Source organism: Dendrobium catenatum, unplaced genomic scaffold, assembly GCF_001605985.2.
Source record: "Dendrobium catenatum unplaced genomic scaffold, ASM160598v2 fragScaff_scaffold_71, whole genome shotgun sequence".
NCBI classification, from domain to species: domain Eukaryota; kingdom Viridiplantae; phylum Streptophyta; class Magnoliopsida; order Asparagales; family Orchidaceae; genus Dendrobium; species Dendrobium catenatum.
Genome location: NW_021318533.1, coordinates 2,237,926 through 2,309,442, shown reverse-complemented (window position 1 = coordinate 2,309,442; position 71,517 = coordinate 2,237,926). Strand labels below are relative to the sequence as shown.

Genomic DNA, 71,517 nt, shown 5'->3' with positions numbered 1-71,517 from the left:
TAACTAGGTACACGTGTCCTATCCTAAATGGACTAGACTTAATCAGCTAAATAATTACATTGATTAGCGAATGGAATATTGAATTAACTGCTCTAATACTTCTAGACCTATTACTATTAAAATTACACTATATATTCGGTTCTAGCTCTACTCAAATTGAAACCTTTAGACTCTAAAGTTAACCTCCATAAGTCAAACTTTTCTTCCACTCCCTGTCTAGTCTAATCAACAAGAAGAATATCACCATCAAAAAGCATGCACCAAGGTACACTCTTACAAATGTCTAGTTGCATATGAATATGTTAAAATAAATTAAAACTAATATTATAGTTAATCATACACAATGATCATAAACGTCACTGTACTATATTCTAATATGTGACCTGTTCATTTATATATTGCAATTTCATCATAAAATGAGGATAAGATAATTTGATTACATCGTTAACATATAGTTGAAGATATTCTTCAAATCTTCTCATTAATGTCCCACTCTTTACAGCCATGCAATAGATGAAAACAGCTTTATTGAAGATCTATGAAACTAGCTAAATCAAGTCATACATAATCAACAAGCAATTTTTTTCCTTTTCATTACAGCATAAGAACTCTATATCCTGTAAAGAAGAAAAGAGCATCCATGGTGTTGGGTCACCCAGATTTCATTATTGAAGTTAGGTAGAAAATAATCTTATTCAACTGGCCTGAAATTCATGGAAACAAGACAATTCTTCAAGCTGGTACCTCTTTGGTGAACAGTTTTTTTACCTGTAAACCAAAAATCATAAAATAATCGGTGAAAACAGCTATCAACAGCTTATGATTTCTTGTTCACACATGCATATATTTTTGTATAAAACTTTTCAATCTTCAATGCAAGTTTTCATTGTATTTTTAATATCTATAAGATCAAATTATGCAATTGTAAGTGATTAAAGCAAGTAATAGACAACTGTAGTGCTCATGGTAAGGTAGAATACAATCAAGTTACCTGCTCCAAAGTCAAAAACATGATAACATTCCATGACCCCAGCCGGCCGAAATTCGGAATGAAGCCTTTGTAGAATGCAAGTGGTCCCTGCAAATAGAAATAATCTTAATTTTATCTATGAAGATGCAAGAGACAAAATTGAAGATTTGGAGAAGGATTCTAAGAAGTTTTTGCAATGTTTCTCTACACTATACACATATTAGAGTCTCAGGGCACAAAGGTAGAAGAAAATGGATCCTTCATTGAATTATTCATTGATGAACCAAACTAAGTAGATTGTTTATGATTTTGAATGATGATAAAATCATGAGATAGAACATGCCAGGAAAAGTAGAAAACAAGACTGCGCTAAAGCAATCTAACTAACCTTTTACTGCCATAAACATGCTTAGTTCAACCATGACTATCTATGAAGATGCAAGAGACAAAATTGAAGATTTGGAGAAGGATTCTAAGAAGTTTTTGCAATGTTTCTCTACACTATACACATATTAGAGTCTCAGGGCACAAAGGTAGAAGAAAATGGATCCTTCATTGAATTATTCATTGATGAACCAAACTAAGTAGATTGTTTATGATTTTGAATGATGATAAAATCATGAGATAGATCATGCCAGGAAAAGTAGAAAACAAGACTGCGCTAAAGCAATCTAACTAACCTTTTACTGCCATAAACATGTTTTTTTTTTGCCGAAAGGAACTTATTTCCCTTAAACTCTTACTGCCATAAACATGCTTAGTTCAACCATGACCGAAGATCAGGGATTCAAAAAAAGCAACTGACAATTCAAAATTGTCTCAAAGACATCAAAGAAAATCAAAAGTAGTTTTTTTGGCCAACTGATGTCTTAAAAGTCAAATTTTATGGGAAAAAATGAGAAAGGGGGAGGGGGCTTTGTGTAGGGGAGGGACAATATAAAAATTTACATCTTTATTTGAATCCCAATGCTACTAAAAAATTACTTATATAAAGAGAAGAAAATAAAATAACGAGAAAAGGATAATAAAAGAGAATATCCTCCATAATAAAGATATACAATAATTAATTATACAAATAAATAATTAATATTAAGAATATATAATAATATAATATAGTAACAAAATAATTCTAAACAAAAACCAACAAGTCAACATCAATAAAAGAAAATATTAATGATATCCAGTAACTTGTAATGTAATTGTTTTGATAATGGAGAAAAAAATATTCATAAAGGTAACCAGTGATATGATTAATTGTTAGGAGGGTGGAACACTTTTTCCTCCAAAATACAACAAAAACAACAACAAAAACATCAAGCCTTTGTCCCACTACATGGGGTCGGCTACATGAATCTTTTTTCTCCATTGTGTCCTCCAAAATGGAAATTGCTAAAATTAATAGGAGCTAACACATGATCCTAATAAAACCATCATCTTTAATACCACTTGTCAAAAGAGGAGGTCAATAATGGCCCATGATGAGCCTAATATACTAGTTCATGGACACACATCACAATCCAAAACTTAAGCTAATAGATAAAAGTAACTACTAACATATTAGGAAATCAACCCTTGTTTTCACTTTCAATGTGGTACTATTTTTCGTGCTGAAGTTAATCTCAATATTCATAATAATGAGGAGAATGAAATTGACACAAGAAGTCAAGCATATCTATAAGTTTTCCACTACAAAAAGTAGATTTAACTCTAAAAAAATAGATATCCCAACTCACATCATTTTTCAATGTCTTTACGAAACAATCAATTGTGCTTTTGTAGCTTGAATCTCCCATCATTCTGGATTTTACCTGTGGAAGTCAATCTCCATTTAGTCCACTAAGAGAACACAGGCATTAAATTCTATCTATGCAACAATACATTTAATTTATTGAAGGAGCTACTTTGATAAAACTGAATTTCATTTAACATGACCAAAGTTAGTTTGCTATTGCATCCAGATTCTAGAAAGATGAGGAAGCCGCGGACTGTACGAAATAGCATACCACATCAACAGGGGAGCCAATGCAGACTGCAAAGAAGCCAGCTCCCAATCCAGATAAGAGATGGGTAACAACATTATCGGTAAATCCTGGGATTTTCAGAATCGTCTGAAGAAGAAAAACAAGTTAAAAGAAAAAAAAGTCGGTCACAGTACAAACCCATTATATGATTTAATGACAATAAGTTACGGAGTTACCTGTTTCACTTGATCATAACTTGCCAACTCTGCAGCATTTATGATAGCATTTCGGGCAATATTTGGACCAATACCAGTCCATAGAGCTGCTAGTCCTTCCTAGTATTGGATTTTATACAATTTTATTAATACAAGTATTGGAGAAATGCAAAACTGCAGAGTTTAAAATTATCACCTGTTTTACTATAGTAGAATAAGCATTAAGTGCTCCTGAATAACGTCTTGGCACACCAGGTGGAAGTTTCCCTTCAGCTTGAAGTCTTACTTTGACCAGGTCAGTTGGATTTGCTATTGAAATCGCCAAAGCACCTGATTTCATCACAGAAAATTCAAACTGCATTTTAAGAATGAACAGGATACAGAACTTAGGCTTCGTTTGGGACGGCTTTCTTACTGTTTCTTAATGCGGCTTTCTAGTTCAAAATTTTTAATTTTTGAACTAAAAATCCGCTTTAAGATGCAGTAAGAAAGCCGTCCCAAACGAAGCCTTAGTTGATACCAGCAAAAGTAGAATTATTAGTATGCATTAGAGTTCATCAACAACAAGATATTTCTAGTTCTCTCGTAAGAGTAAGTGTCCAATTTCTTTTTTCTTATCCTTGGAAATACCAACCCGTTGTAAGACCAGCAAGAATTTTCTTAGAAAGAGGAATGTCTCCAACATAGTTTTCACCAACATATAAGTTCTTGACCTGCCAAGAGGTAAGAAAATACAATCAGGTAACAATTTTAGCATGAGGTCTACTCTTGTAAAGATTTCAAAATTACCGGCTCATATAAGCCAATCCTGAGCCCTCCAAAAAGGCATTGACGATGAAGGCCAGGAACAATACCCTTCCAGAGTGATGCTAGGCCTTCTTCCCTGGCAATTGTAGCAACCGTCCCTAACATTCCCTTATATTTGGGTAGAGCCACTGAATCGCCAGAGAGCGCTTTCTTTTGAAGCTGAAGCCTCACTTTTGCAGTGTCCAGTGGGATAGTACAGATCTAGAGGTAATTCAAATTGTAAGCAGATGAGAAATAGCAATACAATTTATGTACATCAATCATGAAAGAAAAATTACCATTACTCAAATTTTACTTAAATAGTTTGGTCAGATTTTCAAAATTATAAGAAAATAGGTTTTCTGCTTATTGAGGCAGTAAAATGGCATAAGAAGGATATTCCTATAAAAGAATGCAACATGAGAAAGGAACAAACAGGCCTAGCATTGTTAATCCAAGACAGAATGAAATAAAAGATAGTACAAAGCAAACAGAAGCCTAAGCATAAAAATGTGATGACAATAGCGAAGAATCAAATATTGTTACAGCAACATCCAAATCAGCAAAACACGGTTGACTGCTAAAGACTTTGATCCAATGAGCTTCACCTTTTTCTATTTAGGTATTATTCGTCTATTTGATATTGGGAAGTTCTAAGGTATGGATTGCTAGAATGAAAATTTTATATGACCATCAAGAAGCAATAAATAGATTAAGGTTTCGTTTGGGTCACTTTCTTAATGTTTCTTAAAGCAACTTTTTAGTTAAAAAATTAAAATTTTTATACTAAAAACAGTTTTAAGAAGTAGTAAGAAAGCCGTCCCAAACGAAGCCTAAATCATTACTAACAAAGCTAAACTTTGCACAAATGCGCCAAACAAATATTGAGAAATAAAAAAGCTTCTTCGTAGGTAAAAGCCTTTGTAAAAGATACTAATGTGTTTCCATTTCCAACTAGGATTTTTTGGAGTTTCAGACAGCTTTAAAAATGAGCATAAATCATCCGAACTAACCTGGTAACCAACAAATAGCAACAAATGAAATATGAAGGATTCCCTTCAAGATAGGCAAGAAAGGACTTTTTAACAAATGCTTGCAACCAAAGAACAATAGAATAGAATTGAAAGCTAAAAAGAATTCCATAGGGGAAAAAGATAACTAGTTCATGATTAGTTCTCAACTTTTAGGTATAGAGATCTTCACCAAAACAAGGAACATAAGGGAACTCATCCATTTCAAAGTAGATGACACTAACAAGCAAAGCCATTTCTGAATTGCTAACTTGAGGGCAAAAGAGATGCAACCACAAGCCTATACATATATTTACAAAAAATAAGTGAAAGGAAGGCTAGGGATCCTTTGATTCAGCCCAGACTAGAATCAGGAATTGCCAAACTATGGTGATCACCACTTTCCATATTTGATTAGCTGTAACTCAAATTTCCCATGGCGATTAAACCCCACAATATCCAAAAATTCACAATTTCTGCTAAATCATGTGAAAACAAAATCATCACTATCTCAAGCCAGGAAACCACTGTGTGTCCAACGGTCACCATTGCCTAAATTCCACCACAGAAAACTACAACCAAACATTTACATTTAGATAAATCCAACCAACGAATGGGTTCGCTGGTTATTGTTTACTCTCAAGAATGATCAGCCAACTCAGACCCCTAAGCGATAGAAATCAACCAACCAGACCATTAAAAAAAATCACTAGATAGATGTTTGCAGGAGCAACTCAATCAAAAGGGGCATATTTCGTGGATGGCTCCAGCTTACCTCCGCGAAGCAGGCGGCGGTGGCGCTACTTGCGAATCTCCCGGCAAACGAGATGTCGGCCTTGGCACTGCCGTGATCACCTCCCATGGCCGCCGTAGAAACCGGTTTAAAGAAGCGAAAGTAGATATAAATTAAAAGAAAGGAAGGGGAAGGAATCGAGACAGAAGGCAATCAAGTGGCATCCGCATGCAAAAGTTTGCTGCTTTTTTAATCGGAATGCAGGCCAATGCCAGCAATTGGAACCTCACGCCCCGCTGCTGTGAATCCGCGTCAGCACTAACCAGATTTTGTTTTTTTTAGGCATTTCCAGCTCCATGACCTGATTCATATGACCAACCTTATATTGATGATACACAACAAGAACAATGGAGAATTAGGTTTCATATGACCAACCTTATATTAATTACAATAAGGCTAATAATGGTGGAGATTTTGATTGTCTTTGTAATTTTGACAACACTTCTCTTAATGTAGCTATCATTTGCCACTCACAATTGATCTCCCTCTTCACTTGCTTCATGATCTATATATTAGTTGTATGTTTTTAGGGTTTCGTCCTTATGATGCCTTCATGTACCTCTTATTGATCGAATTTTAGTTCTCTTAATCACAAATCAACTTATGTTTATGGAATATTAACATATCCTGATTAATTCAAAAAATGATCTTATTCTAAAATATAATTAAATACTTTTGTTAGTTTACTGATAACTTACATTAGTTTATTTTTTTCATCAACTCAATAACTCAACTCTATTTAATACTTAATCATACAATCTCCTTAATTTTATTAGATTTAAATTAAATTTTGATTCTTAATAAGACACAATGGAGAAAAAAACTTCATTTAGCTGACCTCACTTGGTGGGATAAAGACTTGTTGTCTCAAGCAACAGTTAATTCCTAAGTTCAAAGAAACAATTAAGTATATTAAGTCTAAGAAACCTTTATTTTTAATTCGTAAAAATATAAATTTTTATTTGAAAAACAAGGTAAAGGGCCTATTGTGATCTGTGCTTGACTAAACTAAAGCTTCGATATTCAAATTTGATATGGACTAATGTTATATATACCTACACTATATAAGCAAGTCAATGGTTTAGTACATAATGAATTTGGATGTCCATTCCCAAACAACATCAAAACATGTCATTTAGCTACTCCATTTAGATTTTTTTATTTTTATTTTCCAATGTTTGAATGTTTTTAATGGCTCAACTCCAAAACTAAATAATGTGAACAAAAAATAGAACATATTCATTTGTTTTTGTTATTAATCAAGTTGAAATTATATTCTTCCCCTAAAAAAAATAAAAAAAAAAAAAAAAAAAAAAAAAAAAAAAAAAAAAAAAAAAAAAAAAAAAAACAAAACAAAAAACCTATATAAAAGCTCAAGTCATGTAATCTTTTGACTTGGTAGATCAATACAAAGTTAAAAGCTCTCCCAAAGTAAAGATTTATGGATATTCTCCCTATTCATTATATAAAAAAAAAAAGGTTTCTAATCTAAATGATTATGTGGTGGTTGTATTGAATTGTGTTTATTTCTAAAGGTAATTATGGAGAGGCTGAGAGAACTGAAATAACAAACATTGAAAAGAAATAAGTTCATCCTTATTGTACTCATTAACATGTGTTTGGATTTCTATTTTTATTGGGAATAGTGAGCGTAAATTACATTTAAATATCTTCACCACCAATCAAAGGGCTTCAGATCCTTTCACTATTTTTTTTTTTTTAATTCATGCATCAATTATTTACAAAATTGTAGAAATGCTTGTGTAACGGAGTACAACATACAAATATTCTTATGGAAACAAAAGTTGCTAAATGACATGATTGTTCTATCCATAATCTTGTATAGCTATGAATGAAGATCGCAGATCTTTTCTATTGCATGTCCTTAAATCTATTTCATGTTGATAGCTTCTAATCAGTTTATCAAATGCCACAAAGTTGAGGTTTTTCCTCTTCTAGGAATGTAGAAATTCAAATATAGCAATACTTTTTTCCTTTTTTTCTTGAGAAGCTTCAAACCATTTCTATCAGTCTAACTTACTTGCTCATGTGTTTGTAATTCTATTAGAATGGATTAAAGCCTGTAATACGTATCTATGATAATTATTCTCATTGTATTGATTAGTTACTACAACAACAACATCAAGTCTTTATCCCACTATGTGGGGTCGGCTACATGAATCTTTTTTCTCCATTGTGTCCTATTAAAAGTCAAATTCTATTTAAATCTAATAAAGAAAGGTCATTCCTAATATTTTCTAACCAAGTCTTTTGAGGTCTACCCCTACCTTTCTTAATATAAGTCAAATCTAATACCTCTGCTCTCCTAATCGGGTCATCGGAAGGCCGCCGTTTTATGTGACCAAACCATCTAAGGCGACTCTCTCTAATCTTATCTTCTACTGGAACTACTCCAACCTTTTCACATATATGCTCATTTCATATCCTATCTCTAAGGGTAAAGCCACTCATCCACCTGAGCATCCTCATCTCTGCCACACTTAACTTAGTATTATGCTTCTCTTTTAATGACCAACATTCGGCACCATAAAGCATTGCAGTTCTCACTACCATCTTATAGAATTTTTCCTTAAGTTTGAGGGGTACATTTCTATCACATAACAAGCTCGATGCATTCCTCCAATTCAACCATCCAACTTGAATTCTGCTGATAATATCCCCATCTATTTCCCCATCACTATGAACAATAGATCCAAGATATCTAAAATGTATACTCTTATTAATGACTTGATCGCCCAAAGTGATCACAATCCCCTCACTAGGTCTATTACTACTAAAATTACACTCCATATATTCCGTTTTAGGTCTACTCAAGTGAAAACCTTTAGACTCTAAGGTTGACCTCCATAATTCAAGTTTTCCTTCAACTCCCTCTCTAGTCTTATCAACAAGAAGAATATCATCAGCAAAAAGCATACACCAAGGTACATCCTCTTGCAAATGTCTAGTGAGAACATCCATGAATAAAGCAAAAAGATATGGGCTTAAGGCTGATCCTTGATGTAACCCAACTGATTTGGCGGTGGTCGACAGGCGGGTGGAAGCCTAGTGATGTTCAAAGGTCAGGAAGAACTTTGGCGGTAGTTAGGAAGAACTCCAGTGGTGATCGAGAAGAACTTCATTGGTAGTTGGGAAGAACTCCGGTGGTGGTCGAGAAGAACTTTGATGGTGGTTTGGAAGAACTTCGGTGATGGTCAAAGAGAACTCTGGCGGTGGTCGGGAAGAACTTCGGTGACGGCCATAAAGAACTTCGATGGTGGTCTAGAAAAATTTGGTGGTAGTTGGGAAGGACTTCGGTGATGATTGGAAAGAACTTCGGTGGTGATCGAGAAGAACTCTAGCGACAGTCGGGAAGAACTCTGATGATGGTTGAGACAAACAACGGAGGCGGTCGGGAAGAACTTCAGCGATGGTTGAGAAGAACTTTGGTGGTGATCGTGAAGAACTTTGGTGGTGATCATGAAGAATTCTGGTGGCGGTCGGGAAGAACTTCAGTGGTGGTCGAGAAGAATTCCAGCTGTGGTCATGAAGAACTCTGACGGTGGTCGGGAAGAACTTCGGTTGTAGGCAGGAAGAACTCTTGTAGTGGTCGGAGGCAAGAAAACTCCTAAATCCTTCTCTTCTTTTCTCTTCCTTCGATCATAGATTATTAATTAAGCATATATGGGCTTTAATGATGTCAAAATTTAATGATCTTGGGCTTGTTTGAGTAGTCTCATCGAGCCGCTCAATTTGACTTTAAGCATGGTCATATTCGATGATTATTTAGTTATTCAATTAATGTTTTAAAGCCTCCAAGAATGTTTTTGGTCCTTTTGATTTGGGTTCATTCTGTCCGATCTCAGATTGGACTGATTTAGGTGTCGTTAGGTTTCTCTCTTCGAGATGTTCAATTCGACTATAAGTTTGTTAAAATTAGAGCTTTGATTATTCTAATTTTAATTTTGAAAATTTATTGCATGAATAAGTCTCGAGATTTGTGCTCGACTAAGCCAAATTTTTGTGATATAGTAGATTCCCTTCTATTTTTGGATGTCATATCTCATAGACTCCAAAAATATATGTCTAAGCCCTTCAAAATGTTGAAATGTAAAATTTTGATTAATTTTATAAAGCGCTACTGCTCCATAAACACCAAATGTGGTCCTTCTTTTGTGATGGTGAATTAAGTAAAATATTTTCGATCATAGGTTTATCATTCCATGAAGTTAACATTTAGATAAGAACCCAAAATGTCAAAAAAATTATCTTCGAAACTTTTGAAATAGCTCAAAATTAATAATAGATGCCTTAATGGGCATTCAAAGTGTCAAAATTAAGCTTAGAACGTCAAAAAATTAATCGTGTGACCTCAAAAACATCCAAATTGGATCGTCCAAGCCAAAATTTGGGCCTAGACACGCGTAGGTGGCCAAACCGGCCGGCCGGCACAAGTGGTACTTGCGCGAGCCTAGCGCGCGTGAATGGGCACACGTACAATGCGCCTTATAGAACTTTTTTTTGTTTAATCGGAAGGCATTTGACCTTCTGCCTCCGCCTCATTATTGGGGTGGCTATTATGCTGCCCTATAATTTAATTTTATTCTTTTTTTTTCTGGAAGGCTGTTTGGCCTTCCTCCTTAGCTTCAAGAAATAACAGTTTGGTACCATCTGTGGGAAAAGATTCCTAGCTGAAGGGCAATCTTATGTAATTTTCTATCACCCCTCAAGTATCAACCACCATTTTATCAATTTCATGAAGCAAATTTGGACTGTGGAGCAACCTTGGCTGTAACTTCCAATGTGACTATAATTAAGAAAAATTTCTCCAATATTTTTAACGTCCAAGACAATGTTATTGACAATCAATTTTCATAAAGCTCCCATCAAATGTAAGGATGCTTCAAGAAAATTTTAAAATCTATACAGTCTCAAGTCGGACTTCTACTCCCTTGGCAATGTCTTAATTCCGACCTAAAAAATGCAATAATATTCAAAGACCAATCTTTACATTAGATTCAGGATACACGTACATTCTCCCCTCCCAATCAAATTATAATTAATCCCATGGGAATTCGATTTGGCCTCTTTCACACATGTTAACATCATTGAGCAATGTTCCGACAAACAACATCGAATAGGTCAAACATCCTTGATGGATTCTCTCAGACTCTTCCGCATATGTTAACATCATCGAACAACACTCTGATAAACAACATTGGTTAAACATTCTTAGTGGATTCTCTCGATCTCTTCCACATAGGTTAACGACATCGAGCAATGCTCTAACAAATAACCTCGGATAGGTCAAGCTTCCCTTGTAGATTTTCTTAATATTTTTAATGCAAATGAGCAACACTTTATCAAATAACACCAACAAAATGTAGCTCGAACATCACATTCAGCTCACCACCCAATTGACAACATCGGAATGTCATATAACCACCATTGTTAGTCTTTCATCGATATACTACCTAATGTCTTGCTTCAAATGAGCAACTTATGATTGCGAGATCTCTTTCCAAACATAAACCATCGTCTGGGTTTCGCCCGTTCATTAACTATCATTAGGTCTCATCCCAGGTACTATTGCCGCCGAATCTCTTCCTAACCATCGATTGTTAATAGACATTCGCTTTTCTGCTGGTTATTGCAGGATTTCCTTCCATGCATTTCTATTGCCAAATCTCTTCCCGAGAGGCCAGCACTGGGTGGTTTCTAACTTTTTCAATAAAATTAGGCTTTGGTCGTCACCAATGTTCTATGAGCTACCAATCCAAAGGAAAACTTAGACCGACACAAGAGAATCAGTCTTTGATTGCCCTCAATGTTATCTGAGTTACCAACCCAAGGGAGAGTTTGGACTAACACAAGAGAACCATGCTCTGATTGCCATCAATGTTTGCTTTGATTGCCGCCAATATTATCCATGCTACCAATCTAAGGAAAATGACCATCACAGGAAAATAAAGGCTTTGATTGCCATCAACGCTCTCCGAACTACCAATCCAAAGGAAAGCTTGGACTAGCACAAGAGAAAAAGATTTTGTTCAATGCTAACAATCTCTGAGCTACCAATCCAAAGGACGACATGAATCGACACAAGATATTTTGTTTTTTTCCCCTAGCCATAAGGGGATATTTATAGGTGCAATGGGGTTAAGATGAAAGGTCATTCTAGAAATTTCTATGATTTTCTTTTTCAAAATTTTTAATATATTTTTTAGAATTTTAAAAGACAAAAATAAATTATTTCCATTTAAAGGAGGGGAATCCCAAAAGTCCTTGCTATTTTTTTTTCAAAATTTTGAAGGGCCAATATATATATATATATATTTAGAGGCCAATTTTTGTCTGGACGGTTAGATTCAGACAGTTTTGGGGACACCAGAATCATTTTTTAAGATTCCAGACTCAAATTTGACACTTTCAGAGGGTGTTTGATATCAGACTTGATTCAACTATAGTAGGATTTAGTAAATCTTGTAATTCCGAATTTAGTAAATCCTAGACTATAAAATCTTGAAAAGTGTTTGGTAAGATAAATATTAAATTATGTTAAATCCTGAAAAGATGTTTATAAATATATTTCAGGATTTATGAGAGTTAGGAATTTAAATTGTATGATTATTAAGATTATTAAGTTCAAATTACTCATTAATTATAATTGCACTATTAATTATATAATTAATAATATATATTTTAATATATATTAATTCATCTAATGATACTATATTTAATTACTAATATATCATTAATTTTTAAATTAAGTTAAATTAGATAAATATTTTATGCACTAATTATACTATTAATTTACACAATTATTATTATTTTAAATTATATTAATTAAGTTAATAAGTAATAACTAAAGAGGCATGTCGGGTTTGCCTTTCATCTTCTTCTCTTGTAGTTGCTGTTCGGCTTCGTTGCTTCGCAAGGAGTTGTAGGGATTGCACGCGTCGCTTCTTCGGCTCCTTCGTATTTCGTCCTTTGTCCTTTGTGGCTGTTCGACTTCGCTCCTTCGTCGACTTTCCCAACGTGGATCGGAAGTTACGACATTTTGATCGGATTCAACAACGGGAGCTCGCTGGCTTTGAAGGTAATTTTCTCCCTTTGGAGCCTTTCTCCGGCCAAATCCCGTAAATCGTTAAATCCGGGAAAGGATGGGATTATGATTTACCCGAATTTACAAGATCTATGTCGTAAATCTATAAATCCCGGATTTAGGTTTCGTCGGATTTAGATACGCGCGAAAAGGGGTTTGGCGGGATTTAGTTTAAATACTATTTAAAAGTGAATACAGATCCGATATCAAGTACACCCATTAATAAAATTACATGTCACATACAATCAATGTTTGTTTACTAATCCTAGCCTCTTCGGATAGGTCAAGCTTCCCTTGTTGATTTTCTTAATATTTTTAATACAAATGAGCAACGCTTTATCAAATAACCCCAACAAAATGTAGCTCGAACATCACCATCAGCTCAACACCCAATTGCCAACATCGGAATGTCATCTAACCACCATTGTTAGCCTTTCATCGGCATACTACATAACTTCTTGCATCAAATGACCAACTTATGATTGCAAGATCTCTTTCCAAACATAAACCATCGTCGGGGTTTCACCCGTTCATTAACTATCATTAGGTCTCATCCCAGATACTATTGCCGTCGAATCTCTTTCTAACCATCGATTGTTAATAGACATTCGCTTGTCCGCTGGTTATTGCAGGATTTCCTTCCATGCATTTCTATTGCCAAATCTCTTCCCGAGAGGCCACCACTGGGTGGTTTCTAACTTTTTCAATAAAATTAGGCTTTGGTCGCCACCAATATTATATGAGCTACCAATCCAAAGGAAAACTTAGACCGACACAAGAGAATCAGTCTTCAATTGCCCTCAATGTTATCTGAGTTACCAACCCAAGGGAGAGTTTGGACTGGCACAAGAGAACCATGCTCTGATTGCCACCAATGTTTGATTTGATTGCCACCAATATTGTCTGTGCTACCAATCTAAGAAAATTTTTGGACCATCACAAGAGAATAAAGATTTTGATTGCCATCAACGATCAACGCTCTACGAACTACCAATCCAAAGAAAAGCTTGGACTAGCACAAGAGAACAAGATTTTGTTCATTGCTAACAATCTCTGACCTAGAAGTTCTAATGACTGCAACAAGATTTTGGAATTTTAAAAGACAAAAATAAATTATATATATATATATATATAGGGGAATCCCAAAAGTTCTTGTTGAATTTTTTATAAAGTAAATAAAATAAACATCTTAACTTAAATTATTTATATAATACATTTTAAAAATAAAATTTATTATCCAGAATATATATGCCAATTTTTTTCTATACATATATGTGTATTCATTAATTTTTTAAAATTATTTTAATTTGATCATAAATGACATGCCCAACATATATTTCAGAAATACACGTTTCAAATTATCAACTATGATATAATCATATAAATGGTAATCTTATTTATTTCTTTTTCTTGCAATATAGTATGAATTTTAACTTTAATTTTAATTTTTTTAGGCCAATTAAGGCTTCGTTTTGGACGGCTTTCTTATTGCTTATGAAAGCAATTTTCTAGTATATAAATTTTAATTTTTGTACTAAACAGTTGTTTTAAAAAGCAATGAAAAAGTCATTCCAAATGAAGCCTAAATTAGAGTCACACACACATCCCATACAAAAGACTCAAATCCAAAATCTCTTAATTGATAGCCTAAGCTCCCAAGCAACAGTTCAAAATATATTTATCGGTTTTTTTTTTGGTTGCTTTTTAATAGGCCTACCGACAACAGCCCGTCGATTCTATTTGTGGCCCATTTGCTAACACAGTGCTTATTCGGGCTAGACCTAATTGAAAGCTTGTTTAAACCCGGATGAGAGAATTAAAATCCATAGAAACTCTGCGACCTGGTTCATCTTGATACCATCGTCGGTCTCCGCTTCTCAGACCACGGCTTGGATCCGGAAAGCTATCGCTGTTGCATTTTTTTCTCCTTGAAGGAGTTCTATGAACCCTAGCGGTGATCTCTCTTAACCTTTAATTCGATCTCCTGCTTCAACTTTTAGCATTAGATTTGATCAGGAAGTTTGAGATTGAATCCGCTGTTTTCTACTTGTTGACGAGCTTTTTATTGTTACTTATAATCTTTTAATTAAATTGTTTTCATCTTAATTGTCGTCTGATTAATTCTCTTGTCTGATGGATCTGCTCATTGGTTTTTAATGTTTTAGTTTTGTTTGAATTTAGTTGTTTTTTCCAGTTTTTTTCGGATTCCAAGTTCAGTGGATCTGCTTGATATATTTGAGGGATAACATGTCGAATCGTTAAAATTGGTTTTTTATGTTAATGGTAGCTTTAGCTTAATCCTTTTCCTATAAGAAATTACGCTGTTGTTATTCAGGTGATTGTTTGTACTATTTTTCACTATGATAATATAACCGAAATCTAGAGCGATGAAGGCAATATTTAGAAGATAAGAGGCTAGGATTAGTAAACAAACATTGATTGTATGTGATATTTAATTTTAGTGTGGGAAGAAAAATTATAATTGTAATTCAATTTTGCTTGTAAATCAAGTGATGCAAAGGAATATCTATTTGTTTATTTTGGATCTGTTTTATGGAAATATGTGGATATATATCAGGATACTATCTAGTTAAAATGGAGAAGTGTCTGGGAGTAGTAGACCTAGTATTGGTTAATTAAAAAGTAACCAACAGCCAAATTGAATGTGATAAATATTATAATCTTAAGAAACTATGAAGAATAGATCGATAAGTGATGATACTAGAGGAATGATAGAATTGCTCCTATTGAAGGCAAGCTAATGAAGTATTTGGGTGGTTTGAGTTTGTATAATGTAAGGTAGATAAAATTAATATAAATGTATTCAAAATAAAAATATATTAGATCCAAAGTAACATGATAGAAGTTATGCAGAAAGATTATAAAATAGGTTTAACACATCAGATTGCACTCGGTAAGAATGAATGGAGAACAAGGTGTCATGCAACTAACAAGAAGCTAGGATTAGGCTGACGTTTTCATCTTGCAACATTGTTTGTAAGTAGAATTTCTCAAATGTTGATGTCTATGAGAACTTTCAGAAATCATGTTACTATTTTTCTATAATTCCCATAGTAAACTGCTATTGCTTTCTTATGTGTTTTTTGATATAAACGGCACGTGTGTGAGCAAGCAAAATAATTTCCACTTTCCAAACATACTACATGCCTGAAGTGCTTTGGTATGGTTAAGTTTTTTTTTTTTTTAAATCCTTCAAAGAGAGGATAACTATTGAGTTTTGTGGATGCCTGTACGCGAATTAGTGATGGAGCTGAAGAGATTAAATATTTGGTGGGGTTAATTAATATGATTAATTTTGTTAGTATGATAGAATTATTAGTTTTTTTATTTAATTAATTAATCGTGTATGATGTATGCTTTCTTTGTCAATGGAGTGGATGGGAAGCTCTGTTCTGTATGGTGTGACTAATTAGGATCTTTCTTTTCCCACTTATTATTCGTCAGTTTTTACAGTAATGCTTTATTTGGCATCTAACTAATTCTATTATTGAGTACTTGAAATTTAAAAACTGAAATATACATCATATTTTTCTACTTTTATAAGCGAAGTTGACTTGGCATTTACTGGATTGATTGAAACTTTTCTCTATATTAAAGCTCATAACTAACTAGAAACATTCTCATGATTGATTCCTATTTCTATAATGCTTGAAGTTTTATTGGGGATTTTGGAACTTATTTTTTTACAATGATAGATAGTGCACATATTATCTTTTAGTTGTTTATTGACACATTTTTCTTGAACCCCATTTTTTGTTAACTAATGTTTTCTTTCATTTTTGGTAGAATATTTCTAGAGTTACATTCTTTTTCTTCACTTGCAACAACATCGTGATGGATTGGCGGCTGAGTCGGTGGTCCCTACTAGGGTGGGCTGCGGGCAAAAAGAGAGGTGGAATTGTTTAGGAATGTTTTAATTACAATTGAGAGATAATTAATTAGGGAGAGAAATCTAATTTGAATTTAAATCTGAGAGGGAGAGCCCAGGGAGTTAATATTCATTATGCAAGGAGGAATCAATGGGGGAATTATTTCGGAAAGTTTTAATTATAATTTGAAGGAAATTAATTAGGGAAAGTGATTTAATTTGAATTCAAATATGAGAGGAAATTATTTAGCGAAAGCGGGCTGATTTGGGAGGGAATTATGGGAGCCTATTTATGGCTAATTATGAGGTGATTTCAAATTATGCTTTATTTTGCTAGGGGTTTGGGAGAGCTGGATATTCATCTCCATTTGAAGATCCAACTGTATCTTGTATTTTTTTTCTTAGTTCGTTCAATAAAAAAAAAGTTTTTGTGTGTTCTTCTTCCTAAATTTCTTGTACCGTTCTCTAGTTTTGCTGAAATTGCATCCACTTCCTATCACACTGATATAATATTTATTAAACCAAATATTTCTTTTCTAATCATAGCATTTGATTCCATGTATATTTTCAATGGTCCAGGTTGCTCCTGTACATAAAAAATAAAAATCAAGAAAAAATGCAGCCTGGGGCGGATAAGACTGCAAATGTCCCTGGTGGACCTGCCCCATTTCTTCCAGCCAACCCACAGTATGCATCTCCTTTCACATCTTCAGGACCTGTGGTTGGGATGCAGGCATCTGGCAATTCTCAACCTTCTTCTCCCTTCATTCCATCACGGCCAATAGCTGGTTCTGGCACATCAATTGCTCCTGGAGCTTCCATGCCAAATTTTCCAAGGGCCATGGCTGTGCCGGATTCATCCTGGATGCCGCCTCCAGTTAGGTTTAATGGTCCTGCAAATGCTCCACCATCAGCTTACAGCAATCAAGACACAAGTGCATACCAACCAACACAAGTTCCAAGGTTTACACCATCTGCTCAACCTGCGCCTCCTTTCAGCATCACACCTCAGGGAGGACCACCGGTTCTTACCCATGCTGGGTCTCTTCCTCCAAGCCAAATATCATCAGTTCCAATGAGCATTCCTTCTGTAGCTTCAAACCAGATGCCTCCTAGTGGAAATTTCGCTCTACCTCTCCAGTCATCTTTGTCTGCACCTAGACCACCTGGTCCACCTCAACTGGCGCCTTCACCAGGAGATTACAATGTTCTTCCAAGAGGTAGTGTGCCTCAGTCACCTGTAAATATGAGGTTTTCTGCCCCTGGCTCAATTTCACAACCACCCCCTCAAACATTTCCTGCAACTCATCTTTCTTATCATCCCCCTCAAGGCGGATTTGTAGCCGCACCATCTCCTCCTATTGGTGCACCAATAGGTTTTGCTTCCAGAGAACAAATGCAATATCCCAGTGCAGGTCCTCCATTGGGAGGTTCCCTTCAAGGACTTGTTGAAGATTTCCAGTCAATAACACTCGGGTCCGCTTCTGGTTCACTTGATCCTGGATTGGATTTTAGATCGTTGCCAAGACCCTTTGATAATAATGACGAGATGATTTCTGTCCATGAGAAATACCCTCTCAACTGTCAACCTAGATTCTTGAGGTTGACAACTCATGCATTTCCAAGTTCTCAGTCATTGCTTGCACGCTGGCATTTGCCTTTAGGAATTGTGGTTCATCCTCTGGCAGAGGTTCCAGATGGGGTGAGTTAATTGGCTTGATATGCCCATCTTTTTCTGTTTTTTTTTTTTTTGTTTAACAACACATTTCTCAAAGTTGGATGTGTATTACATTTTTTTCCTGAGGTTTTTGTATATTATATCTACTGTTATAAATTGGTGCTTCATTTTGCATTCACTTTTGCAGTCATTAGACTGATTGTATATGAGTTTAATCTTCTAGGATGAGGTGCCTATTGTCAATTTTGGACCAGCTGGCATTGTTAGGTGTCGAAGATGCCGAAACTATATTAATCCGTATGCGACTTTCACAGATGCTGGAAGAAAGTGGCGCTGCAACATTTGTTCTCTTATGAATGATGGTATGTTCCAACTAAGATTTTCAGCTTTAAAAGATGCACGGAGTAGGGCTGTGTTCTATCTTGTATTCTCTTTGAATTTATAACTAAGTAATCATTGGCCTGTTGATAACTTAGTATTCTTGCTATTGCATATTTGCACTGCTTATGTAATGCTTTACAAGTGCTGATGAAGCTAGTGAATTTTCTTTCGATTAGTGTTATCACTCTGAAAATTATTTAATACAAGAGTAGGAACATTTACTTAACATATACAAATGTGGTATGCAACCTGTTGCATATTTATTAACTTTACCTGATGACTTGGTATACTCTTGTTCTTGTTAAGGGAACATATCCTATTTAACTTGAAAATAGAGATAAGTCATACATGCATGTTAGATATGCATCTTTTATTCGATTTGTTTGGGTTGAATTGATGCATGATGTAACAATTGACATACATTTAACTGCTTGCTAATTGATTGAATGCCGGCAATTTCATGTTTATTTTATCATATGATGAAAAAACCTTTCCAAAGAAAATGTTACTCTTTACTAGCCATCTACGATGAGAAAATCTAACTTACTTGGCAACTGGTATTATTAGTGAAGACTAAGGAATCAGAATATGCTTCCACATAACCAATGGTAGATTTCAAAAACATCATTTATTGAAGGAATGCTAAGGCTTTGCTTATTAATCACCAATATTCCAACTGTAAAATTGTAATTATCTGTATACTACTATTTTTCCCATCTTATTAATCTGTAATTTCATTTAACCATTTTACTTATCATAAGTGGTTAGTTCACAAATGGCACCAATCATCCACCTTTACAAAATTTGCAACACACTTAGCCCCTTATCTGTGCTAGTAGGGAGTTGCTGCTTAACCAGTTAAAGCCTAGTACAATGCCAATCTCTTGGCTAAGAAGTTCCTAAATTCTACATACAGATTGTCTGTGAATTCGCTTGAGCTGTACTTCCTGCCTATAGGGTTACCGCAGCTCCATGCTGATCGTTGTTTCCATAACTAAGGTTTTATCACTAAAATTTACATTTATACGACCTTCTTGTTGTTTGAACTCTTTTTGGATCCAACTCCTTGTCCGGACTTGAATTTCTTTGTAATGACTGAAGTTTTGTTCTTTTATTACTTTTCTGCTATTGATTTTTATTTGTAATTCCGGATTTGAATTTTTGCTAGTTCAACCAGAATGTTGCCCATTTTCACCCTTATTTATATTTAGAGCTATGTATAATCCCCTTAACTTATTTTCATCAATCTAATGTAGAAATTGAATATTTTCTCTTTTACTTCTTGCAGTACTCTTTAAAAATATAGATTTTACTTGTTTTTCTTTAAAAAATATTAGAAGTGCCACAGATATTTGACTTTGAGATCTGTAATCATGACTACAATGTATATTATGATCCATTTTTCACCCTTTTGCATGTGTGTGTATTTTAAAAAGGTTCCAGTGTATATATAGTTTCTTTGAGCCTTTGCTTTGTAATTGTGGTGCTGGATAGTTTGAAGGGTTGCTGATTGTAAACTAATATTTTGCACATTGAATAATAACAACAACAATAACAACAATATCAAGCCTTTATCCGACTACATAGGATCAGCTATATGAATTCTTTATCTTCATTGTATCCTATTAACTATTAAAAGTCAAATTCTCATTTAAATTTAAATAAAAAGAAGTAATTTCTATTACTTTTTAACCAAGTGTTTTTTAGGTCCACCTCTACCTTATTTAACATAGGCTATATATACTACATCTACTCTTCTAACCGGGTCATCAGAAGTGCAAATTATTCTATGCGGAGACTGCACGCAAGCTTACGTTCGGATTTGCTGCCATTTTACTGCATTTTTGCTGTATTTTTGCAAAAGACAGCTAATAGACAATTTTAATTATGTATTAGCTGCCATTTTGCTGCCCTTTTGCAAAAATACAATAAAAGTGCAGTAAAAGCATAACAAATATCTTACTAATTGAGTATTTTCTGTCATTTTGCTGTGCTTTTGCAAATACTCAGCAAAAGAGAAGTAAAATGACAACTAATACACAATTAAAATTATCTATTAGCTGCATTTGCAAAAGTACAACAAAAGCGCAGTAAAAGTGTATCAAAAGCGCAACAAATCCGAACATAATTAAGCTTGCATGCGGTCTCCGCACTGAATAATTTACCCATCGGAAGATCGATGTTTTATGTGACCAATCCATCTTGCACATTGAATAGTATTTTACTTGAATTAATAGAATATTTTTATATAATCTTGTTATATGTTTCAAGTAATGCTTCATTGTCAATATATTGTATATCAACGTATCTCAATATAATGCTTATATTCAAGTCATTAAGGATATGTATGCAGCAATTGCTACTTGTGCTTAAACACAAGATGGTTTGACCAAGTATTTTCTATTTCAGTTGGATTACATCAAGGATCACCCTTAAGCCCATATCTTTTTGCTTTAGTCATGGATGTTCTCATTAGACATTTGCAAGAGGTTGTACCCTGGTGTATGATTTTTGCTGATGATATTTTTTTTTGTTGATAAGACTAGAGGGGGAGTTGAAGGTAAATGATAGGAAATACTTGAATATTTCAAGTAAACCCTAACAAGATTGATAAAAACAACGGAAAAACTCAACAATTTTAATGAAAACAATAAAAAACAGTAGATATTATTGTAGGAATCAAATTAACGGAAGGAAACAAAGCAAAGATATAATTGATCCTCAATTCGAGAGGATGATCATTCTCTCCCAATCTCTAGATGAATTTAGAGCCCAATACACCAATAAGAAATTCCAAGAGAACACAATAATGAAGCATAACCTTAATCTTAGACAACTCCTCATATTTAATACAAACTTCCCTAATTTCAAATCACGAATTCAAGTTTTTCATCCCTCTCCTATCTGCCCCTTACTTCTTTCCCTATTGGATTGCCTAGTGGGCCCACTAGGCTTGGGAGACAATTCTACCAAGGGGGTTCGTCTCCAGTAACAGAGAACAGGCCCTTGCAGGGCTGGTTGGGGTTGGGCCAATTCAGCCTGAATTGGCTTAACAATATTGCCCTCCCAAATAATCACATTGTCCTCAAGGTGAAAACAGAGAAATTGATGTTTCACCCTCTCATATGGCTCTCATGTGACGTCGTAGTCCGGGAGGCTTTTCCACTTGATCAACACTTCCTTAGCTCTATCTTCTCTCTGACAAACCCCCATCAACTCCAAAGGTCCAAAATTACCTATAAATCCTCAGTTAGTGTCAATGGTAACTCAGAGCTTACTGCAAAATCTCCAATTTCCCTCCTCAGCCGAGATACATGGAACACCAGGTGTATAGTCATCGTTGATGGTAGTTTCAGCCGATAAACCATAGCTCAAATCCTCTCCAATACCTCATATGACCCAAAGTATCTTGGGGCGAGCTTCTCATTCCTCCTGTTAGCAACTGACCATTGCCTGTAAGGTCGGAGCTTCAAAAACACCATTTCCCCTACCTAGAATTGGATGTCCTTTCTATGCCCATATATTCCTATTTCTTCATAATATGTTGTGCTCTCAGCAAATGACTCTTCAACTCTTCCAATGCCTTGTCGCTCTCCTCCAAGCACTCTTCCATTAAAGAAATTGGAGTGCTGCTATGCCCAAAGTGCATCAAGTGAGGTGGATCCTTTCCGTACAACACCTTGAATGGGGTCATCAAAGAAGCAGAATGAAAAGACGTGTTGTATCAGTACTCAGCCCATGCTAGCCATTTGGCCCATAACTTGGGTGGTGTTTCCGACACAAAGCATCTTAAATAAGTTTCTAAGCTCCTGTTGACCGCTTCTATTTCCCCCTGTAGTCTAAACAACTCCCTCCAGAATTGGTTGAGGAATACCTTATCCCTATCAGATACTATAGCCTCTGATACTCTATGCAGTTTGACCACCTCTCTAATGAAGGCTGATGCCACTGTCACTGCAGTGTATGGATGTCGTAGGGGGATGAAATGAGCATAATTGTTCAATCGATCTATCACCACTAGGATTAGTGTGAACTCTTCTGATCGGGGTAGCCCATCTATGAAATTCATGGATACCTCCTATACCCGACCCGGTAAAGCTGATAGGTATAATAATCATCCTGGAGACATGGTCGTGTACTTATTCCTCTGATAAATCTCACACTTGGCTACCATCTCCTCCACATCCTTATGCATCCCCTTCCAGTATAGCTCTGAAGTTAGTCTCCTGTAGGTCTTCTGCACCCCTGAATGACCCCCAACAGCGCTCTCATGAAACTCCTGGAGCAAGTGTGGAATGTGGACTGATGTCTTGGGCATCACAAACCTCCCCTGATATAGAAGTCTCTTCCCCTCCAAGGAATACCCCAGATGGCTACTCCCTTCCCTTAGTAAATTAGACTTGATCTTTTCCAACCCCATTGATGGCTTCCCAATCTAATGTCAATGGGATCGACACTGATGTCGCCTGCAACTCCCCAATACATCTAGATAAGGTATCTACCGCCTTGTTCTCCGCTCCTGGCCTTTATTGAATTTCAAAATCATATCCCAGCAACTTGGAAAGCCACCTCTGATGCTCCTCTATCACCATTTGCTGCTCCAACAAGTACTTCAAGCTCCGCTGGTCCATTCTGACAATGAAATGCCTACCTAATAGGTAGGGCCGCCACTTCTAGATGGCTAATACAATGGCCATCAACTCCCGCTCATAAATTGATTTCAGCCTGGTCCTAGCTATCAACATCTGGCTGAAATAAGCAATTGGTCGATGATTTTGCATGAGCACTGCCCCCAATCTATATCTTGAGGTATCTATCTCTACTATGAACACGTGAGTGAAGTCCGATGGTGCTAAGACTGGTATAGTCGTCATTGCGTTCTTCAAGCTCTCAAAAGCTATTGTGGCTACCTCCCTCCATAAGAAACCCCCCTTCAACTATTCTATTAGTGGTCATGCTAGTGTTGTACCCTTTCACCAATCTCCTGTAGTATTCTGTCAATCCTAGGAATCATCTCAGCTCATTCAGATTCTTAGGTACTGGCCATCTCAACATGGCCTCAATTTTTGACTGTTATGTTGCTACTCCCTCATTGGATACAATATGACCCAAATACTCTATACTGGCCTTAGCAAAATAACATTTCTGCAGGTTGGCCCTCCGCTGATGCTCTTACAACACCTCTAACACCCTCCTCAAATGCTCTCAATGCTCCTCTGTCTTGCTGTAAACTAAGATATTGTTAAAGAACACCAAGACAAATCATCTTATATAAGGTCTGAAGGCCTTGTTCATGAGTGACTGAAACGTGGTTGGCGCGTTAGTTAGGCCAAAAGGCATCACTAGAAACTCGTAATATCCCTCATGAGTTTTGAAAACAGTTTTTAGCACATCTTCCTTCTTTATTCTGACACGATGATATCCTAACTTCAGATCTATCTTAGTGAAGATTACTGCCCCACTTAGCTCATCCAACAATTCATCAATCACTAGTATAGGGAATTTGTCTGGCACAATTTCCTTATTTACTGCCCTGTAGTCCACACAAAAACCTCCAGCTGTCATTTTTTTTCTTAACTAGTAATATTGGACTAGAAAAAGGACTTATACTAGGCCTAATAATTTCCGCCTCTAGCATTTCTCTCATCAACTTCTCAATTTAATCCTTTTGAAATTAAGGATAAACACTAATGAGTTATACACCTTCCCTCAAGGTGAAAGCATGCTCTTGCTCCCTTGGTGGTGGCAATCCCTGAGGTGGCTGAAAAATCTCATGGAACTGCTGAATCAATGGCCGTACTGAGAGAGGTATGTTTCCTCTCTCCAGTTTGTGCAGCTCCATAAAACTTTCCCCCACCTCCTGTATACTTCTCACTATGGTTTTGACAGATACCATGGCTTTGTATAGCCCTGCATCTTCCCTTATCACAACCTTTCTTTCGTCAACCATCAACTCCATTATGAGTGCCCCCTAATTGACCTTGGTGTCCCCCAACGTCTGTAACCACTTCATCCCTAATATGACATATGTACTTCTTAACTCTAGTGGGAGAAAATCCTCCCTCCCTCGAAGCTATTGGATGGTCAACATCACTCCTCTACAAATCCCATGGCCTTTTTCTATCTTCCCCGTACCCTTCATTTCCCCATAATAATCGATGTTCACCAATTTTACTCCCAATTAGTCGACGACCTGAGTGGAAATGAAATTGTGGGTAGCCCCACTATCAATCAGTACCACTACCTCCCTCTCCTTTATCTTCCCTTTAATCTTCAGGGTATGATTCGTAGTGAATCCTACCACAGAGTTTAGGGAAATCTCTGCCAGATCCAAATGTAGCTTATCTTCCATCTCTCCCTCTACCTCTCCCTTGCCTCCCTCAATTTTTTCTTCATTACAGACGGTGAGAACCTAAATAGTTGGGTCCCTTCACCTATGCCCTGGAGTATATTTATCATCACACCTGAAATATAACCCCCTTGCTCTCTTCTCCTGCATCTCCTTCTCCGTCAGCCTATTGAAATTTCCCCTGCTTCCTCCTACTGGCTTCTCTCTAGTGGTCTCATGAAATCCTCCTGTTGCCGGACCCTTGGGTGCTAAAAGAGTGGTTGTCGTCCTGTAAGAGCCCTTGAATTGCTGCTCCGGGCTCCCCTCTCATGATACATCTGATTTTCCATCAGGTGTGCCAACTCCATGGCCTCTCTCAAGTCACGAGGCTTCATGACCTTCACTGTAGCTCTGATCTCAGATTTGAGTCCCTTTAAGAAGTTCGCCTCCAATGTCATCTCTTAAAATCGTTCCACTCAACTGGCCAGATGCTTAAACCTCTCTCGGTAGTCTGCCACTGCTCCGTCCTGCACTAGTGCAAAGAATTGCTCATAGAAGTTTCCTCCCCTACCAGTTTGGAAACATTCTATTAAACAATCATTGAACTCTCTCCAGCTCCGTAGGGGGTCCCTCCACTGGTACCATGACAGCACCTTCCCCTCCAAACATAAACCTGCTGTTGTCAACTTCTCCTCCTCTGCCAACCCATTGACGACGAAGTACCTCTCCACCTTATAGATCCACCCATGCGTCATCTCCTTAAAAAATGAGCATCTTCAGCTTCCTTACCCTCTGATCTCCCCCGTTTCCCCTTATTCCTCCATAGTTTTCCCTTTCTCACATGCTTGGCCCTCCCTATGTCTTCTGATCTCCCTTTGCCCTTTCATACCCCAAACCTCCTTCGAATTCCCCTATCTTTTCGTCAAAATCAGCAACTCAACGGCCATAATATCCCTTTCTGTGTTCCCATTTAGCACCCCTTTACTCCTTACTCTCATACCTATGCCTTTCCCCATACCTCCCTTCTCTATCCTCCCTCTGGAAAGGCTCCATGTGGCGTCTTCTCCTTTCTCCCTCTACAATCTACACCTCATCTTCTTCCTTACGAATTTCAGAATTCGCATTCTTTCCTTCCGGCCCTTCCGTCGCTGAAGCCGCCGTTTGGTTGTGGAATTCTAACATCTTCTTCATCATGTCCCGTAAGTCATCTACTTACCCTTCCATGGAGGAAATTCTGTCCTCCACAGTGGTCTTGATTTGATTCATCTCCCCTTCAAGTCTCTCCTCCAACGCATCGACTTTCTTGGCTTCCATCGATCCCTAGTTTTTTGTAGGTTCAAAAATTTGGATCTTGACCCAAAATAGAAAATACTCCTTCCTTCGGCACAAAAAAAAAATAAAAATAAAAAAATAGTCGCTAATTTTCACAGAAAAAGCCCACAAACGATTCCAAAATCTGTTATAATATCAATTTGATAGGAAATACTTGAATATTTCAAGTAAACCTTAACAAGATTGATAAAAACAGTGGGAAAAACTCAACAGTTTCAATTAAAACAATAGATTTTATTGTAGAAATCAAATCAATGGAAGGAAACAAAACAAAGATATAATTGATCCTCAATTCGAGAGGAGGACCATTCTCTCACAATCTCTAGATGAATCTAGAGCCCAAGACACCAAGAATAAACTCCAAGAGAACACAATAATCAAGCAGAAACCTAATCCTAGACAACTCTTTAATACAAAATTCCCTAATTTCAAATCTTGAATTAAAGTTTCCCCTCCCTCTCCTAGCTGCCCCTTGCCTAATGGGCCCACTAGGCTTGGGCGGCAATTATCCCAAAGGGGGTCCATCTCTTGTAGCAGAGAACCGGCCCTTGCAGGGACGGGTAGGGGTTGGGGCGGTTCAGCTTGAACTGGCTTAATAGTAAACTTGAATTATGGATGTCAACCTTAGATTCTAAAGGCTTGCGTTTGAGTAGATCTAAAACTGAATATATATAGTGTAATTTTAATAATAATAGATTTAGTGGGGGGATTGTGACTTTGGGCGATCAAGTCATTAATAAGAGTACACATATTAGATATATTGGGTCTATTGTTCAGAGTGGTGATGAAATAGATGGGGATATTATTAGTAGAATTCAAGTTGGATGGTTGAAGTGGAGGAATGTATCAGGCTTGTTGTGTGATAGAAAAGTCCCGCTCAAATTTAAGGTATAATTTTATATGATGGTGGCGAGGCCTGCATTGCTTTATGGTGCAAAATGTTGGCCATGAAAAGAGAAGCATAATATTAAGTTAAGTGTTGCAGAGATGAGGATGCTCAGGTGGATGAGTGGCTTTACTCTTAGGACATGATACAAAATGAGCATATACATGAAAAGGTTGGAGTAGCTCCAATGGAAGATAATATTAGAGAGAGTCGTCTTACATGGTTTGGTCACATAAAATGACGGCCTTCTAATGATCCAGTTAGAAAAGTAGATGCATTAGATTTGACTTATGATAGAAAAGGTAGAGGTATACATAAAAGGTCTTGGTTTGAAAGAAATGACCTTTCTTTATTAGATTTAAATGAGAATTTGACTCTTAACAGAACACAGTAGAGAAAAAGTATTCATGTAGCCGAACGCACATAGTGGGATAAAGGTTTGATGTTGTTGTCGTTGTTGTTGTATCTCATTCTATCCATTCATGAACTGGTGCGCACTGAACATCATATTGTGTTTAGCTTTAATTAATAATTCTCTGGAACCCTATAGATAACCTCTTTTTGGTTTTGTTCCAATGAATTGCTGAAGTAGTCTAATAAAAACTGCTAATTTATGTATGCTATTCTGATGTCAGTTCCTGGGGAGTATTTTTGTGCTTTGGATGCTAATGGTAGAAGATGTGATCAGGACCAGAGGCCTGAGCTTTCAAAAGGTAGTGTCGAATTTGTTGCTCCAACTGAGTATATGGTGCGGCCACCAATGCCACCATCATACTTTTTTGTTATTGATGTATCAGTTTCTGCAGTTCGGAATGGTCTCCTAGAGGTATCTACTTGTTAGCTTTTAGTGGTTCACTCTCAATACTGTGCTTGTCCTTCCAGTATTGATGGGTAGCAAAGAGCACACATAGCAAGCTGCATGCTCTTTGGGTCCAGTAATCAATCATCGTGAATTTTATCAAAAATAATATTCAATATCCCCATTACCATGCAGGTTGTGGCAAATACCATAAAATCTTGTCTTGATGAGCTGCCCGGCTTCCCAAGAACTCAAATTGGCTTCTTAACTTTTGACAGCACTTTACACTTCTACAGTCTGAAGGCATGTATCTTTCTCCTTCTAGAACATTCATAATAAATGTCTCTCATAATGATCACAATGCTACACCCGAATTTAAACTTTTGTAAGCTTTTTTTTTTTTTCATGTTCCTTTTTTTAGGGGTTAGTCAAGCTACAATTTAAGTGATTTACCCTCTTTTCGTTGCATCAGTCTTCCTTATCGCAGCCGCAAATGATGGTGGTAGCTGATCTGGATGATATATTTTTACCGTTGCCAGATGACCTCCTTGTGAACCTTTCTGATTCAAGAAACGTTGTGGATGCTTTTTTAGATAGCTTGCCGAGCATGTTCCAGGATAATGCAAATATGGAATCTGCTTTTGGTCCTGCTCTAAAAGCTTCATACATGGTTATGGTATGCTCTTTTCTTCACAGCATAATTTTATCACCACATTGCCTATTTTTCAAATTTCTAATATCAAATAAATATTTTTTTGTGAATTTCATCACACATTTTCCTGCAGAGCCAACTTGGAGGAAAGTTGCTCATCTTCCAGAGTACTTTACCTTCTCTTGGAGCCGGCCGTCTAAGATTACGTGGAGACGATCGTCGTGTATATGGAACAGATAAAGAACATAACTTAAGGATACCTGAAGATTCGTTTTATAAACAAATGGCTGCAGATTTTACAAAGAATCAGATTGCAGTAGATATATATGCTTTCAGCGAGAATTACTCTGACATAGCTTCTCTAGGTGCCACTTCAGTAAATTAACATTTTGAGTGTTTACTTACGAAAATATGACAACCTGCATCACACGTTTTATATTCTTTATTTGCAGGAACTCTTGCCAAATATACTGGAGGCCAGGTGTACCATTATCCATCTTTTAAGGCAGATTCACACCAAGAGAAACTAAGACATGAACTTACAAGGGACCTTACACGGGAAACTGCTTGGGAAGCAGTGATGCGCATTCGATGTAGCAAAGGTCTTTTGATGATATAGTGTTGTGTGTGCAGTTTCTTTTCTTGAAATTACTGTGGATATCCTCAAGAAATCTTTTAAACTTTTTCAGGTGTACGGTTTGCCAGTTATCATGGACATTTCATGCTTAGGACCGTTGATTTGCTAGCTCTTCCAGCTGTTGATTCTGATAAGGCCTTTGCAATGCAATTGGCTTTAGAGGAGACCTTGCTAACTACTCAACTTGTGTTCTTTCAAGTTGCTTTGCTGTATCCTTATATTTGCTCGTATATTGATTCTTTGAGCATTTTTTCCCTATCTATTGAGTGATCCCAGCAAGGAATTTTATCACATTAAACACAATAGTGATCTTAGTGTCATTTTTTTGTCGATGCAGAATAGATGTGCTGTATTATGTTTGTCTTTCTGTAATACCACGTTATTGACTTCATCATATAATGTCCTCGCTCACAGCTATAATTATCACCAGTATATTATTCCGGCCTTCCGAAATGAATCTCGAATCACAAAAACTATTCTGACTAGCAGTATTTATTAGTCTCCAATTGTCATTCGTAAAATAAGCTGTTTTTTCCTTTAGTTCCATTCCGCATGATCGAACAAGTTCTTTATTCCAAATTTGGCTGTTTTCTGTCACCATCTCTACAGACTGAAATTGAGAGCCTCGGTTTTTGGTCTGGCTTCTTCATACAAGGGTAGTTCTTAGTTGTTTCGTGGTTATATTGTCATTTTGGCCTTCCTAAACAAATTAGCTTAAGATTATTTTCTTCCAGGATATTTTCTATTTTATTTTAAGGTTGTTCCTGCTGTTTTTAGAGATATGTATTACGAAGTATTACTATCATAAGCTGGTTCATTCTAGGTACATGCAAATGGCTAGCTCAAGATCATTTTTTTCCAGATTTATTAATTTTCCTTAGCCTGGTGCCAGCTATACTTCTTCTTCAGGTGAAAGGCGTATTAGAGTCCACACATCTGCAGTGCCTGTGGTACCCGACCTTGCTGAAATGTACCGCCAAGCTGATACTGGAGCCATTATCTCACTGTTGAGCAGATTGGGCAAGTCCTGATACTAACATGTTGTTTCTTCTCTTTTTTAACGTACTGTAGTTAATCTTATAGTATCTACTCTGCATCTATTACCATTAATCTTAAGTTACAAATTTCCTGTAGCAATTGAAAACTCTTTATCGAATAAGCTTGATGATGCTCGCCAGATGATACAAGTGAAGATTGTGAAATGTCTGAAAGAATATCGCAACCTTTATGCTGTGCAGCATAGGTTAACCGGGCGAATGATATATCCAGAATCTTTGAAACTATTGCCACTGTATGCATTGTGTCTTTGTAAATCTGCAGCACTTCGTGGGGGTTTTGCTGATGTTTCTCTAGATGAACGTTGCGCTGCTGGTTACAGTATGATGATTTTACCTATTAGAAGATTGCTCAAACTTCTCTACCCTAGCTTACTTAGAACAGATGAGATCATTATAAAGGTAACGAAACACCCTATAGGATGTCATACTAAAAATCATTTATTTACCTTGCAATTGTCTTGCTTTGACATAATAATACTTGCTATTATTCTTCTGCAGACCTGCAAAATAGTTTTTTTGTGAATTGATCAGTATGCTATGAATTTAATTATGCACGCTGAATCCTAGCAACTTATATTTATTTGTCAGTGATTGATGAGTTTTTAATATTTTGCGTGCAGGCTGCTGACTCTGAAGACTCTCTTAGACAGCTACCTTTAACTGTAGGGAGCTTAGACTCCAGAGGCCTATATGTCTGTGATGATGGATTTAGTTTTGTTTTCTGGCTTGGTCAGATGCTTCCATCAGATGTAATCAATAAAATTCTTGGTGTTGACGCTTCCATGTTTCCTGATTTATCCAAGGTAGAGTTGCTTCTTCTTACAATTCTTATGCTTATTCATGCTTTCTTGATTATATTCTGGCATTTATTTACTCTGCATAGAGATTTGGTAGGTCCTTGTTAATTGTTATGTAGAATTGCTGATTAACATTTTGAAATTTCCTCAATCACATAATCATAAGTGATGGAATATAATGCTTACTGCAGTAATAACTCTTTGAATCCAATTAGTTTTCTTATTTTAGTTCACAAGCTGGGCTTGTCAGTTGCAAGTGAGCTAAAATAGCGTACACTACTGATTTCCAAAGCATATCTGATTTGGAAGAAAACTTGTTGTGTATGGTCTTCATGAATGATGGAACATGATTATGTGGTTTAAAGAAAATTCATGTTTTTTTGGTCTTACCTTGCATAGTCATTATTCAATATCATCATCATTATTTTCTCATTTTAATTGATGACCGGTGAAGCGGTTTCTAAATTCTAATTATGTATAATGTTTATCCTACATCCTAAGGTCATGCAGAAAATTAGATGTGCCACTCGATCTTTTATTAGAAAATTTGTCTCTGCATTAGAACTTGAGGTGCCTGTAAACTAACGGTATCATAAAGTTTTTTCACTTAGTTAAAAGTACAGGAAAAAGAAAATTGTAAAGCTGTGGTTTTAGTTAATGTCTTTTGATCTATAAATTGATGATGTGGACTCTACAATGGTTTCAAGATGAGATCTTGAGTTTGTTCAAGGTTAAAAAGATAATCTTATGTCAATTTAAAGCATACATGTCAATAACACAAAATGGCGTGTGCCACGGCACACGACGCAGCGTGACGCACATGCGGCTCTATTTACTTCGTTGGACGCGGCGTATCAAAATAGCACGTGCTATTTGAGCCTTGCATGGGCAATGGAGCAAGGCACACATGGTGCACCCCATTTTATTACTATGTTATAAATTTCAAATTATAAATTATAATTAATTTTTTTTTAGATTTATATATTAATATCATAATCAATTATTAATTAATTAATCTTCAAATTAATAAAATATCAAAAAAATTAAAAGGATTCTCTCTCTCTCTCTCGGCTTGGAGGAGATCGTGGGATGTTGGCGTCGGCTTCGGAATTGAGAGGGAGAGTCGTGTGTGGAGCGAGGCAGAGGAGTCGTGTCGGGTTGGAGCTTCCGATCGGGGTTCGGCTTTGGTGTCGGCACAGGGAGAGTGGCGAGCGGGAGAGGAGAGGTAGCGAACGAACGCCTGTTTGGCGTCGCTATTTAACAACGAGGATGGGGCAGCGATCGAGATGAGTTGCGGGATTTGCGCAGGAAACACGGAGATTCGACTCCAACAGCGCCGATTTCAGCGGGATTCGCGGATTTCTTCGACGAATACGAGGTACGGAGCGAGATTTCTGCACAATTTCGGCTGGAATTGAGGATCCGATGGGCAATGTATGATTTTGAACTTCTTCTCTCTTTTTTTTTTTTTTTTTTTTTTTTTCTTTTTTTTTTTTTTTTTTTTTGTTTCCCTTGGATTTAGTATACAGGTCAACAACTATTAGGTAGGATTTAGAATAAATTATGCTTAAATCATGTTCAAATCTATTGATGTAAGTTTATGTAAGATTTAAAATTATAATTTTTACTATTTGACAGGATATTTACTCCAATCAACTTATTATTTGTTATTTATATATATATATATTATTTTCATTGTAAGCTAAAAAGGCGCCACCGCGCCGTGGTGCACCATTTGCCACTGATAAGTATGATTTAAAGTTTTATAAAACTTGGTCTGTGCTCAACTGTTTGAGCAACAATACTTGGTTCTTGGCCTTAGATGAACAATTTTTTGGCTGCACATAATGTTCAATGAAATTTATCCAAACTTTGATTTATGATATGTATTGTTGGCTTAATATTCCTCTTTTCTCAAAAGCTTTAATTGCATGGAGGGCCAACTCATTGGAAGTTATATTAAAACCAATTTTGGCCAATTAAGTATGCATGATTTTTATTTTTGCACAACCTTAAAAGTTGATATTACATGTGTTAAGTAGTGTTAATTCAGAGAATTGGAGAGGAAAAATGCTTAATTTTATTATACAGATTTATCACTATTTAGAGATCTATATAAGATGTCTTAATAAGAAACAAATAACTACAGAATCATGTATAATTGTCTTAATATAATCATTCCTGTATCATCCACCCAAATATGGAAGGATATCGACATGATCTAGGTGAGCCTGCCATGGATTCCATCCTGACTATGGGATCAAATGTCAAGGGATGTCTGGGATTTAATAATGGTTGGCATAATCCAGGTGAGCCTCCCATGGATTCCCATCCTGATCTTGAGATCAAGTGCCAAGGGACGGCTGAGATTTAACACTCCCCCTCAAACTGGGGCATATAGATTTGTCATTCCTAGCTTGGTAATCAATCCTAAAAAAGTATGAGTTATCAAGTCCCTTGGTGCACCATAGAGTCCTCAATTTGGTCAAAATCATACTTGTCAAAATCATACTTGGCGAATGACGCATCACGGTGAAAAGTTCCCGTTGGAGCCATGGCGCATATAGCCCAAGTCATGGCATGCACCATTTTAAACACAGTGCACAATGTAAAATAATTAAAATATATATGTTTATTAATATTAAATACCATTAAATAATAAACAATAGGTTGATTAAAGTAAAACTTAAGCATAAATATTTTCATATAGGAAAAATGACAATTTGAAATTCTACAAAAACTTACATCAATAGATTTAAGCATGATTTAAGCATAATTAAGTTTAAATCCAAACAAATAGCAAAAATGATAGCTTTAAATCCTACAAAAAAGTTAAATCTATTAATATTTTTGATATTTTATCAATTTATTGTTCAATTAATTAATAATCAATGTGATATTTATATATAAATATTAAAAAATTAATAATAATTTATAATTTATAATTTATAACATGTTAACAAAATAGCGCTCGTAATTTGTGCCTTGCGTCATGCGCCATTGCCCATACATGGCTCAAATAGCTTGCGCCTTGTGCTATACGTCATTGCTCATACATGGCGCAAAGAGCTCGCGCTATGTTGATGCGTCGTGACAGCTAAACAAATAACGCCATATTTGCGATGTGCTGCGCTGTGCGCCATAATGCTCGCCATTTTGTGCCAACTCCTCCCTAATTTTTTTTCAATCCTACATCTTATTCACTCTCTCCTTAGTGTTTCCTACTCAACCACTAAGGGCACGGACAATGCCATCATCCATGGTTCCCCCATGCATCTGGATAACCCATCTGTTGCTTTATTTTCCACCCTAGGTAGATACTGAATCTCGAAGTCATTGCCCAATAATTTGGAAAGCCATCTTTGATGCTCCTCAGTGATTATTCTCTGCTCCAACAAGTACTTCAAACTCCTATGGTTAGTTTGGATGATGAAATGTCTTCCAAATAGATATTTGTCATTTCTGAATGGCAAGCACAATCGTCATCAGCTCCCTCTCGTGTAATGGCTTGAGCCTGGCCCTGGATGTCAACACTTGTTTGAAATAGATCTCTGGCCTTTGGTTTTGCACAAAACTGCTCCCAACCCAAAACTCGAGGTACCTGTCTTAACTACAAAAAGCTAGTTAAAATCCTAAAGAGCTAAGATTGGAATATTGGTCACAACCTTCTTCAATTCCTCAAAAGTTTGGGTGGTTAATTCTCCCCACTTGAAGTTGTCCTTCTTGTGTTGTTCTGTCAATGACCCTGTTATAGAACCATATCCTTTCACAAATTTTCGATAGTAACCTGAGTCCCAAGAATCTTCTCAGCTCCTTTAAGTTCTTGGGTATGGGCCATCTAAGCATGGCCTCAATCTTACTCTGGTCAGCTGCCACTCCCTCCTGAGAACTCATAGTGTCTGAAAAGTTGTCTTGTGGGTGTCTCCTGATTGATTTCTAATATAATGGTATCATGATTTCAAATTGATATTGGAGAATATCACAGATCCATGCAGCTCATCAATGATTGTTGTAGGAAACTTGTCTGGTATTGTTTCCTTGTTTAGGGCACGATACACAGAACCTTCAGCTCCCATCTTTCTTCTTCACCAACATTACAAGACTAGAGAAAGGGCTCACACTGGGTTTGATAAATTCTTCTTCAAGTATTTCTCGAATCAATTTCTCAATCTCGCCCTTTTAGATATGTGGGTAGTAGTATGGCCAAACGCTAATGGGGGATACTCCTTCCTTCATAATAATAAACTGCTCGTGCTTCCGTGGTGGTGTTAATCCTCGGGAAAGCTGGAGTGCCTCTCTAAATTGCTGCAAAAGGGGTTGGACAATCTCTAGAATGTCCTCTTCATCTTTTGCCTCTCCTCTTTCCAAACTTTGGAGCTCCACCAAAAATCCCTCTCCTACCTCTTGTAAGGCACGAACCATGGTTTTTAAAGAAACCATTGCCTTAGATAGGCTGGTGTCTCCCTTGATTACTATCTTTCTCCTCTCCACCTGGATCTCCATGTCCATTGCCTTTTAGTTCACCTTAGTCTCCCCCAAGGTTTGTAGCCATTTCATTCCCAAAATCAAATCAATACTTCCCAACTCTAATGGAAGGAAATCTTCCGTGATGTGAATCCCTTGTAGCTCTACCACCAAACCCTGACATATCCCCTTGCTTTTCTCTTCCTTTTATGTGCCCATCATCACTCCAAATCCTCCCCTGTCTACCAGTTTCAACCTCAGTTTATCTATCACCTGGTTTGATATGAAATTGTGGGTCGTCTCACTGTTCACTAGGGTCGACACTACCTCTCCTCCTATTTGTACCCTCACCTTCATAGTGCGATTCGAGGTGAATCCCACTACCTAGTTCAATAAAACTTCCGCCACCTTCAAATGCACGAGCTCCTATTCTTCTTTCTCCTATTTCGTTGTCTCTTCCTTATCCACCTCCTCATCATCACATAATGAGAACCCGTAAGGTGCAATTTTTACACCTATGTCTCGATGTAAATTTATTGTCGCATCTGAAACATAGCCCTTTAGCTCTCTTGTCTTTGCAGTTCAGTATCAGTCAGCCTCTTAAAATGCCCTCCATGTCGGACTCCCAAACAGCCCTCCTTTGAAGCCTCCCTTTTAACTGGTATAGTCTGCACCCTGGGTGCCAGGAACGTCGTCGTTGTTCAGTAAGAACCTCCTCCACTGACCCCTTTGCTATTCTTTTGTAGTGATTTCTTGTTTTCAATATCTAAGCCAACTCCATCACTTCTTCCAAGTCACAGGGCCTTGCCACCTGAACTGCTGCCCTCAACTCTAGTTTGAGACCTTTCATGAAATTACTTTCCAACATTGTCTCTAATAACCTCTCTACTCATACTGACTGAAGCTCAAATCTTTCTCAATAATCCATCACAGTGTTGACTTGTGACAATGCAAAGAATTGCTCATTGTAGTCTCCATCTTGCTGGGCTCGAAAGTGCTCCAACAAACGTTCCTTGAACTCCTCCCATGAACGGATTGGGTATCTTGTCTCTCTCCCATTGGTATCATGTCAGTGTCTTCCCTTCAAGACATAGAGCGGCGATCATCAATCTCTTATCTTCTGTTAACCCGTTCACTGCAAAGTATCTCTCCACCCTATATATCCACCCATGTGGATCTTTCCCTTCAAATACAGACATTTTTAGCTTCCTAATCTCTCTCCATGGTTCCCTTTCCTCTCTTCTCTGTTCATATTTCCTCCTTCCCCTACCTGCATATTCCTTATATATCCCCTTTCTCGGTAAAGGCTCCAGGTGGGATATTTCCTCTTCCCCTCCTAAAATTTCGACCTCTCCGTCTTTCCTTGATATGTCATCTTCCTGATTCCTCCTCGCTTCTGACAAAACTGTTTTAGTATGAAGCTCCAACATCCGCTTCATTATCTCTTCCATATTCCCAAATCTTCCTTCTATCGTTGAAATACGATCATTCATTGATCTCACATCCCCTCATAGTTGCCCTACTTTCCCCTCCAACTTTCTTTCTAACGTGTCAACTCTTTTTCCGGCCATCAGTACCCGGATCAAGGTTTTCATGGCAAGAAATAGCAACTTGGATGCAACTCTAGCCTCTAAACAGCAAAAATCAGCGGATGGGAAGGAAAATCTCAGCAAGAATCAGCAACAAAAATGAGATTACATTCCAGGAAAGTGCTTTAATACCAATTTGATACGCCTTGGTATCAAAAACAACAACCAACTCTGAGATATTCAACCAAAAAACATAGATTTTTATTGATGGAAAATCAAATATGAACAAAGAAAGATACAATGGTCCTCTTTTGAGAGGAGGACCTTCTCTCCCAAAGGCTAGACGCCGCTAGGATCCCTAAAAAAAAAAAAGTAGACCGGAATCACTCACAAACTTCTGCATTAAAAAAAAAATCCCCTAAACCCTAACTTAGACTTAAATAAGCTCTCCTCCTCTTCCCTCCTAAATCAACCACTTTCCTAATATATTTTCCTCTTCTATTTGAATTTCAATTAGAAATATTCTTTCCTAATTAATGCTATCCTAACATAATGTATTAACTCCTTATTGGGCTTTACCACAAGTGCCAGATCGCCCTCCCTTTTTTCTGCCATCTCCTCCAAGTCCAAAACCGCCTGGACCGGCCGATCTAGGTCTTCCCTAGTACGTGCCTTATGGCTTGCTAAAGTGGAGGACCCTGCTGCAGTGGGAGCCGTTTCAAAAGACTTGGTTATAAAATATTAGAAATAATATTTTTTTTGTTAGATTTAAATGAGAATTTGACTCTTAACATGACACAATGAAGAGAAAAGATTCACGTAGCCGGCCCCAACATAGTGGGATAAAGGCTTGATGTTGTTGTTGTTGTTGAGAAATTACCCTTTTTCGATAGTCTTAGTTTTAAATCTAAATTAAATGATAAGAATATATTTTTAATTATAAGATAGTATTCTTTTTAACTTGAATTATAATTTTTATTTCTGTAGATAGGATATGAAGGATGCTTTTTTTAGTTGTTGTTGTATACTTAAATTAAGAATTATTCTTTAGAGTCTTTCTCACAATGAATGAGAGAAAAGGTAGAAGTATCTAGCCCCATAGAGTTTAGTTATAGGAGAGAAAGGAACTTTGGATTTTTATGTTACTTATAGGAAAATTAGTATGTTTATGTTTTGCTAACTCACAAACATTACAATAAAATTCTTGAATATTAATATTTTTAATAAAAATGAAACATAATTTTGGGAATAATAAGACAAAGATGGTTAAGACATGTGTTGGAGCTATATCCCATCTTTATTGGATTCAGGGATTTTAGAACAGAAAGATAATACAACAGTAGTATCGAGCTTCCTTGATCATTGGATTCTTCGAGATGTTAGAAATTGTCTCTTTCTTTAGGTTAGTCCAATTGTCATTTTCATGCCTTGTTTCTAAAATACATAATGTGATGGGTAAAATACAACAATGCATTTTGAATATGTAGATAACTTTTGGATAGATTAAAATTTGTGAATACTTAGGCATGTGGATGATATTCTTTGTTTAAGAAATTTATTTAAAAGAATATCTCCTTAGCTGACAATGATTTCACCAAAAATAGTTATTTTATTGTTCTAGAATAATGAGTATATGAAATAAATTATTGTGTGAGGACTTGGCCATATTCTATGTGGCTCTTGAATCAATAAATTAGGAATTGAAATTAGGTATCTATGATAATTCAAAAGCATAACTAAAGGATGTAATAAATGAAAATGCAAGAGAATAAGTACTTGTCATTGGAGCTTTTCCTAGTAATACCAGAAAGTTTTTCAATTTTTCTATTTTTTCTTTTTGGGGCTTAGTGGGTGATTATTTGAAGTTGTCTTCTTTCACATGTGTTACATATACATGTCTATTTTTTATTTATCCTCATTGTGTTGCCCAACTTTTGTTTGGTGGCTTGTCATGAAGCATCCAACATCTTTCTTTTGTATATCAAAATTTTTTCCAATGTGCTCCATAAGGGAACTCTAATGATCATCTTTGTTGAGTGTGGTTGCTTATGTTCCTTGAGAGAGGATATTTTTGAATTAGGATATTTAATGTTGGCAACCTTTGTCATTAGGGCTGAATCTTCCATGTTGTTATTTGCAATCTTAACTCCTCTACTCAATTCTTCCATTCAAATGATGGTAATGATTTTATTTTGGTAAGCTAAATTCTCATTTTCTAGATTTTCTGCCCTTATGTCCTTAAACTCAATATTTATTTTGGTAAGAAAATCATAAATTGATCTTTTTGAAGAAAACTTTTAAGGAGAGTTGCATCTTTTTCTGCATTCCATTTAGATGCATTGACAATGACCCATATATTGCAAAAAGCCCTTTTGTAGATTGTAGTATTCTGCAATGGGTCATCCTCCTTTGTATTTGACATCTTAATTTTGTTTTCATAAATTTATGTTGCATCATGAACTTTAGAATATATATTAAATTACTGGATCCCAAATTTCATTATGTTGTTAAAGAGAGTAATAAATGGAAATAATAATAAACGTATACTTTTCAAGTATACAAAATGACCCTTTCAATTATTGTTAGTAATTGAACTAGCATGAAAATATGGGAATACCAGTATAATTCAATACTTCTTTTTGGTTTTCTCTTCCTCTTTCCCAGGTTCAATTTTGTGAACAGGATAATGAAGTAACAAGAAAAATAAAGACAATTCTACAAAAGCTAAGGACTAATGATCCTTCCTATTGTCAATTGATCCATGTAGTAAGGCAAGGTGAACATCCAAGAGAGAGTGTCTTATTTATGTCCAAGTTAGTCGAGGACCAATTTGCAGGTTGCAGCAACTACTCTGATTGGATTCTGCAGATCCACCGCCAATCTCAAAGCCCCTAAACTATCTTCAGGTGATCCCTTCATTGTAGTAATAATCTCCCTTGAAAAGTTGGAATGCTCAGATTTTGTAAAATTTGGCTATGCATGTTTGTTTCTCTCGAATTATATTCTTACAAATCCTTTTTGACTGTTTGTTCCATATTTATAACGCTAGAAAAATCAGTATTTTTTGTTAATCATACACTGAAGGCAGCTGAAATCACTTGATGGATTATGTATTTGACTACAATCAGTACATTATTGTGATTATGAGGGTTGATTTTTGTGTTCTTATGAGTCTCAATCTTTATTTCTTCCAGGTCTTTGGCATCTTTTGTTAGTTAATAAAGCTGTGGGCAAAAAGTAAGAGGTTCGTAATCGAAAAAGCTTTATACTGTTTTGTATGTGTTGCAAACATGTCAAGCAAATTATGCTAATTGAATTTGTAGCACACAAACAGCAAAAGAAACGCATGGAACTGATGAGAACTGCAGCTGTGGATAAGTGGGGGTTCTATTATTGCCATCCAAATTAGGCTTCGTTTGTGACGACTTTTTTACTGTTTCTTAAAGCAGTTTTCGAGTATCAAATAATATTTTAATAAGCAGTAAAAAACTGTCCCAAATAAGTGAAATCTTAAATTCTTGTCATTTTGTTTCCAGAATTATGTGGCACATTTTTCTTTAATCCATCTACGGTTGAGATGGAGTCGCTACATGGCATGCTTGCTTTGGCTTTGAAGGCATTATTCAAAATAAATAAATAAATAAAAAAATTCAGGGGATTTTACATATTTATATATGTAATACATAAATTTTTATATTTATTCATATATCATTTTTGTGTCTAAATTATAATAAAATGTATAATTGAAAATATATGTTTTAAAGTACATAAGTTTATAGTAGTGATTTTTTTTATATGATTTAAAAATTTGTCGTATATAAATGAATACATAAAAAAATTTAAGATTTATATGTAAATTCTTCAATTTATTTTTATAGCGTGTGCTTATGATATGGGACTGCGATCCTCTTCAATTATTATGATAATTGCATGGTTTACGAATTTTAGGAATAATTAATTTAACGTAATTATTGATGATATATACTAAAGATTCGAAATCAATTATTTTTATCTCAACTCGAATTTTATTTTACTAAAAATAGAAAATTTTGATATTGAGTTGAGCTGTACTTTCTACATTGAATAAGTTTTGTAGTTATGATTATCAAACGAAGTTTTAAAATAATTTTTTTTAGTTCATATATTAATCAATCGAAAGTATAAAAAATTGCTCAATGGATAGCTCATTTTACATCTGAAGAAAAATATGATATAAAAATATTGACTTTCGAACAACTTTAATTAAATATATAGAATTTATTTGAAATTTTTAATCGAGAAAATATATGTACGAAAAAATCTTATGTCATTTGACCGTTTGTATCTTATCATATAATATATATTTGATGAATAATTAAATTATCATAAATTTTGACGAAATTTAAAATTTTTAATACAAAAAATTCGGTCATTTGGGATGACTTTTTTTTACTAGAAACAATTCCTTAGAACACTATTTTAAGAAACACTAAGAAAGTCGTCCCAAATAAAATCTTAATCTTGAATTTGAAAATAAACTTAACTTCATTTGGGTCAGCTTTTGCACAGTTTTTTTAAAAATGACTTAGTACAAAAATTCAAATTCAAGAAATTTTTTACTAAAAATCTGTTTTAAAAAAGCACGAAGAAACCAGTCCACACCGAAGGGGCGACTGCAGCTTGAGTTCACTTGATGGTTCGTAAACTCCTCTTAAACAAAAAAGCTTGATCAATTTTTGAAACCCTGACAAATAACCCTCATACAAGCAGTGATTTAAGACAATCATATCAGAATAAGCAAGGGATTTAGGACAGCCTATTCGAGATAAAACAATAGTATCCATCCACAGCCCCTTAAGAAAGCTCCTCAAGTTTGGGATGGCTTTCTAACTGCTTCTTAAAGCGGCTTATTAGTACAAAAAATAAACTTTTTGTGCTAAAAAATTGCTTTAAAAATCATTAAGAAAACTGTCCCAAACGAATCCTGAGTTTCAATTAAGAAATCAACAGTCAACATAAAATCAAACAGTAGGGAAAAAAAACGTCCAGCTGTAGTTATGATTATCAAACGAAGTTTTAAAATAATTTTTTTTAGTTCATATATTAATCAATCGAAAGTATAAAAAATTGCTCAATGGATAGCTCATTTTACATATGAAGAAAAATATGATATAAAAATATTGACTTTCGAACAACTTTTAATTAAATATATAGAACTTATTTGAAATTTTTAATCGAGAAAATATATATACGAAAAAATCTTATGTTATTTGACCGTTTGTATCTTATCAAATAATATATATTTGATGAATAATTAAATTATCATAAATTTTGACGAAATTTAATTTTTTTAATACTAAAAAACCGGTCATTTGGGTTGACTTTTTTTTTTTACTTGAAACAATTCCTTAGAACACTATTTTAAGAAACACTAAGAAAGTCGTCCCAAATAAAGCCTTAATCTTGAATTTGAAAATCAACTTAAGCTTTATTTGGGTCAGCTTTTGTACAATTTTTTTAAAACGACTTAGTACAAAAATTCAAATTCATGAATTTTTTTACTAAAAATCTATTTTAAAAAAGCAAGAAGAAACCAGTCCCCACTGAAGGGGCGACTGCCGCTTGATGGTCCGTAAACTCCGGTAAACCTACCGGGTCACCCATGGCATTGTACTCGTAGCCGGCATTTTGGGCCCTCCACTGAAGGGGCGACTTCTGCTTGAGGGAATCGAACTCGGGATGGAGGTTCCAACCGAGCACGCCCACCAACCGAGCTTAAGCATCGGTGGGTAGGCCCATCTACTATCACAGGTCTCATGGAAATCATTATTTGCATAATTGCATGTAAGAAACCAATAACTCACAACTTGGTTACCAAGCTTGAGTTACACCCCACAAAAATTGCAAAAGCAAACAAAAGCTTCATAGATCTCAGGAATCTAAAACCAAAATATGCAAAGACAAATTTACAACCATTTAAAACATAAAATATCATAACACATAAATAATTCCTTTTATGTCGCACAAAATCTCTCACCCTATTGAGCAAACAAATGCGCCTATCTTCTTCTATATCTTTCTCGAATGCAAGAACATCAAGCTTCAACCTGTACTGGCTTCTTGTAAGTATAAAACTTTGCAATCAAAAGGTAAACCAGAAAATTCAAAACGCTTAGTATGGCCAACAGCCAGTAGAAGTAATCGAGATGGCCTCTGTTCAGGTTATCCGGAATCCAACCAAGCCTTCCATTTTTAGTAGAGATGGAGGTGACAATGGTAACCAGAAGCGAACTAAGGTAATTCCCCAGTGCAACGGTCGTCAGTGACAGTGCAGAGCACATGCTCCTCATGGCATCAGGAGCCTGATCATAAAAGAATTCAAGTTGCCCAATGAAGGTGAAGACTTCAGCAGCGCCGATAATGAAGTACTGAGGAATCTGCCAGAAGATGGACATGGGCAAGAAGCCTGTGTAGTCATACAAGTTATGCCTCGCGATGATTTGGAGCCTTACCACCTCGAGAAGCCCAGCGGCCACCATGGAGAAGATGGAGACGAAGAGTCCAATGCCCATACGAGTTAGCTGCGTGAAGCCACGCTGGTTACCAGTAATTTTGCGAACTAAGGGAACAATGATGCGGTCGTAGATTGGAACCCAGACAATGACACTGATGGTGTCGAAGATGGAGAGAGAAGCAGAGGGGATCTCGAAGTTGGGGCCGATGTGAGGATCCATTGTGTTTCCCTGGAGGACGAACATGGTGCCCATTTGACTGTATACGGTGGAGAAGACGATGCCAGTGGCCCATATGGGGAGAAGACGAACGACGCTCTTGAGCTCCTCGACTTGAGTGACTGTGCAGAGCTTCCATTGATTTACAGGGACTTTGACTTTGTCCTCCTGCGTCTCCACAGCTGCTTTATCAAAGAACCTGAAGCAATAATGTCATCTCTCTAAGTTGTGAGCTTAAATGACATGTAAAATTTGGCAATTTTGGCAAAACTGTGATATGCATAAAGAGTGTATACAATGTTTTGGAATGAAAATGGCAAAATTTTGTAAGCTATAACTGTGTTGAATCACACATAAAAGTACAAAAACATAAACTTCTATGATCGTCAAAATATTAGTATTTACAACTAAAGACAACATCTTCCAATGCTGAGCAATTAGAAGATGAAAGTTTTCAATCAAGAAAGTAAGTGCATTAATCACAACTGTGTTGTCTGTGAAAAGAGAAATTATTAGGTGTGGACACCGGTCCGAGAGTACCGTCCGGTTTTTTCTCTATCTACAGTCAAAGCACAGTCTACAATAACTGTGTTTTCACTGTAGATAGAAAGAAAACCGAGAACCGTCCAGTATTCACACCTAATAATTTGCCTTGTGAAAGACATTCCATGTAGTTATGGTTAGTACGATCATTCTAGATTCATCTCCTAAATTAGTCAGCTAATAGTGTGAAGCTTCACAACAGAAGTATAACATAGGAAAATTTTTATCATAATTTTCTAAAGCATAATTCCTTCTTAGCATGAAAAAAAGTCAGAGAATGGAAAAGAGATAATAATAACAAAATTCAACACAAATGAGCAGCCTGTAAATATGATTCCAGATTGCAAACAGGGAGATAACATAATAAAGATTATATGCAAGCAAGCTTATCTTTTTATTGTGCTTACTTTAGTAGTTCTGTGTGCTCAAGCTTGCGGCTACCTTCTATAGCAGACTCATTGTCAGAAACCTCATACAATAAAGATTTGTCTGATGGAACCTTCACACCTGATTTCCTAATTGATGCAACAAGAACCTGGGCAATTCTTGTAAGGGGGCTGCCTCCAGGTTTCTGGTGTCTATACAATGGTGAACCAAAAAAGAAGCTAGCAACCGCAATAGCCATCGCGACCGCCGGAATCCCAAACCCCCAACCCCAGCCCACATGTGTCTGTATGTACACCAATGCAGAGGAAGCAACAAGAGCCCCAATGTTTATTGAGAAGTAAAACCAATTGAAGAACGACGTCTTGCTTTTCTTCTCAGTCTCATCAGATTCATCAAACTGATCTGCCCCAAAGGAAGAGACACAAGGCTTAATTCCTCCGGTTCCAAGAGCAATCAGATACAAAGCAACAAAAACTGCTGCAATTTGTCCTGTTGTTGGGTCACATATACCACCATGACAAAATGGCTTCAGCCCTTTCACAGATGCTGTCATAGTTAGAAGAAGTAAACCCTACAAGGAAAATAATGTGGAACATATTAGTTAAAGCGTTCCTTAGGATTAGCTTATCTAAGTTTGTTACTAGTTTCTAGAATGTTCTTAAAAATGCTCCTTAGGACTAGCTTATTAATAGTTTCTAGAATATTCTTATTTGCCTATAAATAGGCAAAGTATTGCAGTAAGAAATATATGATGAATATTATCCTCTTTTGAAGTTTAGTTCTTGTCTTTATTTTCTGGATTGAAAATTTCCTTCAAGCAGGTCAGATTCTTCCGACAATCACCACATCAGAAAAACTAGATTAATTCGTATTTTTTCTAAGGTCAATATCTATTATGATATAAAATGTTAGAATTTCTGAACAACAAAGTGCTTACAATGATGTAAATGATCATGAACACAGCAATTGTCCGATATCTACCCCAATAGGCATCGGCGACAAAAGCTCCGAGGAGTGGCATGATGTAGCATGTTCCTGACCAGTTATTGACATTCTTTGATGCCACAGCATTGCCTTCATTGAGACGAAATTTCATGTAGTTTACCAGATTGGTACTCATCCCATAATATGCCAATCTCTCACAGCATTCATTTGCTGTTGACGGAAGAGTGGATCAGAAATAAGAGAATCTAATAGCAACTATAACTACAATAACAAATAAATGCGAGAAGATAAAATCAATACCAAGAATATATGGGCAAGCTCTCCAGTTGCCAGTTTTCTTCCTGTCAGCAGGATTACCATGGATGTCTGTTGTACCATCTTTTGTATAATTATCTTTGATCTCCAACGACATTTTGATAGCACAAATATCGTCTGTAACAGATCAACGCGTCTTAAGAAGTGAATTGGCTATTTGATTTAGGGGACTAGACTATCAACAGGCAAGAAGCAGAAAGAGATATTGCACGAACTGATTAAGAATAAAGCTTGCTCAAAACCTATCAATCATAACATGAAAGAAAAAGACAAGGACTTGCAAAAATACTTATAGCATTTGATAACATCCACAAAGGAGAAAAGCTATCAATTATCAGTAAGTAAGATGCAATTTCAGCATATATTTGTCAAGCACATAAGCATACTTTATCCTCATGTAAAAAGAAAAAAAAAACTATTTAAAGTTTCATCCAGCTGTGGAATTAAAAAATGAAGCTTAAACTGCACAAGAGAAACAGAAATCTGTAGCATAATGTAGTGTTCATCTTTAATTCATTGAAAGGTTTTGCATCAAGAGCCAAGTTAAGATCAAAAACCAAGAAATTGGATACAAAGACTTTCCTTTCTAAATTTTACAGAAAGAAAAGGATTACCATTGGGATATGGAAGAAACAACTGAGAGTTGAAGTTTCCATTTATTTATGCCTATATCATACTTTCTCTCATCACTAGCTAGAAAAAAATAACTGTATCAGGCAGTGGAAAGCTCTTTCTTTTTTTCAAAGCCATAATTAGGTAAGCCCGCTCATATTTATTCTAAATTAAAGCAAGAATTAACAAGCACAGCACTAAAATTAGAGGAGGCCAAAAGAGTTTACCCCAAATTTGAGTTGTGCAAAAGTTTCTATAATATATACAGTTACATAAGAATTTAAAGGTAAAACTTTCACATTAAACATAAGTACATAAAAGTTTTCTCAAATCTAAAGTCACTCCATTGCTCCACCATTGATTCTAGATGTTTGCAGCTTCTAACTTCATCTATTTTCTTTGATAAGTTTCTGGCTTAGTCGGCTTTTCAGTTCATAACATAAAGAGGAACAGCTTTCATCGTCTTTCGTTTATTTGCATAGAAATTTAAAATTTATTCAGTTTAAACTGAATTTTTAACGACAAAAAAAACCATTTCAAGAATATCAGACAACCTCTTCTTCTGTATGGAACCTTTCAAACAGAAAGGATTCACTTAGGTATCACCATAAAATAAAACCAGAAATCACTCAACTGAGGAAAAAATTACTCCACACTAAGAACCAATCAACATAAGAATCAATAAACCATTAAAAAGTCAATCTTTTTCAACCAAAAAAAAACTCTAACTTCCCTTTCTCTTTATTTAAAAAAAAAACATAATTTATCATCCACAGTGTGATTAATTCGGGTTTAGAAATTATACAAGAACACAATTCATCCAATTTCTTGAAACAAATAAAAACAAAATTGAACAAAAGAAATAATCCCACCAACGCCTCATCTATCCCTATCCCTAACTAATACAAAAAGAAAAAATCGATTGAAAATTATAGAACGAGAAGAAAATTGAAGCCATGAAACCATACTGATTAGGCAACGATAGAGAGAAAGTTCGCCCAGCCGACAGTCGCGAACTCTCCACTAATACTAGAGCTGTACCATGGGGAGGATGTGAAACTAATACTAATTAGGTTTTCATATACAGGAATTGAAATCGTAGCGAGGACGAAAAACTTGATTTTTATAAAGGGAAACACTTAACGAAGCATCAGTGACTAGCGAGTCTTTCGGAATTTCTTATAACTAATTAATGCATATTCAACACATTGGTCATTGGGAGGCGTGGCTGAATCTATTGGATGTTTTAGCTGTATCGTATATTAGCTAGGTCAGCTATTATGATAACGATTCGGTAGAAACTACGGTAATCAATTCAAACAGGAATGTTCACACCTATAAAAATATTTCTCAAAATGCGTCGCTTGCTAAACTAATCTCATTGATTCCATAAAAGAAAGGGTCCGCTGGCTAATATTATATATATTTTTTTGTAAGATTAGAAAATTGAATTTAATATATTATAATTTGTCTCTCGATGGAACTTTTATTTGGTCCGGTCATAGGACGTAGCTCTACGTTCAGCCGCCAATAGAATCGCGCCACGTGTTCTCACTATTTATCGCGCGGCCCGACAACCCGACCCGGAACAGACCCAGGATGGCTCGGTATTTCTCGATTTTGCTAGGTATTGCTCGGTATTGCTAGGTATTGGTCGATTTTGCTTGGCAATAACCAATACCGAGCAAATACCGAGCAATACCGAGCAAATACCGAGCAATACCGAGCAAATACCGAGTTTGTACAACTCGGCATTTCAAGAAAAACTTAGTACAACTCGGTATTTCTAGAAAAACTCGGTACAACTCGGTATTTCTAGAAAAACTCGGTACAACTCGGTATTTCTAGCAAATACCGAGTTTTTCTATAAATACTCGGTACAACTCGGTATTTCTCGGTATTACTCGGTATTTGTCTTCACATAGCGGTATTCTAGTTATTATCAAGCAATACCTAGCAATACCGAACAATACCGAGCAAATGCCGAGTAATACCTCGCAATACGCGAACATAGCATTCCCGAGTTCCGGTCCGAGTCAAGTCGTCGGGCCGCACGGTAAAGAGTAAGAGCACGTGGCGACATGTTATTGGCAGCCGAATTTAGCTCTACGTCCGGTCAGAGGACGTAATAATTGTTCCTCTCAATGTTAAAAAATAATAATTTGCTGATGGCTAATAATTATATTTTGGTGTTCATAAGCTCTAAAAAAAATAAGATTAAAAAGCTCTAAATTTCATAAAAGTATGAAAGTAACACAAATGATTGGAACATTTCGATTCATCACTTAAGCTCTATTTATATGCTTAAATTGAGATTCAATATTGCTTAAAAAATTTTAGGGATTTTTACTAAGCTCTAAAAAAAATAAGATTAAGAAGCTCAAAATTTCATAAAAGTATGAAATTAACAAAAATGATTGGAACATTTCGATTCATCACTTAAGCTCTATTTATATGCTTAAATTGAGATTCAGTAAAAACCCCAAAATTTTATTTAAGTAATGCAAGTAAAATAATGTAAAAAGCTTAATAAATCATGGAAAAAAAAATGAGAACAACAACGTCAAGTCTTTTATCCTACTAAGTGGGGTCAGTTACATGAATATTTTTTTCTCCATTATATTCTATTCAGAATAAAATTTTCATTTAAATCTAATAAAAAAGTTTATTTCCAATATTTTTTAACCAAGCCTTTTCAGATCTAACTCTATCTTTATTTTTCTTAACATAAGACAAATCTAACACGTCAACTGTCCTAACCGAGTCATCAAAAAGCCCACGTTGTATGTGACCAAATCATCTAAGATAACTCTCTCTAATCTTATTTGCCATTAGAGCTATTCCAACCTTTCCACATTAAATTTTCTTTATTGAACTTGTCTAGCGACTTCACCACTGAACTTGTCTAGTGGCTTCACCAAAGTTTATCAAACTCTATTGAAGTTTAGAATGACTTTATTTCATAACCTTGCCGGTGCGAGTAACGTTGACGACTTCAAATGAACTTGGTGTTGCGTAAATATCTTTGATTACCTGAATTGGCTCGGGATATTATCAAATATACTATGGTGACTTTCTCTTTGTGGTGAAGTAATTCTTCGTAACTTGCCTAATTGTGATCAATGAGAGTCATGAGACTTAGTGAATCCGACTTAGGCAATATTTGGGTGTATAATAAGTTATTTGGTTCTCTTATCTCTTTAAAAATTTAGTGAAATGGCAAGAGAATAATGAATATTACCTTGATGAGTTGATACTTTGATTATGACTAATTACAACAATTGATTTAGTAAAATAACATAAAGTTATTTCTTTGAAAACTAGTTGTGATCATTTGCAATCATACTCAATTACAAAATGTGAATGAGATGCAATTTGGGGATCATATCTAATGCTCAATTTATCCCATCCCATCTTTATGATTACCAAATCACAACCTAATTAATCATTTGATTTTTTTAAGACAAGTGGCAACTGGTTGTCAATAACACATTAGTGGTCACAAATATCATGAGCTTTATAAGTTGTTACTACTACAATAGAGATACCATTTTTTATAATGAGGATTGTCAAACATCAATTGTGTAGTAGAATGAATGATGATTATCTCAACGACTATCTAATATCTTACTTTGAAAATGATGAGTTTGATTTGATTTTCAATGAAGCTGTAATGCAAATTTTCAATGAAACTATAATGCAATATTAAAAAAAATATATATAAATTAGATTGATAAACTTGTAATAATTTTTCAATAATAATAAAATAGAAAATTTTATTTAGACTTATGTATTCATTTAAAAAAAAAACTCTGGGTAGTGTCTTATCTACAAACCCAATCTGCCTTCTGAAAATTCCCCCGGGATCTCACACATTCCTAAAATTGGAAATTTTCGGAGCCCACAATCATTAAATAAAAAGGCTAATTCCGCCCTGCGGCAAAATTTCTTTTTTTTTTTTTATCATAAACTCTTATAATTAAATAAAGCAAGAAAGGCATCAAGCGAGTCAAAAATTTATAGAGTCTTGAAGAAGTTTTGATAGATAATGACATGGTGGTCTTGGAGACGTGGGATTAGTTGAAGAACCGTAATTAAAAACTAAATATGGGATTAATTTGGTAGATAATGACATGCCGTTAATATAATGAAAGCCTAATTATGCGAGTTAATTAATGCTGTTCCTTTCACGCCTTTGCCAACTTTCAAAGAAACCATTCAAAGCGAAGAAAAATACAATGACGCTCCGTTTGTTTAAAAGCGTTATGGAATAGGGCTTAGAAAATGTTTGTATTTTAAAAACGGTATAATTTAAATATTGATACATCATCACAAAATTAGCTTGATTGGGCACGAATCTCGAGGCAAAAGCTAGTTGGAAACTTCAAAAATTAATTTTGGGAGCACCCAATCTCCGATTTCAGCAAGCTTATAGTCAAACTGAGCGTCTCTATAATTTAAATATAATGTATTTAATTTATTAGAGTTGTTTGATTGATTGTGAAATAGAGTAAATTTATTATTATTTAATTAAAATGAATAGAAATTTTATATTAATATATTATTTTAAAAATTTCTTTTATTAATTATTTTAATATATTCTCTTGTGCTTTTTAAATGAATTCTGACCCATCAAAACAATGAAGAAAGAATCAGATCATTCTCTTGCGATTCAATTTATTTCTTCTCCGCCCTACAAAATTTTAGAGTTTTTGGCGCCTCTAATACTGAGATGAACAAAGTTTAAAGCTTTAAGCCGATACTGATAAAAAAATTAATTAGGATTATTGATGCGGGAACATTTGCGGCAACAAAGATATATAGAGTTTATCATCTTAGCTTTATACAAAGATCTAACACACATACATGTAAGAGATGGGGGGTGCAACAATTATAATGGACACTATAATTTTTACGTGAAAACCCCCCGAGAAAGAGGAAAAATCATAGGGCTTGACCAAGCTGAAATGATTATATTGTTGTTTGTAGTTGATTACAATTGATGCTTTTACTTGGGAGAATGTTTTGGCTGGTAGGATCGTAGTCGGGCAACTAAGGTCGGAGGGTATGTAGTTGGACAAATGAGGAAGAGGGGATCGTTGTCGGGAGATAGATGTTGGAGGGATCGTAATCGGTGGGTGAAAGATGTCGAAGGCACTGTAGTCTGCAAGCGACGATAGTTGGAGAGACCGTAGTCCAGCGGATGACGATGGTCGGAGGGATCGTAGTAGATGGGCTACAGAGGTTGAATGGGTCATAGTCAGCATCTGATGGTGGTCATAGAGACCACAATTGGCAAGCGATGGTGATCGGAGGGACCTAGTCAACAAGCAATAAAGATCGGAAGGATCATAATCCGCAGGAAATCGGAGTTTGGATGGTCCCAATTTAATTTGATAAGTTTCTAATTCATATATGCATCAAGATTCGTGCATTATCAAAATAATTTTTTAAGACTTATCAAGAATGTCTAAATATAAATTTTCTTCAACTATTTTATATTGTCCAAAATAAAATAACAGAATAAAAAAGTAAGAAAAATAGTAAGATGAAACTTATTATGATGTATTAAGTGATGGTCGCATTTGAGTCATTACCATGAACGACTACAGACTGCAATTAAAATAATATCTTAAATTATTATTATCATTTATGTTTTATATCTGACCTCAACTCTCAACTCCTTTCATTAAAGTTGGCTCACCTAACTGTCTCTCTAAATTTCCATCGCACCCAATGTTTGACTCACTTGAGGCAGGCCGTTGGCCCATTGCCGCAAGCCGTAAATCCTCTCGCCTTAAAAGTATAACCGTTGACCAGTGGTCCAGTATGCAGCCGATGACGTTTTAAGTAAGATGGTCAAAGGCTCTGCCATCTAAAATGGATTAATTATTCTGTGTGGACTTAGAATTTCATTTGGGGGCTAATCAGAATGCGTCACATCACCTCTTTGCTCAATACCGCTTGAGGTGTCGTATTCTAGCTGATCTTCGGATGACATTCTGCGTCTAACTTGCCTAAACTTGACAGTAAGAATACTATGAATGTGAATTTTTTTTGCCATAGAATTATCACAAAGAAAAAAAAAATCTCATGGACTTGAAGCAAAATTGCTGACTACATGACGCTTGGAGAGCCTAACAGGAATAATAATAATAATAATAACTACAAATTAAAATTTTAGGAGAATATTCCACAATAATAACATGAAGCCTTTATCCCATTTTGTGAGATCCCCTATATGAAAGTAAAATTCTTATTTAAATATAAAAAAAATGTCATTTCTAATACTTCTAACTAAGTTTTCTTAGGTCCTTCACTATTGATCTTAATATAAGTTGAATCTAATATATCTACTCTCTTAACTGGATCATTGTAATGCTGATTCTTTATATGACCACACCATCTAAGTCGACCTTTTCTAATCTTATCTATCATTGGAGCTTTTCTAACCTTTTCATGTATACACTCTTTTCACATTCTATCCCTAAGTGTAAAACCATTCATTCTCCTGAGCATTTCATCTCTATAACGCATAACTTAACTTTATGCTTCTCTTTAATTGATCAACATTTTGTGCTATAAATCATTACTGGTCTCACCACCATCTTATAAAATCTTCATATAAGTTTGAAGGATACTTTTCTATCGCACAACAGCCTGATGCATTCCTCCACATCAACCATCAAACTTGAATTTTACAAGTAATATTTCCATCGTTTTGAACAATAGATCTGAGATATTTAAAATGAGCACTCTTTTTAATAATTTGATCACCCAACATAACAATATCATCACTAGATCTATTATATATAGTAGAAAATTATGATTGAATTTTTAATTAGAATAAATTTTAAAATTTTTGGATTAACATCAACAAAAGGTGGTACTCATATCCCATAATATTTTATGGGAAGAAATGAATGTTTTGCTACAATTAGCTCTTTTCAGAAATCTAGTTCAGTATACAGTGGAAGAACATTTAAAATGAACATATTTGGAGCATTTTTCATTTGCTTATTTATAAATATAAATTATGTTTTAGAAAATAATCATTGCATACTAAAAATTTCTTGATGGTATAGAGAAAAAATTTTATATTTTAGATTTAGATAATAATTCTACACATATATAGCTCAAAGAAAAATTCTTAAGAGACATTATTATTTTTTTTACATGGAAATCTTGAAAGTACAAATTATAAATATATGCACTTCCTCACAATTGAAAAAGAAGGGATTACAATGTTTGGTGCACCAACTTCATTTTTTATAATTGTGGTTAAAAATATTAGAGAAGTCGTAAAGGGTGATGACCAAATCAATAATTGACGATCATATAATAGTAGTTGGATGAAGATAGTTAAATGATGTCGGACTGGCAACGACACATGAATTATGATAATTGATCAATGATAGTTTGATGATGGCAGCCAAACCATGATGATCAATGACTACAATTGAATTGCTAAGATAATGAGTCATATTAGAGATTTTATTTTCCCATAACATTACGATAAAAGAAGAGATGCATCATTTGCTAATTTATCAGTTTACGATTACATGGAGATAGAAAATAAAAATTCCTACAAGAGTGAATGGCTCATTGGAGCTGATGTCCAGAAGCCCAAATCTATAGATGAGTAATTGTGACCTTCAATCCCTTCTAACTTAGGCTTCGTTTGAGATAGATTTTTTATTGCTTCGTTGTTGACTTCAACACAATAATAATGATAATAATAAAATACCCCTGCCAAAGTCTCTACAATTCAGGTGCATCCCATCCTTGCTTTTTTGCCAAAAATCTTGCCATAGTTATGCAATTCGGCGTTGTTATCAGAGCAGGCCACACTCAAATCCCGCTTACGCGACAAGTCAGCTCACATTGATAAAATGAGAACGAGAATGAGGCTTGTTGGTTTTTACTCGTCTGTTTTCCTCTCGCACAAACTCCCACAAAACAACTCTTTCGTGACCTCCTATCCCGTTGATTTCCTCCCGCACTTCCTCCCTTGCTTCCACAATAAAAGCTCCCATTTTTAACCTCCACTTCACATTCTTAATCTCCACCTTCCAACCAAACTCACCAAAATCTACTCCCATCAATCCTGTCAACAAACCCTTCAACACAGTCGTTGATCCAAACTTAAGCCTCTGATCCCCTCCTCCAACCACTGTGCTGAAGCTACCGACCCTGTGAGCCCATAGGTCCCCCAAAACTCACAACCACGAGCCTCGTCGATCTCCCTCACTGTGTCCAACCCCTAGCATCATAGTGCTCCAATCCTTTGCAACTTTCTAGCATAATTTTTTTTAAAAGCGGAGAAAAAGAAACGATCAAATAAAAATTGTGATTAAAATCTGAAAAGCAAAACAATAAGAAAACTACCTCAAATAAAATCTTAATCTTAGAATCAACACCACTTCTCAAGATTCATCCCACCTTGAGATATCAAAGGAATTTCCTTTTTCAAATGGAATCAGATGGCGACAAGAGAATACTCATTCTCTATAAGGTGAAGAAGCGAATATGAAACCTCTCATTCCTCATACAAGCAAAAAAGTTATGGAGAAAAAAAATTTCAAGATTATTTTTCGGTTTCTTTTTTTTCATATGTACGAGAGTGCACTTGAAATTTCATTAGCCAAATACATTGCTGGTTTATCACTTCGATGTCAGATTGGTACGTAAGAGCAATTCTTTCAAAGGCCAACGTGTCGTGAAGGTTAAGCTAAAGCCCCCAACTGTTAGTGATGTGACTCATCTAACAACAAACCAAAACGAGTGCATGGTCAAACCTTTTAGTTAGAAGCTATCAATTATTGCTAATCTTTACAAAAACAACCAAAACAATCTCTGTATTTACAGGCATTATGTTTAAGATTTTAATATGTTGGGTAGGACCATCAAATGAGTAGCATATTGATATTCCAAAGGAGAACTGACAATAATCATATTTAAAGATGAAAATGTGATGATTGACAAGTCCAATTGTAGGAACTTTGAGCATTCAAATGAGCTAATAAAAGATTTTTTAGAGAAGTCCGGACGGTAAAGAACCGTCCGGATATGAGTGTACACAGTGTTTGTACACATTGTGTATGAAAAAACTAAATTATGTATAAAATTATACTCAGTGTACACACTGTGTACACTCACATCCAAACGATTTTTTACCGTCAGGACTCCGCACGGAATAATTTCTCAATTCTTTGATATCAAAATTATCGCCTCTATTAACCAATACAAACTTCCATCATTGCCAATCATTTATCCATTTTCAGCGCCACCACCTTCCAACATTCTCCACCATGGTTGTACGAGACAAGCACAAGGCGCCCCATTCTTCAAGCTTTGCAACCCCATTTGAAAGTGGAGAATAATGGATCATTATACTCTTAAATCACTATAGTGAAATTATTTCAATAGAATCAAATTCAATGATTTTTCTTTTTCATATAAAAAAATTTATGAATTCGCAACATTTTCATACAATGCTAAGATGTTTAAAGATATATATATATATATTTTCACAAGTATTTTAATATGCAACAATTATTAAGACAAAAATTTTTACAATGAGACCAACTAAAATGGAAATATTCAAAACCCCATACTGTTTTTGATTTTACACATAAAATACGTAAAAATAAAATCATATTTTTTATTCACAAGTTACCAAATGAGTGTTTATGAAGATTCATGATTTGTATTGGTGAAGGAAGGATGGGAATGTCTTATCACCCTCCATTTCTTGGTTTTGAATCAATGATGCAAATCATAATCATCTACTAGACATATAGGATTTTGAAGATAGAGCTTCTGTGTTTTCGTTGGTGTATTGCTCTGATACAATTTGTCTCTCAACCATCGAGATATTGTCCATTTTGGCCTAAGAGACTCTCGATTCTGTTCCGTTGGTGTAACTTTTCAAGAGGTCACTCATCTTAGGAATGTTCCTACATGAGCACACTTAGCTTTAAAATTTCTAATGAAAGCCCTACTATTACATGCACCTCCATATTTAAAAGTTTAACTTTATTTCTTAAGAGGCTTCATAATATAAAAAGGGTGCCTTTATTTATTTATTTGATCAAGCCACGTTTAAACGAAATAGCCACACCTTCATAAAAAAATATGTAGAGGGGACAAACAGGGTGTTACAATACAGAGGTTGTTATACACAAACGACCGTGATGATCTGCAACCAAATATTTTTCTCTAACTTGAAGCAACCAAATGAGCACTTGAACCGTTCAAATCAAACAAAATAACATTATTCCTTTCAAAAGGACCATGAAATGATTAGAATACATATCACTGAATTACACTCATCATTCCACCTACATTAAATAGAATTAAAATAACATTATGCGATAAATGTGTACAAACTACAACATATATCCATTAACCAAAACCTTTTTAGCATTTGTCGAGAGTTCTAACAAGAATGAAAAAGGAAGAAAGCTTTATGTAGGAATCAAGAAATCTAGAGGAAATAAATGACCAAGGGAAGAGAAAGGGGGATTAATCGGGGAAGAGAAGGGGGATTAATTGGTTATATCTACCAAAACCTTATTGATGAAGCTTCATCTAACTCACCTAATATCAAAAGCGACCTTACAGCTACAACACTCAATTGCTTTTAATTGTAATTTCCCCTCCCATTTCCCTCAATAAACCAAATTCAAGTTTCTCACTTAAAGATTAGAAGAAAGCTAGCTAGAGAGCTGGTGGTGGAGAAGGAGAGTGTGCTCTTTCTAAGAAGAGGAAATTGAGGGGAAAATGGAGTCATCAGTTCATACAATTTTGCTTGTGATGTTCTTATTTCCAGTGCTTGCTAATGGCATTACTCGTCAGTACAACTTCAATGTAAAGTATTTATATCCGAAATCAGCTTTAAACACTACTAAGACTTCATTTTGGACAGTTTTCTTACTATATTATTTTTCAAACCGCAATCATATTGCTTTCATGAATTCTTTATGCTAAGAAGATATTTTCTACTGCAACTTTCAAAAAATTTACTCTCCATAACAGTTTTATAATCAGCTTTATAAAAAGTTGTAGTCTCCTCAATAATTGAACGTTATGTTTTAATTAGGTTGACATTAAATGAACAGGTGATTATGCAGAAAACTTCTCGGCTCTGCTCATCGAAGCCCATTGTCACGGTAAATGGACGATATCCAGGCCCAACTCTTTATGCTAGAGAAGGGGACAATGTGCTCGTCAATGTGGTCAACCAAGTCAAGTACAACGTTACCATTCACTGGTCAGCAGCTCTGCCTATCTAATATGCTTCTTTACTCACACAAATATATTTGTTTATGATTTTCTGAGCATATAAACTAAATTAGAAATAATTTGTATTTTAATGTAATGACAAGATGATATATGTAATCCATGTTATAAAGCAAATATATAATTGTCATCCTAATTATCATGATTGAGTGGATTTGATTGTCTAAGTTAGGAGTGTAAATGAGCTGAGCTAATTCACGAGCTGGCACTAACTCAACTTACAAATGAGCTCACAAGTTCTAGCTTATTGAGCAATAAGCTTGAGCTAAAATTTGAGCTATTACATTATACAACATTGACCTCGAGCTTGGCTAGACACAACTCTTTGGCTCATTGAGCTGCTTGATTAAAAACTTAAATCTCGGTTTATATAATCCAATTTTAGAGAAATTGTCCCCTCACAAACCTAAATCTTGATGCATTCTTCTCTCTTCCAATAGTCGATTTCATCGATGTTTCTCATCAAGACTTCTTCACCGTTGATTCCTTTGTTATCTTATCTAGTAAGTTCCAATTGTGACCTTCAAATTTGGCTCAAGCTGGTGGGTATAAAGCTTGAGCTTGTTTTTTTTTCTCTTGTCAGCTTGAGCTAACTTGAGCTAATCAAGTTCAAGCTAGTTATTATGCGAGTGAGTTAAGTTGGACTTAACCTTGACTCGGCCTGGATTGTATTCATTTGCATTCCTAGCCTTAGTGATAATGTTTTGCTTTTCTTTGAGAGGGTGAGGATTCGGAGTTATATGCGACAAAATCTTTACTATATTTTAAATAAAAAAAATTTGCTTATAAAAAAATTGAGATCTAAACTTGTTTAGAATTTCAAGGACTTTTTTAGATGGATACATGAAGCAATCATCCAACATTATTGCAGACTTATTTCAAGTTTAACTTTTTCTTCATTCAAGACCAAGTTCTTGAAAGTCATAGATGCTTGTTACAATAAATGCAGACAAATAATTTAATCATAAAATTTAATGCGTTTGGTGAATAAGATATGCTTGCATTAGAATATTCTACATCACCCATATTTATATGACAAGCATTTTCCAATACACTAATATAGGGTATAATGACCCTATACATCACAGTTCTTATAAAATTTTCACCCGAAGGGTAGGATGAGTTCACTTTTACTATTTTTTTTTTTCTTCTAACCTGTAACACGAATCCAAATCCTAAACAGAAATTAATGGTGATGGTTACAGGCATGGAGTAAGACAACTTCGAACGGGCTGGGCGGACGGCCCGGCGTACATCACCCAATGCCCAATCCAGCCCGGCCAGAGCTACCTCTACAACTTCACCATAACAGGGCAAAGAGGCACTCTGTGGTACCACGCCCACATACTGTGGCTAAGGGTCACAGTCCATGGCGCCATTGTCATCAAGCCCAAGCCTAATGTCCCTTATCCTTTCTCCCAACCCTACAAGGAGGTCGTTGTCATCTTAGGTAATCCCTACAAAGATCCAATTTAGGCTTAGGCTTCATTTAGGACGATTTTATTATTAATTTTTTATACTAAAATTTTATTTTAAGAAATAAAAAAATCGTCCCAAACAAATCCTTAGCTTGTGTCAGTTTTGTTTTCTAAAGCAGTTTTATGCATTCAATTAAAACCTCTATGTTTCCTCTCTTATTCAACAGGAGAGTGGTGGAAGGCTGACACAGAAGCTGTAATCAACCAGGCAATGAAAACTGGTCAAGCACCAAATGTTTCTGATGCTCACACCATTAACGGCCACCCTGGACCTTTGTCTAGTTGCAATTCTTCACAGAGTGGTATGTTTTAAATTATAATTAACAAGTTTTTAGCTTTAATTACAGAAACATTGTTAGTGTTAAAGTGCAGCACTTCCAGAATGAGATTTTTTCCTCAATATAAAAAACTTGAGTCTGTAGAACACTAAATATCGTCACCGTCGCAGATGGATTTAAGCTCCAAGTAAAAAGCGGCAAGACATACCTCCTCCGCATCGTCAACGCTGCACTGAACGAAGACCTCTTCTTCAAGATCGCCGGCCACAGCCTCACCGTGGTTGAAGTCGACGCCATCTACACCAAACCCTTCTCCACCGACACCCTCGTCATCACCCCAGGCCAAACCACCAATATCCTCCTCACCACCAACAAATCCCCCAGCCAATACCTCATCACCGCTTCCCCTTTCATGGACACAATGGTAGTCGCAGTCGACAACAAAACCGCCACCGCCACCGTTCATTACGAGGGTTCTGTTTCCACCACCTCCGCCACCACCACCACCACCAAAATCCCATCTAGAAACGCAACTCCAATAGCCACCAGCTTCTCCAACTCTCTCCGTAGCCTCAATTCAAAAGACTTTCCTTGCAAAGTCCCAAGAACGATTGACCACTCCCTTCTCTTCACGATTGGGTTAGGAGTGAACCCCTGCGCCACTTGCGTCAATGGAAGCCGCGTGGTGGCGGCAATAAACAATGTTAGCTTTGTCATGCCGTCGAGTGCTTCGCTGTTACAGGCGCATTTCTTCAATTTGTCGGGAGTGTTTACGGCTGACTTCCCGGCGAATCCACCGGTGGCGTTTAATTACACGGGAGCTGGACCGAGTAATCTGAAGACCATGAGCGGGACCAGAATTTACAGACTCGAGTATAATTCGACGGTGCAGCTTGTGTTGCAAGATACGGGGATTATTGCGCCTGAGAGCCATCCTATACATCTACATGGGTTCAATTTCTTTGTTGTTGGGAAGGGGGTTGGGAACTATGATCCCAAGGTCTCACCGTCTGCTTTTAATCTGGTTGACCCGATCGAAAGGAATACTGTTGGAGTTCCGTCGGGCGGGTGGGCGGCGTTGAGATTCAGAGCAGATAACCCAGGTACTCCATGATAATTGTTGGAGCTACACGATATAACTATTTATAATCATTTGTAATTATTTTTTGTTGTTCTAACTGATTGAGGAAATGTTGCAGGTGTTTGGTTCTTGCATTGTCATTTTGAGGTGCACACGACTTGGGGTCTTAAGATGGCATTTGTGGTGGATAATGGGATTGGGGTGAATGAGTCAATATTGCCACCTCCTAGTGACCTTCCAAAGTGTTAGTGGGGTGTCTTAAAAAGGAGAAATAATTTTGTGCCGACGTCGAACGCAGTTCATCGTTCGGAGACCAATCATAATGCACCACGTCAACAGTACCGAGCGTGGTACCGAGCCGCAGTACCGAACGGAGGTGATGTGACACATTCTGTTTGGTCTCTAGATTGTATTCGGCGTCCGTAAAGAATAATTTACCCTTAAAAAGCCACCCAAACTCTCAAGAACTATTAGTATGTAGAGCACTAATGATTTTGTATTTGTGGGTGTATTTTTTAAAGTTTTTAATTGTTTTTTTTTTTAATTCTTTATTGTTAGTATGTGTTGCCATGCAAGTAAATGTAGTCCATCTAATGAAAAAAGTGTTGAGCTAGCTCCTTCAAGAATTTATAAAATTATAATCTTGTAGGTACCTCAAGGTATCTCTTATTAGCACCTTTCCTAAAAGCTAATGAAAGAGATCATTCATGATATAAGTTTTTTTTATCTTTTTTTGTTAAATAAATGCTCGTATAAACTTTGTTTGAGCTATCAGTTTGAGTTCACTCTAGTGCTCTCAGAGGTTAGAAGTGGAACCATAATGAATATGGCAGAAGACCTAATTGAAAATATTTGGCTTGCATTAATTGTGGACATTTCTGAGGAAACTTCAATTGTTCATGTTTGGGTCTCTTTCTCGAACCTACGGCCACATTTCTTTTCTCCCCGTATCTTACATGGTTTTGGTTCCTTCTTTAGACGTCCTCTTCGTGTTGATATAATGCCACTGCGGTGGGGGCTCGTCCATCGGTTGCTAGAATTTTGGTGGAACTTGATATTACGAAACGATATCCTGACAAGGTGTGGGTGGGTCCTGGGAAATTTGGTTATTTTCAAATTATGTTGATGGATGATTTTCCATCCTTTTGTGAGTATTGTAAAGTTGTAGGTCATTCTAGGAAAGAATGTTCTAAGCTTCAACCCCGGGTATTTCAGGGGAATCGGGATAATGTAACTGTAGCTGGCATTGTTCTTGTACGTGTATTAGCAGAAATAGTGATGTTGCCTTAACCGTGCATAAAATGGAGCTTGAAGGGGTTGCAGTTCATTTGGATAAAGTGACTATGGATGTCGTGGAAAATGCTTTGTCCAACCAATTGCCCTCCCGGAATATTGTTCCGGAGAAGGTAGATTGTATTTTTGTGGATTTGGATTCTATTGTGCATGAAGAGATTCAACGTAATGTTAATTTGGATATTTTTCCTTCTTCTGTTGAGCCTCCTCTAGATGATGTGGTTATGGTTGTGGAAAAGGATCTGTGCATTAGAAACAAGGTGTTGTTTGATGTATCACCTAATGAAACTATAATAATGCTTCTCCTTTTCTTACATCTGACCCGACTCTGTCTTTTGTTCCTATGCAACTAAATGGAGAACCTTTTATTGAAGTCCTGATCTTCCTTATCTCCAATGATGAATTGAAAATTCATTTGAAGGATAACTTGAAGGGTAGTTGTTTGGATCAAATTGATTGGTTAGAAGAGTTTGTTTCCTCATTTGGGAAAGTTTCTGGTGAACCTGGGCTTAGTCAAATGATATGTATGTTTTGAGGATTGGCCATCCTTTTGCTAAAGATTCCTTACGTGGGAGGGGTAAACGTGGTAGGAAAAAATCATATTAGTAGTCTTTCTCTCTGTTGCTATGGATTTCTTTGTTTGGGTTGGCTGCCGTTGGATTCTATTTGATAGCTGTTGGAATGTCTGAGGTAATGTTTGTTTTTGGTGTCTTTGGCTTCATGGTGCTGGTTTTGTCTCGGGTGGTTCTTGTTTGGACCGAGTCTTGGACAATGATATGGTTGTAATTTGCTTCCCCCTTGTTGGCTGTGGCTCGTTGGCAACCTTGGTTGTCCGTTGGATGGCCGACTTTGCCTTGCGGATTGATGTATTATTCCTTTTGTACTCTCCTCTGTTTATTTGGTGACCTTCTGTCGTTTGTGGGTAGGCACATTGTCTCTACCTCCAATGGATGACCCTTGCCTAGTTGATAAGGGGTTATTGTTTGTAGCAGTTACTGAGTCCGTCTTGTTGGTCTGCCCTTTTCTCTAGTTTTGACTCTTTATCTGTCTTGTTTTGGTCTGTCAATGTACTTTCCTTTTTATTGAATAAAGTTTATTTAAAAAATAATCGTGTCTATTGAATTTAAATTATAATCGAAGATCATTAAAAATTTTGTTGATTTTCTTACTTTGGATTGAGCTTTGGTCAAACTCAATGATTTGACTAATGAGTCAAGTCTTATTTGAGCAAAATTCAAATTAATTAAAATATTAATCAATTCAAACAAGCTCAACGACATGCATATATTTACATTTGTAATTGATTTGAGCTAGAAACAACTTTAGATCGATCGAGAACTTTAAAGAATTTCAACCCAAGCTTTGGATTATTTTCCTTATTGCGCTCAAACAAGAAAAAAAGTGAGTTTTAACGGGAAAAAGTTCACATTTAATTTGACCAATAAGGGTGTATTTATAAGAGTTAGGGGATGGGCATTTTAGCTCCCTATGCATCTCTAATAGTGAGGGATACAATATGTCAACTTTAAAAGGCTTATTCAATTGATACACCTTTTGATTAAGTGTATTATAGTTTATCAGCAAATCCGTAAAAGTACTCTTAGAATTTTCATAAAAAATTATATTGTGCTATGATGCTCTTAGGATTGGCATAAAATTAAGGCCGATCATGAGGGCTTCATGACTGGTTCTAGTGTTGGTCTGCATCAACTAGTGAGAATGTATTTAGGTAAGAATAATGGATTGAATGACAAAGTTTTCTACAAAATGACATACCTAAATCATTATGTAATCTAATGACTTTGAAGTTTAAAATAGTAGCATATTATTCAAACTACTTGGATAATGATAATGATTTTAAAATGATCAATTAAATAAGAAGAAAAGTTATTTAATATATAATAAATGTAATCATCATGGGCATTTTAATATAGTTATGTTGAAATTTTATTGGTTAGTCTTGCATGTATAGCCTATTAACAGAAATAATCAAGCTAAAAATAGGTAGAAATTATTAAATTTAATCTACATTTGAATGCATATTTGATTTGGACCTGAACTGAGCTTGATCAACACACTCACTAGATAGGGGTCGAAACTCATACTTCTCGAAGCACCTTTATCTTATTTAAGTGAAGATTTTATTACTCTTGTATAAACAGAGGCCTTTTAATTAGGTGATTGTCTTGAAAATCCTAGCCCTTCTTTCTCATTTAGATAGACATCAATGCACATACAATGATTATATTTCTTTCTTATGTCATAACCTCTATCATGATGTAATGATTATTTTAGACTATCTTATCATTGGATTCCACCATGAATCTTAAAAAATCTAAGGAGTTTGAAATAAAAAAAAAAACTACTTATCTAGTTTGAGGAGGAAGATGAGGACTAGTATTAACACTCACACGGTGCTACTCAACCTTCAATGGTTAAGTCTTAAGATTCAATTCTTCAATAAAATAATATATGCCATCTTACATTCTTTGAGATTGGTGGGATTGTATAGTCAAAGTCTAGTTTTCCTTAGCTTCATTAAAATTTAAAATTATAAGCCCCTCATAATCACTCAATATATAAGATCAAGATTTAAAGGTATTATCCGAATGATAACATAAGTTCAAGACTTATTTCTTTAATTATGATGATATAACTCAGTGGCAAAGTCAAAAAAAAATTATAGAGGGGACTCACATGCCCAACTAGTTCAATTTTCTTGATTAATCTTATTTTGTAAAAAAATAAACTTGTTGCGGGCTAGAATATACCGAGACGCTCAGTTTGACTGTAAGCTCGCTGAAATTGGAATTCAGATGGTCCCTGATTTCATTTTTTAAGTTTCCGGCTTGATTTTGCATCAAGATTCGTGCCCGAGCAAGATAGTTTTTGGAGTACGTATCAAAACTAATCTTAAATTGATTAGAAAAATATGTTAAACTTATATAAACAAATTTAATTTCTTCGAAATACTTTGTAAAAATCTCATATATCATGCTCTGTTTTCACAACCTAAGGCATGAGAAACCTAAAAAAAATCTAAGAAAAAGGAAATAAAAAAGAAAGAAATCAAGCAATTCATGGTAAATGAACCACAATTATCTGCCTCAGCGGATGCTAAGTCTCAGGCCCTTCAATGTGCCTCACAAAACCAGCTTGCGAGAAAAACGCTCCCATGGCAGTCACATAGAATTCTCACTTCACTCTAAGAGCATTGGTATAAGTACCCATCAATCTTCTTTCCCTCAATGCTTTGAGAAGAAACTAAAGCTCTACACTTTTGACTTAAAGCTAGCTTGTTTTGCTCTTTAGTATGAATGGCTAGATTCTTCAGTCCTAATTTAATTTATTGAATGCAGAAGAAAGCCAAAAGTTAGCTTTAATGGCTCCATGATTCATTGGTTCTGTTGCTTTCTGTTGAAAAATAAATTGATGTTATAGGTAAACAATTAAGTTGGGAAAAAGATCTTAGCAAATGAATCATTATATTAATCTAATATCACTCAATTTAAGAGTGCATCTCTAATGACAATGCTAAGCCCACTTTAAAAACTCTAAAGAACATAAATTTCCTTGACAAAGATCATATTTTTATACCTTTTGCAAAAAAAACTCTGAAGAATATAAGTCTCAGAATTACTATTATCTAGCGAACTCGACCCACAAGCGAACTCCACCCGACAATCACCAAAGAAAGATGAGATAGACACTTGGATGGAGGAAGATGAGACAGATGCCTGATTGTTTAAAAAGGAACTTTTTTTTTTGAAATATAAAGTCGAATATGTTGTTTCCAAATTTTTCCGTCTTTTTTTTTTTTTTTTTTTGTGAAAAATAAGTCTCATAACTCACTCAACTTAAACTTAAAATTCAAATTTGATATCAAAATTAATCACCAGATGAGCCAAATCTTAGAATAAAAAAAATATCATTTAAAAATCTTCTTGTCTAGAGAATTATATAGCGAACATTCAGGCTTCGTTTGGGACGGCTTTTTTGTTGCTTCTTCAATTTTAATTTTTTACTAAAAAGTCGTTTTAAGAAGCAACAAAAAAGCCATCTCAAACTAAACCTCAAACTTATATATATTTTATTCTGTATTCACGAATAAATATTATTTCTATCTTTCAAGAAAATATATTTACTTTCATCACAGCGTGTTCAATAAAAAACTTCTCACAAAAACTATTTTATGTCATTTCAATATCCATATAAATTTCCTTTGAGATTATTCCCAAAACAAATGACTCTCTAAAATGCCTCCAAATCTAATAACCAAATGACAAAAGTAAAAAGTCCAAATTAACCCTCTATATAAAAATATCATCATTCTTGTATTTGTGGTCGATCTCAGGCTGCGATTTTTTTTTTTTTTTTTAAATCTGTTTTGTTCAATATGAATAATTCAAATAATTATTAACAAGTTCGAATTGACTTGTTAGTGTTGTTTAAGCGCAAATGACAGATTCAAACGGCCAATTTGTTGTATGCGAATGAAACATGAATAAAATATAAATTTGTGTAAATCTATGGGAAGATGGGATGATCAGATTGTTATGTAAATATTGGATATTGATACGTTCATATCTAAGTTTTATTTGGGATAACTTTTCGTCACTATTTTTTCAATACTTTAAAGAATTTTTTTACTGAAAAGAAGCAAAAAAGAAACCTTAGTCATGTAGAGCTTAAAGTTAAGAAAAATATCTATCTTTGTTGGTAGTTGAGAATGTTATGGTAGTGGTACTGCTTTGCTTCAACATTTTTTTAATTAAACAGATGTGTGCGCATTAAGGTCATTTTCAACTGAACACTAAATGATCGTTTGTAGTCACCTCGAGCTCCAACCAAATGTCAAATTCAGCGGTATTTTGTGCCAAGTGAACAGTGCGACATCAATATTGCCATCGCATTGTTCACTAATGTCATATTTTTCATCATTTTGTTCGGTTAGAGTTTGGTTTGAGAAAAAATATATCTGGTATATTCTTTTTTGATGTTATAAGATGGAGTTCAGTTGGAGATGAATTGCTGTATTTTGGAGTGTAAAATGAGTATTTTGAAGATGGCCTAAGCTCAAGGGCGGAACTATAGTGAGCTTAGGGGGGCAATAGCCCCCCCTCAAAAAAAAAAAAAAAAAAAAATTTTATAGGAGTAAAAATTAAAAAAAAAAATTATAAGAGAGTAAAAAAATTTTTTGCCCCTCCTTAAATTTTTTTTTGCCCCCCCTCTTTTGTCCTAACTTGTCCTAAAATATATATATATTTATTCACATTTAGTTTTAATATTCTCTTTCATGCTTTTAATAACAGTTTAATTGCACATTTTTTCTTTATTTTTCTTGCTTAATTATTTTAAAAAACTTTTCGTAATGTATAGATATATAATATTATTTTTTAATGTTTAATTATTTTTGTGCTATATTTTTGCCCCCCTCAAAATTAAAGCTGGTTTCGCCCCTGCCTAAGCTCATTTACATAATTATTTTCACATAATTTCTTTCAAATTTGTTAAAACTAATAATAATGAACTATCTACAATTAAGGACTTCCACAATATTTGATGTAATTAATTCATCTAATCAGGCTCTAAAAATCTTCTCAACCTTTTCTTCTGTCTCCTACTGGACTAATAAATTGAAACAAACACCATTTCATCAACCTGAAATAATATTTTCTTTGTGAACACTACAAATGGGTGGATAATCTTCAAAGCAGGTCAAAGGTTTTTTTTGGAAAGGGTTGAATTTGGAAAGATTCGCTCCAATCAAAAAGTCAACCTGCCTTCTTGGTCTTTTGCTAGTTTCTTCTATGATTATTATTATTATTATTTTTATTACTATGTGATTTTTGCTTGTATTTGGAAACTCATCTTTCTATTCATATTAATAATGGTTTTTTTTGCTAATTTAGTATTTCTATTTTATGATTTTTTTTTAAAATCATTCATTTGAGATAATTTTTTTATTATTTTATTTTTCATATTATAACCATAATTTCTATTTAGTAACTATTTATTATTATTATTTTTTAAAATTTGTGTTAGGAAGCTTCTATATGCAACAGCTTTTAAAAAAAAATAAAAAAAAAAAAGAAAAAAAATATGCAACAACTTTTGAAAAATTTATTTTCTTCACTATAGTTTTATAATCACTTTTTTATAATTAATATTAGTTTATAGCCATTGGCCAACTTGGGTAGTTGAGCCGTGATTGGCTATCATAGTGCAATATTAATGAAGGGCTAAGAAGGAATTCGTATAAGCGTATTAAGGTGCATGAGAGAACAAGTTAATCATCATTAAACTTCCTTAATCTTGTTTTAACGACTAATTATCCCCTAAACCTCCGGACTTCAGATGATTAACATTTATATAGATAATTCTGAACCAATATACCAAAATGAGCTTAGTTTTTAAGCTTTAAGAGGCTGAGTGGCCACAACTCAAAAAAACTCCACCGAGGTCCAATCAGAATCCACCATCTCTTCTGTTGCTTTTTTTTTTATATATCCCAAACAGCCGAAAAAGGAATGAAATGAGGGAGAAAGAGAGAGAGAGAAGGGGGAAGCTCTGAATCCTGATTAATTTACTCTTCGATGACTCTGTGATTCGTCTCTCCTACCCTCCACCAGCAGCTTCCTGCGAGAGGTTGGAACTTAAAAGGGCTCTCCTTCATGATATTCTCTGCAGATTGTCTTCCTCTAGCTTAGTTCTATTTGCAGTCGCTCTTCTTCTCCATCTCTCATTTCTGTTCTTGGATTTTGCAGACTTTTGGATACATCTTCTTAAAGTTCGAATTTTGAAGGTCCTCGGTCTTGTTCCAAGGGCGGCTTTCTGGATTTTTGAAGGGTTATTGGTTTTGAGCTCGAAGTGGTAGGCTTGCTTTTCCGGTGGTTCTTGATTGCCGAGTACCAGATCTAATTACCATATTGGATTTCTAGGGTTCTACGTTCTGTTTGCTTGTTTTCTTCAAACTCTGCAATTTATTTGCTTCCGGTTATCGAGATTATTGTAAGCTGGTGGACAAACTTTCTCCTTTCAACATTTTGGAGTTGGTTATTCTCTGGATTCCTTGTGGAAGACTTATTACTCTCTCTGCATTGCTCTTCTTTGATCCACTCCCCTTGCATCTGAGACCAAGCTCTACTATGTTTTTGAATTGGACCTAAAAAACTGGTGGAGTTTTTTGGCGATAGAGATTTCGCTAATGGAAGTTCTTAGTCCTGCTTATTTCTCCAATTATTCCAATTGGCTTATTGGGGAGAAGAAGAATGGGAATTGGACTCAGCAGGAGAACAAGCTATTTGAGAACGCACTCGCCCACTTTGACAGAGATACGCCTGATCGATGGATGAGGGTGGCTGGTATGATTCCTGGGAAGACAGTAGAGGATGTAATGTCCCATTACCAGGATTTGGAGGAAGATGTGAGTTGTATAGAAGCTGGTCTTGTTCCTTTCCCTGGTTACAGCTCTTCATCGTTCACTTTGGATTGGGAGAGTGGCAATGACTTTGATGACATGAAACAGGCTTATTCTATCGGTGTGAAGAGATCAGGCAGCCGGCTTACAGATCATGAGAGGAAAAAGGGAGTACCCTGGACTGAAGAAGAACACAAGTATTGCTCAATCCTATCCATCTCTTTCATTGCTAATAATTATTTAGTTTTCTCCGCACTGTCTTCATAGTTTTTGCTTAAATGCTCCAATGAGATATGTTCTTCGGCCGGTGGGGTGGGTGAAAGAGAAAAAAAAGTTCTTTATGCGTTTAAAATTCAAAAAACTGTTTGATTAGGACTTGAACTGTTATAATTCATGTTGAAATTTTACTTAAACTGCTAGAATTTGGGTAGTTTTTATTGGATATTCATTTCTATTCATTAATTCTTTGTAGGAGATTTCTATTGGGTCTTAAAAAATATGGCAAAGGAGACTGGAGAAACATATCTCGTAATTTTGTTGTCACTAGGACTCCTACCCAAGTGGCCAGCCATGCACAAAAATATTTCATCAGGCTCAATTCTGGTTCCAAAGATAAGAGAAGAGCTAGCATACATGACATCACAATGGTTAATGTGGAAGATAGTAGACCTCCCTCCCCATCTCAGCCATCCGTTGTTACCATGCAATCATGTTCGGCAACTGCTCCAGGCAACACCGAAAAATTCTCGGTGGTAGTTGATTCAAAGCAGCCTAATGAGGTAGCTAATGCTTTCAGTGCATCACCTGATGATGCTCACTTAGTTCAGTCATCTTATGGGATCCAACCATATGGAATGAAACTGCAAGCTCGGAATTCGAATAATGGCAATCTTAACGGTTCTATTGTTGGACACCACGGTGTACTATTTTAGATGTGATGCTATCACTCTATCAGTTGAGGGAGTAAGTAATATAGAACTTGCTTCGGACCTCCTTTGTGTTGGATCACATTTGGTCATTCAATAAGGTTCTTATCATAACCATCTGAATATCAAACAAAGCTTAAAATCTGAGAAAATTTTGAGGAGAAACATCGGATGTATGTGCTTTTATAAACGGCGTGTTATAGAGCTTGAGCTTAGGAGTGACAAAGGCTTCCTTTGGGACGGCTTTTTTATTGCTTTTTAAAATAGCTTTCTAGTTTTAAAATTAAATTTTTTATACTAGAAAGCTGCTTTAAGAAGCAGTAAGAAAGCCATCCAAAAAGAAGCTAAAGAAGGTTTTGGAGAACTCATTTTCATGGTTTAATAAGTCTCTTTGCTAGGTTCTATGTGGTTTACATGTTTGTAGGTATATGTTCATGGTACAGAACACAATAATGCTTTGTAATGTACTGCTGGAACTTTAATTTTAGCTTAACTTTCATTTAAATGTTTGTAATGGAATGAAAGAGTGTAATGATAATAACTTCTTGCCACTTAATCCAAAATGAAATATTGAATAATGTCTCTTAACCTGTGTCTATTTATTGGTGGCAATCAAACTCAACTGGTACATTCAATAGTTCAGGAAAACAAGGAAAAAGAGGAAAATAGTATGTCTTATGAGAAACATTCTTTAGTATGAATGCCACTAGTTTGGCATCTCTTGCCACTTATTTTTTACTTATCCCTCTTCCTTCAAGTGGAAAATGTCCAGAGTTGTTTTAATGACTCCTTCCATGCAACACAGAATTTCACAGAACCACCATTAACATGCACCCAGCGTACCTAAGATTCTTCTCTCCTTTTATATTTCAGCACAGCAAACCCACTACATTATTGTGGTTTTACTGTTATTTAGTTCATTGCATCTTCTGCTATTCCTTGAAACTATCATTAA

At 35.5% G+C, this 71,517-nt stretch overlaps 5 protein-coding genes across 8 annotated transcripts; 3 read left to right on the top strand and 2 right to left on the bottom strand.

The window, feature by feature from the left end:
* Nucleotides 1–390: 390 nt before the first annotated feature.
* On the bottom strand, nt 391–6,078 carry LOC110094140 (mitochondrial uncoupling protein 1). The gene is made up of 9 exons (XM_020819296.2): nt 5,718–6,078; nt 3,936–4,154; nt 3,781–3,859; nt 3,343–3,476; nt 3,168–3,266; nt 2,974–3,078; nt 2,704–2,778; nt 992–1,078; nt 391–768 (listed from the first exon to the last, which is right to left on the bottom strand). Exons 1-9 carry the CDS (start codon nt 5,802–5,804, stop codon nt 733–735), a joined length of 921 nt encoding a protein of 306 aa, XP_020674955.1. The 5' UTR covers nt 5,805–6,078; the 3' UTR covers nt 391–732.
* Nucleotides 6,079–12,613: 6,535 nt separating this feature from the next.
* Nucleotides 12,614–40,881, top strand: LOC110094160 (protein transport protein Sec24-like At3g07100). 2 transcript variants are annotated; one of them, XM_020819326.2, is made up of 15 exons: nt 12,614–12,834; nt 14,552–14,794; nt 17,309–18,431; nt 18,631–18,769; nt 27,970–28,160; nt 28,329–28,436; nt 28,606–28,809; nt 28,919–29,150; nt 29,238–29,387; nt 29,475–29,631; nt 30,315–30,442; nt 30,557–30,879; nt 31,101–31,283; nt 39,935–40,176; nt 40,465–40,881. In XM_020819326.2, the coding sequence occupies exons 3-14, from the start codon at nt 17,346–17,348 to the stop codon at nt 40,163–40,165; spliced, it is 3,132 nt and encodes a 1,043-aa protein (XP_020674985.1). In that variant the 5' UTR covers nt 12,614–12,834; nt 14,552–14,794; nt 17,309–17,345; the 3' UTR covers nt 40,166–40,176; nt 40,465–40,881. The 2 variants fall into 2 exon arrangements, with proteins under 2 accessions (XP_020674985.1, XP_020674984.1); XM_020819325.2 differs by lacking the exon at nt 14,552–14,794.
* Nucleotides 40,882–43,155: 2,274 nt separating this feature from the next.
* On the bottom strand, nt 43,156–47,952 carry LOC110094150 (protein NRT1/ PTR FAMILY 8.1). Of its 2 annotated transcripts, none has more exons than XM_020819312.2 (5): nt 47,751–47,952; nt 46,156–46,287; nt 45,848–46,065; nt 44,931–45,481; nt 43,156–44,179 (listed from the first exon to the last, which is right to left on the bottom strand). In XM_020819312.2, exons 2-5 carry the CDS (start codon nt 46,265–46,267, stop codon nt 43,345–43,347), a joined length of 1,716 nt encoding a protein of 571 aa, XP_020674971.1. In that variant the 5' UTR covers nt 46,268–46,287; nt 47,751–47,952; the 3' UTR covers nt 43,156–43,344. The 2 variants fall into 2 exon arrangements, with proteins under 2 accessions (XP_020674971.1, XP_028551423.1); XM_028695590.1 differs by lacking the exon at nt 47,751–47,952 and adding an exon at nt 46,785–46,929.
* Nucleotides 47,953–57,642: 9,690 nt separating this feature from the next.
* LOC110094164 (laccase-22) lies at nt 57,643–61,532 on the top strand. The gene is made up of 6 exons (XM_020819328.2): nt 57,643–57,654; nt 57,906–58,057; nt 59,292–59,536; nt 59,732–59,866; nt 60,013–60,945; nt 61,042–61,532. The coding sequence occupies exons 2-6, from the start codon at nt 57,912–57,914 to the stop codon at nt 61,170–61,172; spliced, it is 1,590 nt and encodes a 529-aa protein (XP_020674987.2). The 5' UTR covers nt 57,643–57,654; nt 57,906–57,911; the 3' UTR covers nt 61,173–61,532.
* A 7,170-nt stretch (nt 61,533–68,702) lies between these two features.
* LOC110094156 (transcription factor DIVARICATA) lies at nt 68,703–70,727 on the top strand. 2 transcript variants are annotated; one of them, XM_028695584.1, is made up of 4 exons: nt 68,703–68,864; nt 68,984–69,089; nt 69,158–69,833; nt 70,109–70,727. In XM_028695584.1, the coding sequence occupies exons 3-4, from the start codon at nt 69,424–69,426 to the stop codon at nt 70,566–70,568; spliced, it is 870 nt and encodes a 289-aa protein (XP_028551417.1). In that variant the 5' UTR covers nt 68,703–68,864; nt 68,984–69,089; nt 69,158–69,423; the 3' UTR covers nt 70,569–70,727. The 2 variants fall into 2 exon arrangements, with proteins under 2 accessions (XP_028551417.1, XP_020674980.1); XM_020819321.2 differs by having other exon boundaries at nt 68,984–69,833.
* Nucleotides 70,728–71,517: the final 790 nt, after the last annotated feature.

Excerpts from the sequence above, each read along its gene's own strand:
- LOC110094140 (XM_020819296.2), bottom strand. The coding sequence starts at position 5,804 with ATGGGAGGTGATCACGGCAGTGCCAAGGCCGACATCTCGTTTGCCGGG. Across the intron at positions 3,477-3,780 it reads TCTTGCTGGTCTTACAACGG|GTGCTTTGGCGATTTCAATA; the intron begins GTTGGTATTTCC and ends TGATGAAATCAG. Across the intron at positions 3,079-3,167 it reads GTTATGATCAAGTGAAACAG|ACGATTCTGAAAATCCCAGG; the intron begins GTAACTCCGTAA and ends TTTCTTCTTCAG.
- LOC110094160 (XM_020819325.2), top strand. The coding sequence starts at position 17,346 with ATGCAGCCTGGGGCGGATAAGACTGCAAATGTCCCTGGTGGACCTGCC. Across the intron at positions 18,432-18,630 it reads TGGCAGAGGTTCCAGATGGG|GATGAGGTGCCTATTGTCAA; the intron begins GTGAGTTAATTG and ends TTAATCTTCTAG. Across the intron at positions 28,161-28,328 it reads TTCGGAATGGTCTCCTAGAG|GTTGTGGCAAATACCATAAA; the intron begins GTATCTACTTGT and ends ATTACCATGCAG.
- LOC110094150 (XM_020819312.2), bottom strand. The coding sequence starts at position 46,267 with ATGTCGTTGGAGATCAAAGATAATTATACAAAAGATGGTACAACAGAC. Across the intron at positions 46,066-46,155 it reads AGCTTGCCCATATATTCTTG|CAAATGAATGCTGTGAGAGA; the intron begins GTATTGATTTTA and ends TTCCGTCAACAG. Across the intron at positions 45,482-45,847 it reads TCATGATCATTTACATCATT|GGTTTACTTCTTCTAACTAT; the intron begins GTAAGCACTTTG and ends TTTTCCTTGTAG.
- LOC110094164 (XM_020819328.2), top strand. The coding sequence starts at position 57,912 with ATGCAGAAAACTTCTCGGCTCTGCTCATCGAAGCCCATTGTCACGGTA. Across the intron at positions 58,058-59,291 it reads TACAACGTTACCATTCACTG|GCATGGAGTAAGACAACTTC; the intron begins GTCAGCAGCTCT and ends TGATGGTTACAG. Across the intron at positions 59,867-60,012 it reads TTGCAATTCTTCACAGAGTG|ATGGATTTAAGCTCCAAGTA; the intron begins GTATGTTTTAAA and ends TCACCGTCGCAG.
- LOC110094156 (XM_028695584.1), top strand. The coding sequence starts at position 69,424 with ATGGAAGTTCTTAGTCCTGCTTATTTCTCCAATTATTCCAATTGGCTT. Across the intron at positions 69,834-70,108 it reads TGGACTGAAGAAGAACACAA|GAGATTTCTATTGGGTCTTA; the intron begins GTATTGCTCAAT and ends AATTCTTTGTAG.